We start from the raw sequence: 66,277 nt of genomic DNA on the forward strand, positions 1-66,277 counted from the left end.
CCTGGCACTCCTGAACAAAATGGGATTGCAAAAAGAATACATTGTACTTTGATGGATATGACGTGATGTATACTTAGTCACTCGTCCTTACCTGAGTTCTTGTGGGTAGAGACTTTGAAAACTGCTGCATACATTTTAAACCAAGTATCGTGCAAGTCAGTCCCTAAAACTCCTAATAAATTATGGTCAAGAAAGAAACCTAGTTTGCTTCATTTTCATGTTTTGAGGTTGCAAGGCAAAAGTAAGACCTTACAATCCACAGCTAAAGAAACTTGACCTTAAAACTATTACTGGGTATTTTGTGGGCTATATTTTAGCTCAAAAAGCTTCAGGTTCTGTTGTCCTTCTCATTCAACTAGAATCATTAAGTTGGATCGAGCTGTTTACTTTGAGGATGATATTAATTGTGAACATTCAATGCAACGAGAGATTGCATTCAAGGAGAAGCGTGTTATTGTCCTGATGTCTATTTCTCACCATCTATAAGTTTGCCTTAATATGTAAAGCACATTGTTGCCATTACTCAATAATCCATTATTGACAATGGACCTATTGTTGTTAAAGGGACAACTAATGATGTTCATTTGAGGAGATCATATAAGACACGTAGACCTGCAATTTCTGATGACTATATGATTTATTTGCAAGAGCATGAGTTTAGTGTTGGAATATCTGTTGATCCAATTTGTTTCCAAAAGGCCATTAATAGTCCTCAATCTTCACATTAGGTAGAGGCTATGCATGAAGAGATGAGGTCCATATTTCATAATGATGTATGAGATTTAGTTGAGTGACCGAATGGTTGCAAACCAATAGGTTTCAAATGGGTCTTCAAAACCAAACAAGATTCTAGTGGCCAAGTAGATAAGTACAAGACTAGACTGGTTGCTAAAGGCTTTAGCCAAAGAGAGGGCATTGACTATAATGATACGTTCTCACCAGTGTCTACCAAAGACTCATTATGGATCATCATGGCACTTGTAGCCCATTTTGAATTGAAGCTACCACAAATGGATGTCAAAACAACTTTCGTAATGGGCATTTGTCTAAAGAAGTGTATATGAACAAACCAGATGGCCTTCAGGTGAATAATAAGGAACATATGGTGTGCAAACTAAAGAAGTCAATTTATGGGCTTAAATAGGCGTTAAGGCAATGGTACTTGAAGTTTGATGAGATTGTTACCTCTTGTGGTTTTAAGGAAAATATGGTTGATCAATACATATGCCTGAAGATCATTGGGAACAAATATATCTTTCTTGTGCTTTACGTGGATGATATATTACTCGCAACAAATGACATTGAGCTTTTACTTGAGACTAAGTGTATGTTGTCTTCTCATTTTGATATGAAAAATCTTGGTGAGGCATCCTATGTATTAGGTATATATACAGATTTTCCGTGATAGAGCTAACGGTGTCTTAGATTATCTCAAAAAACCTATATTGATCGTGTTTTGCATAGGTTTAATTACTACAACACAATTGGTCTTTAGTGACGGTTGAAAAATTGTGATAGTCCCCAAACCGTCACTAAAAGGCCTTTTCTGTGACGGTTTCTGGAAACCATCACTAAAGACAGATGATGTTTTTTTAACATTCGAACGTATTGGAAATTTACGTTCGAACGTCAAATGTACGTTTGAACATTCTGGCAACTTACGTGCGAACGTGAAATGTTTTGGCACCAACGTTCGAACGTGAAATGTTTTGCGCCAACGTTCGATCTTTAATTAATAACGTTCGAACGTTGATTGTAAATTTAAATTAAATGACTCTAATTTAAAAATTATGTAGTTTTTATAGTGCATAATTTGTGAACAAGTCTAAAAAATTGACTTGCATATATTTATATATACACAATTTATAATATATAAATATATATTTATGTTTATATATATTTGAAGTGCAGCGATTTAGTATTAAAGTTGAAAAATATAACATTAAAAAAGATTGAGAATTGAATGGTGAAAAGTCATAGAAATATTAAATAATATTTTTCTTTATAAATAATAAAAGCAAAATACAAAATATGATCGAATTTCTTAAACAACACTCAAATGATAGCGTTGTTCGCGAAATTCGAATCCGTACCTCCTCAGTCAAGGTATCAACATTGTCGTTAAGGATACCTACACGATGGGCGATCTCAGATACAGACACCTCTATAGCCGCGAGTGATCGATTGATCTTATGATCGATATGCGCAGTCAGCTGTGAGATCACCGCATCAACCCAAGCAGATTGTGCATCTCCCGCAGATGTACTCGGTGGCTGCTGACTACTACTCCCCACATGACCTGGCTCAGGCTGCGTCGGAGGAACTAGATCCTCTACACGGGGTGGCTGACATCCCCTAACATGTCCAATGCTACGTCGATGCGTGGTCATGTCGAGGGGGCTTATCTGATCTTTCACCCGCTTCTCTGGCTGAGTTGGCACTCATCGTGCAAGTAATAGCCGGCTAATCAGGACACCGTATGAGAGATTATCTGTGGAGACGATATTCACCTCATAACGGACCCTTTCAAAGATGTGAAGTGGCAAATCTATGTGATCTCCACGTTTCACTCGTATCAAAAACTGTGCCCGAAGCCGACTAAATGTGGTTTTATGTGTCACAGGATTCACGTTTGTTGCAACAATAAGGTGCAACATGCAGAAGAAAGGTAGTAGATGCTTCTGGTTGAATGCGGTCTTCCTCTCGATCTGCATGCGGTCCCTCCCGGTGAGGATGTAGAAATCCTTATCTCGGTCATCATTCGAGCCTCGAGGCCAGTATCCTCAGCCTCTGATCGGTCTGCATCTCTGGTTGATGTTGGCCCAAATGGGCGGCCAGTAGATGATGCAGAAGTGGCTACATCCTCACGGGATGTAGCGTGTGCAAATGTCTCAACTCCTCGACGAATCTCGAGGTGCTCGGCGATGACATCTAGTGAAATCTCGTATCTTTAGACATCAAGATAGATGTCCATTAAGTGGTAGCCTCAGCCATACTACAACAACTGATAGTCGTTGAAAGTCGGAAATATTTATAAACGGTATGGAACTGGGTTGGATGAAGTTGAAAGTCATATATTTGGATGCAGTTGAAAGTTATACAAATTATGACCCTCTGATAATGTGATTCAAGAAAATCATTACTATATAGTATTTATATAGTGCATTATATATATATAAGTTTTGTTGTTCATTTTATTAATTATATATTATTGATTTATATATATGGTATAGTATATATACTATATTAATTATGTTTTCATCTAAAGTATTATGCTATCATATATATATATATAATATAGTATATATACAGCACTATAATAAAGTATATAATGCAGAATTTAATAAGTAATAAAGAATTATATATTATTGATTTATATATATGGTAGAGTATATATACTATATTAATTATGTTTTCATCTAAAGTATTATGCTATCATATATATATATATAAAATATAGTATATATACAACACTATAATATAGTATATAATGCAGAATTTAATAAGTAACAAAGAATTATATATTATTGATTTATATATATGGTATAGTATATATACTATATTAATTATGTTTTCATCTAAAGTATTATGCTATCATATATATATATAATATAGTCTATATACTACATTATAATATAGTATATAATGCAAAATTTATGGAGTAACAAAGAATATCTCGAACAACTAGATCATATGAAATAAGAAAATAGTGAGAAGAAGTTGGTATTTTTTTCAACTTTAAAAAAAAAAAATATAATGAAGAGAAAAATTGTGAGTATCTAGAAAAGAATACGTATATATAACTATTATATTAACGAATACTAACTATTGTATAAAAATTTACGTCCGACCATGATTTTTTAACGTTCGAACTTTAATAATGTATTTCCACTGTATTTTTTATATCTGTTAGGAAGGGTACGTTCTAACGTTTCAATTATAACGTTCGAACATTAAACTAAAAGTGCGGGAAATTTCCCGCTCGATTAAGTTATCTATGTGATGATCTAAACATTCAAACGTTTATATTGTACGTTCGAATGTTAGTGACTGAAAATCACTAGAAAATTATAACGTTCAAACACCAAATTTCTGAACGCCCGAACATTAGGAAATTAGTGCGGAAAATTTTCCGCTCGATTATGGTAACGCTTTGATGATATGAACGTTCGGTATGCAAGTTTGACGTTCGAATGTTACTCAATGAAAATCTATGAACGTTCGAACGACAAATTCATTAACGTTCGAACATGAAAATAAAAGTGCGAAAATTTTCCCGCTAGATTTCATGCTCTATCTTACGAAGGGTACGTTCGAACATTTATATAAAACGTCCGAACGTGAATCGCAGAAATTTTTTTTTTTCTTACGTTCGAACGTCATCTTAAAATTGGGCGGGATAATATAACGTTCGAACATACAACTTAAACGTTCGAACGTCTGGTATAATAATTTTAGAACTTAATGAATACACACACGAGAGGAAGCGGCTCATTTCTGCTACTCCTGTGCGCGCAACAGAGAGAGGGTTGAGAGAGAGTCTCCTGCAGGAGAGAGAGAGAGGGTTGAGTGAGAGAGAGACGTGAGTTAGGGAGAGCGAGAGTTACAGTGAGAGTCCCGTTGAGTTTTGGTAAGAAAAAAATATTGAGTTTTTGTCTTTTTTTTTTTTTAATTTTATGATATTTGTATTGTGTTTTTGTTATATAATACAAAATAATAAATTAGTGTTGTATTTTTTTTAAGGATTGGTTGTTTTGGCAAGTTGGAAGCTTTGGATTTGTAAGAGGATATTGTGAGTACTAGGTATATTTCTAAACCTTAGCAATATGTTTATACATTTTATGATTACTCTTGAAATATTGTGATTATTGTTTGTATAGTTTGTGAATAGTTTGTGAATAGTTTGTGAGTTATTGTGAATATATTGTGATATGGATTTGAAATATTGTGATTATTGTTTGTGAATTTTGTTTGAATATGTTAACATGTTTAGAAATATATTGTCTTTAGGTTTTGTTAATACATGGTTATTGCTTACTCAAGTTTAGGAATATGTTAATACATATTGTTATCATTTTATGTTTACTCTTGAAATAATTATGATTATTATTTGTGAATTTTGCGTGAATATATGTTTACATGGTTAGAATTATATTGTGTTTAGTTTTTCGTATTTATGTGAATTTTTTATATAATAATTTTTTTGTGTTTTTTGAATTTGTTCTTTGACAAGAAAATTATAAATTTAGGATTTTAATTTAAGTAAAGATTAAAAAGATTTAATATACATTTAATATGAGATTTAATATCTAACATTTAATAAGTATATATAATATATTCATACTAATTTAGTTAGAATATGATTATTATTCTAATTATAACTATAGTATAAAACTTGCTTTTAAAAAAAAAGAAAAAAAAATATATAACTTAACTATATATAAAATATATATATACATACAATAACTATAATTAATAATTACTTATTAAATATAAATAACTCACTCAATTAAAATTATATAATAACATTTGAAATTAAGTATAACAATTAAAATGATACTTTAAGAATGATAATAATTAAAATGTTATAATAACATTTGGAATTAAGTATAACAATTAAAATAACTCTTTAAGAATTATAATAATTTATATTATATTATAACCTTTGAAATTAAGTATAACAATTAAAACAACTCTTTAAGAATTAAAATAATTAATATTATATTATAACATTTGAAATTAAGTATAACAATTAAAATTATATTTTAAGAATGATAATAATTAAAATTATATTATAATCTTTAAAATACTCTTCAATAAAAAAGTCTTGTACTTACCAAATAAGTAGAGTTGGAATAAATATACTTATTTATTATAAACTAATGAGTAAGTAAATAAGGATAAAATAAATGCTTATATAAAAATTATATACTTATTGTCTATATAAATAAATAACTCACTCAATTAAGTATAACAATTAAGATTATTATTGTAGAATGATAATAATTAAAATTATATAATCACCTTTAAAATTATATATAACAATTATAATAACAATTATATAATAACAATGAGGCAGAATGATCTTGAAGAAATGTCTATTAATTTGCTTGACTGTCATTGTCTCTCCAGCCTTGACTACTCTCCTCCGGTCTTGACAATTATTAATTGAGAGTTGTCAGGACTGGAGAGTCTATAACAGTTAAGCAATTAGACTAAAATTTAGATATTTCTTCAAGATCATTCTCCCTCGTTATCTATTCATAATAGGAAACTTGTGAAGATATTCTTCTATCTCTCTCTAATCTAACAATATAACATGCAATACTATTTGTCTGACAATCTAGACACAGAACATGAGGATATTGTTTGTAGTGTTTTTTGATAGATATGATGGGTCATTGCATAAATAACCTTAGACTCATTTGGGAATTAGTGTACATTTATTTGTCCACTAATTCCTGAATTGTCCAGTGTGGACAGTTTGGGATTATATTATCTATATTGCATATTTTTGTTACTCCCTACTTTCCACGTTTAATATGAAGTTTCGGTGTCTTCCTCTACTGTTCTTCGGGTATACTATTCGTAGGGTCACAATCCTTTTATTTAAACATGTATATTTGGAGAACTATGGGGAGGTGCTGCCGAAATTTCTACTAACGTGGAAAGTAGTAGAGTGACGAGATTTGTGCAATATGAAGAATATAATCTCGAATGGGATAGGACCAACTACCTTATCAAAAAAGCAATGAGAATTGGAGCATGAGATGCATGTGATTTTTCAATATACGTGTTATTAATAGATAGATAGTTTTAGAAATAGACAAAAATTGGATGCGTCTGGGCGATAGACTTGGAAAGGATTACGTACCCTATGCACGTGGAGTAAGAACCTTCACTGATTTTGCACGGGCCTCTGCAGATAGTCGTGGTTACATTAAGTGTCCATGTCGAGGGTGTAAAAATTTGTGTGCGATAAGATTGGATGAAGTAGAAAGTTTTGCTTCAATGTGGGAAGATGCAAAGCGCGAGCTTTATCTAGGTTGTACAAAACATTCCAAAATGTCGTTTATTGTGTGGTTGCTTCACATTAAGTCATTGTGTGGGATGTCGACGAAAGCAATAAATATGGTATTGGACTTATTAATGAGTTGCTTCTCAAAGGATCTGCATTGCCCAAGAACTTTTATGAAGCGAAATAGTTGAGAAAGGGATTAGGATTTGAGTACAAGTCCATACATGCATGTAAGAATGATTGTGTTCTGTTCTGGAAGGAGAACGGGGAGAAACAAGTATGTCCTGTATGCGGAGAGTCGAGGTGGAAGGGTAAGAAAAACGTGCCGGTTAAGTTATTGCGGTATTTTCCCTTGAAAGTTAGGTTGCAAAGACAATATATATGTAAGAAAACAGCTCATGATATGAGATGGCACGATGAGAAAAGAGTTAAGAATGACGCATATATGAGGCATCCAGCTGATTCACTTGCGTGACAGTCTTTCGATAATCAATATCCAGAATATGGGATAGAAGCTCGGAACGTGCGCCTGAGACTCACAACAGATGGATTCAACCCTTTTGAGAATATGAGTACAAGTTATAGCACTTGGCCTGTAGTATTGATTCCGTACAATCTTCCACCATGGAGGTGTATAAAGGCGCCAAACTTTTTGTTAACTTTACTCATCCCTGGCCCGAGATCACCTGGGAATGACATTAACGTATTCATACAGCCGTTGATTGAAAAGCTGAAAGAGTTATGGGAAACAGGTGTTAGAACTTATGATGCATCCACGTCGACATCTTTTCAGATGCATGCTGCAGTAATGTGGACCATAAATGATTTCCCGGCATATGGGAAGGGAATCTTTCCAGCTGGAGTACGAAAGGGAAGTTAGCGTGTCCGACGTGTAATAAAGAAATTGCTAGTGAGTGGCTAAAATATTTTTAGAAGTTGTGTTTCATGGGTCATCGACGTTATCTACCAGCAAATCATGCATAGAGAAGAGAATGTGCTAAATTTGATGGGAGAGTAGAGGATAGAATTGCACCAAAAGAGTTGTCTGGGGAAGAGATAGTGGAACAACTGCAACATGTTAAAGTGAACAATTTTGGCAAAGGTCGGGGAAAGAACAAGAGAAAACTAGGCGCAATAGAATTGAATTGGACAAAGCGTAGTATTTTTTTTGACTTACCATATTGATCGTCCTGCATGTTGCAACATAGTTTGGATGTAATGCATATAGAGAAGAATATTTGTGATAATATACTGGATACATTGATGAGTATTAACAAAAAGATGAAAGACACGATCAAGACGAGAAAAGATCTTGAGAGAATGAGAATTAAACATAATCTATATTTGCGGGTGGAAGGCAATAGGGTGGTCATGCCACATGCATGTTTTACGATGACCAGGGAGGAGAGGATGGATTTCTGCAAATGGTTGCAAGGTGTGAAGTTGTCAGATGGTTATGCTTCAAATATTGGTAGATGTGTGAGTCTTGATGACTGGAAAATCAGTGGATTGAAAAGTCATGACTGTCACGTATTTTTGCAGAAGTTATTACTTGTGAGAATTCGTGGGAAGATGACATCTAATGTACGTGTTGCCATATCTGAACTCTGTATGTTTTTTAATGATTTGTGCGCTCGGGTAGTAAATCGAGATATGTTGTTGAAATTGGAAGAAGACATTGCTACTATAATATGTAAATTCGAGCAGATCTTTCCACCATCATTTTTTGATGTCATGGTCCATTTAGCAATACATTTACCGCGAGAGGTACTTTTGGGTGGACCAGTGCAGTTCCGTTGGATGCATCCAGTTGAAAGATATTTGGGTCGACTGAAGCGCACTGTTGGGAATCAAGCCAGACCTGAGGGTTCAATAGCAGAGGCCAATATACACGATGAATGGTTAACATTTTGCTCTCTATATCTTCGTGGTGTTGAGACAAGCTTTAATCGTCAAGAGCGAAATGCTGATCTTACTGCTCCGCCTCCTCGTGAGCTATCAGTGTTTTCCCAGAATGTACGACCCTTAGGTGCACAAATGAGTTACGATTTAATTGATGGAGATTTGGGTAAAGTTCGATGGTATGTGCTAAATAATTGCCGGGAGATTGATGATTATCCCAAGTATGTCATTCCATGCTTCGAATAATTATAGTTTTCTTAAAATTAACTATAATTGTTGTGCTCAAAATATATTTCTTTTGCAACATGTTATAACAGAAAGCACGTGGACAAACTTAGGATGGAAGACGTAGAAAATATAGAGGCAAGACAAGAGGAAGAATTTCCTGGATGGTTTGAAGAACGTGTATAAACTAAAATTAAATATATGTTATATTTTGAAATTTTTAACTCTGGATAATGAAATAATAAATTTATACTATTTCAATTTTTAGATTTTGGAACAACGTGCTCGTGATCCTGGATCAATTTCTTCTGAATTGTATGCATTGGCTCGTGGTCCCTCAAATAGAGCACTTCGATACACTACATGCACGGTTCAAGGTTATATTTTCCATACTCTGGACCGTGAACGTAATAGAAAGGCTCAAAACTGTGGTGTGTTGGTTGAGGGGAGTCATGGAACAGATGATATTGACTATTATGGTGTCATACGTGATATTATCGGATTGAAATATCTAGGTGGGTCTGTAACATATGTCTTTAAATGTGATTGGTGGGATCTAGGCAGTGGTCGGGTTTCGATACATAGGGATAATCATTTTACGAGTGTCAATACTGCATCTAAATGGTACGAAGATGATCCATTCGTATTGGCTTGTCAAGCTACGCAAGTCTATTACTTGATTGATCCAATGAAAAGTGCTGATGAAGATAGTGGAGAGATAACTTGGCGAGTCGTATAAAAATTTATCCCTCAAAATATATATGAAGCAGGAACTAGTGCAGATTATGAGAATAGTGGAGATAAAGATCATGACACTCTGATTGTAGAAGCATACCATGAAGATGGAGAAGGTATTAACTTGTTTGTTGACCTCAGTGCACTTGAGTTGCTCCCCTTGTGTAGAGATGACGTCCCACCCGTCCATCTCGACCCGTCTGTATTAAATGATCATTCAATTCAAGTAAGTGAGGAGGAAGAAGAAGAGGAAGAGTCAGAAGATGAAGACGAATCAGAATCCGGACAGGAGGTAGATAAAGACAATGAAGAAGAGGTGCATGATGATGATGAAGATGTTATTGATGGAGATTCTGAAACAAGCATGAAAAATTCATCCGAAGATGAAGAATAAAAGTACTAAATATTTAATTCATATAGGTGACTATAAAATATCTTGCATTTTCATAATTTCTTCTAATTAATTTTCTTTGATATAATTAATTATTTTCAAGAATATCGCCAAAAGGACAACAAATAAATGTGCCTCTGCCAAGTCCAAGTCCTAAACCCATTAAGGACTTCCCACTCGAGGAATCCGTTCCTGAAGATCAAGTTAACACAAAAGAGAACAACAGCCAGCCGACACCTACCAGTAAGGAAATATTGTCATTGATAATTAATCATATAGTTAATATTTTTGTCTCAATAACTATATAATTTATAATTATACTATCTATTATCTTGTAGTTGACGCATCTGCACGTCGTGTGGCTATACACGTGGCATCTCTCTTGAAGAAAATATAAGGCATGAAAAACTGAAGATCACAATTCCTGATAATTCCACTGGAGGAGTGGATGATAGTGCAGCAGCGCTTTCCTTCTATATTGGTACAGTAGTTCGAGCTTATGCTCCATTTTACGTGCGCTTATGGCGAGATGTTCCGAATGAGATTAAGGAGCACATTCGAAGTCGTGTGCTGATGAGTTTACTTTGAGAGTACATTTTTTTTACCTAGATTAGTATATCATATTTTTGACCTAATTCCCTTGTTAGAATGAATTCGACCTCGACTTTGGCCGTAGCGAGAATTTGAGAACCGTGAATGAGTTTATGGCTACACTGTTGGGTATATGTGGAGACTAGTTTTGGAGCTGAAAAGGTGTTTGCTGAAAGTTGGCTTGACAGTTGGCTCGAGCCAAGGTTCGCTCGACATTGCTCGACAGACCGCTCGAGCAAAGGCAAGTCAGAGAAGTTCGCTCGAGTCGCGCTCGACACTCCGCTCGAGCGAGACGCAAACCCTAGTGTTCACTTGACCATCGCTCAACACTCTGCTCGAACTAATGTTTATTTGGCGGTTAGCTCGAGTCGCACTCGACACTACGCTCGAGCGAAGTGAGCAGTTTTTGCTAGTTTAGGATTTCCAGTGCCATTCACTATAAATACATCATATTAGACTTATGTTGTACGGCCTCAAGTATATTTTGAGAGAGAAAAATTGTCTAGTGAGTGTATATTGTGTGAGAGAGCAAAAAACCCTAGAGAGTGTGAGTTGAGATTGAGTGATTGTAATTTCCTCCGGTTAATAAGATTTCTGCAGCTCATGTGGACTTAGGCAATTTGCCGAACCACATATATACTGTGTCGTGTGTGATTACTTGTTTTCTCGTGTTTGAATTTACTTTATTGTCATTATTTTTCACAACAACTGGTATCAAGAGCTAAGGTTGGATCTGAAGGAGAATGATGGCTGGAGATAAAGTGAATGCACCTGGGATTGAGAAGTTTGACAGTACTAATTTTGGATACTGGAAGATGCAGATTGAGGATTATCTCTATGGGAAAAGGCTCCATCTTCCACTGTTGGGAAAGAAGCCAGAGAGCATGACTGATGCTGAGTGGACCCTATTAGATATACAGGTTCTAGGTCTTGTTCGGCTGAACTTGTCCAGAACAGTGGCACACAATGTCAGTAAGGAGAGAACCACGGTGGATCTCATGGCGACTTTGTCGGGTATGTATGAAAAGCCGTCGGCGAACAATAAGGTGCACTTGATGAAGAAATTATTCAATCTGAAGATGTCTGAAGGTATGTCTGTAGCCCAACACTTGAATAAATTCAATACGATCACAAATCAACTGTTTTCTGTAGATATTGAGTTTGATAATGAGATCAGAGCATTGATTTTGTTGGCATCGTTGCCAAATAGTTGGGAGGCCATGAGGATGGCTGTGAGTAGTTCAGCCGGCAAGTCAAAATTGAACTATGATGACATACGTGACATGGTACTTGCTGAGGAAGTATGTAGGAGAGACTTTGATGAGTCCTCGGGTTCAGGATCTGCCCTGATTGTTGACAATAGAGGCAGATGACATGGCAGGTCAAGCTCCAAGAGTAGGGGAAATAGCAAGATGAGATCTGAGCAACAGATCATGTGCTGTAGTTGTGGCAAGCCGGGCCACATCAAGAGAAACTGCAGGAATCAAGAAAGTTCTAATGATGATGCTGTGAATGTAGTGGCAGAAGAAATTCACGTTGCCTTACTTCTTGCAGTACACAGTTCGATTGATGATTAGGTGTTGGATTCAGGGTCTTCGTTCCATAGCACTTCACATCGAGAAATTATGCAGAATTATGTTGCTGGTGATTTTGGGAAGATGTATGCGGCTGATAGAGAGGCATTAGATGTAATGGGAGTGGGTGATGTGCATATCGCTTCCAAACATGAGCGTGTGGATTTTACAGCCAGTCAGACATGTTCCAAATTTGAAGAAAAACCTGATCTCTGTGGGACAGTTTAATGATAGCGGTTTTACAGTAGCGTTCTCTGGAGGAGCTTGGAAGATCACTAAGGGTGCGCTGATCCTAGCACATGGTAAGAGATCTAATTCTTTGTATTTGACATCAGGATCTAGTGATGTGTAGGGAAATACAAGAGTGTAAAAAGGCAGGCTTGATTGCGCGAAACATGTGAGAAAGCCAAAGGGGGTCAGCTTTGTCGTTCCTCATGAAAGCCTGGGAAAGTTAGCTAAGGTTGCCAAGATCGATTCGAGACCAGATACTCCTAGTGCAGTGGGAGTTGTGAGTCACCCTAAGGGCGATGTATGTGGAAGACTGAAGTCGGGCTTGACTTCAGTGCGTCTTTTAGCTTGAAGACAGGAGCTGTGAGCTGGAGAGATGATAGGGCTTGGCTGGAAATAGTGACTGGCATCTGGAGACCCAGTCTCCAAGTGGGAGATTGTTGGGTATATGTGGAGACTGGTTTTGGAGCTGAAAAAGTATTTGCTGAAAGTTGGCTCGAGCCAAGGTTCGCTCGACATTGCTCGACAGACCGCTCTAGCAAAGGCAAGTCAGAGAAGTTCGATCGATTTGCGCTCGACACTCCGCTCGAGCGAGACGCAAACCCTAGTGTTCGCTTGACCATCGCTTGACACTCTGCTCGAGCTAATGTTCATTTGGTTGTTCGCCCGAGTCGCGCTCGACACTACGCTCGAGCGAAGTGCGCAGTTTTTGCCAGATTAGGGTTTCCAGTGCCATTCACTATAAATACATCATATTAGACTTGTGTTGTACGGCCTCAAGTATATTTTGAGAGAGAACAATTGTCTAGTGAGTGCATATTGTGTGAGAGAGCAAAAAGCCCTAGAGAGTATGAGTTAAGATTGAGTGATTGTAATCTCCTCTAGTTAATAAGATTTCTGCAGCTCCTGTGGACGTAGGCAATTTGCCGAACCACGTATATACTGTGTCGTCTGTGATTACTTGTTTTTCCGTGTTTGAATTTACTTTATTGTCATCATTTTTCACAACATACACTATTCCGACGTCACAAAGGACGGTGTCATGACCATTTCAAGAAGTTTGAGACATTGGAAAAGGTTGCGTATTCTCCTTTTCAGCAGATGAAGTTAGATGATTGAAGAAAGTGTTGTGATCTTTTCGCATCTCCAGATTATCAGGTATTTTACATTTATATCTTTTAATTATTTATATTCATATTCGTTCTATATATTATATGTATACATATTACAATTAACATTCTTAATATATTTTGTAGCACTTGAGTTCTATAAATGCACAGAATAGATCCGCTCTGACTGTCCATCATCATGTCAGTTCAAGGTCATTCCACCGTCTTGCTGAAAAAATGGTAATTAAAAAATTTTAGATTTCATTTACTTTCCTTATATTCTTTTATTTAAGTATTAATATTATATTTTTAAAATTGCTAATGTCGCTTTGTTAGAAATGTGATGATCCTGAAAATTTTTCCTTCATTCATGTCTATGCTGCTGCTCACACTAATGAGCATAGTGAGTGGATAGATCCTGTCGCTGCATATAATTATGTAAGTAGTGTTAATTTTGTTAAATAAAATATTTATATAACATTTGAATAATTTTTTTTATTTCTATTTCTTTTAATACGTTACTAATTATTTACGATCATTACATTTCAAATTACAAAAAAAAAAAATGATGGAGATGCAATCGACTTCTGGGGAATCCTCCCCTAGTGACATAGACATATTCAAGCAAGTGCTCGGGCCGCAGTCTGGTATGGCAAGAGGTTTGGGATGATCTATCAAGCATAGATGTTCATCCTCCTCAACCTCATCGACTTCACAAATTAATAATCTTACGGCAGATTTAGAAGCTGCACGGCGTGAGAATGAGTATATGAGGTCGAGACAGCAAGAGTTAGAATTTCTCTTAGAACGACAGTCTCATTTAGAGACGCATTTGCAGGACCAACAGAGAGACCAGGGGGAAAGAATACGCAGTGAAGTGCAAGAGCAAGTGCAACGAGAGATGATGGTGCAAATGGAGCGTGTTATGTCGTTGCAATAGAATCACGGTGGGTAAGGAAAAAAGAAAAAATAAATTTATCTTTTGTAGTGGTGGCTAGTTTTAATATCTAATTTTAAAATTTTATAAAACGTTGTTAGTTTTTAATTAATGGTATGTAATATGATGAAACAAGTAATATGTTTTTAAATTTTATGAAATTAGTATTTCTGATCTGTACGTTCGAATGTAAAGTAAAAATGTTCGAACGTTTGTTCACATTCGAACCAACGTTCGAACATGAATACATATTGTGTATCGTAACATTCGAACGTAGGCCTCTACGTTCGAACGTGCTGACCCTCAAACGAACAAAATGTTCGAATGAGTAAACGATTAACGTTCCAACAAACCTCCGGACGTACCACTTGCATTCGACCGCTCCTTCGTTTACATTCGAAATAGCGTCCGAATGTTAAACGCTTACGTTTGAACATTATTCCGTTTACGTCCGAACGGAATTTTGAACGTTTATTCTAATTAACGTTTGAACGCATAAACGTTCGAACATAAATATGATACGTTCGAACTATATTCAACGAACGTCAACTTCTCTCATTCAAACGCCAATCGGTCGGGTTACCATTCGAACGTTTAATTTTACATCCGAACGTGACTTTCTGTGACAGTTCTCAACCGTCACAAAAAATGTAACGTTCGAACGTTCTACCAAACGGAACACCTCCAACCGTCACTAAAATTATTTTTGGTGACGGTTAAACAGTAAACCGTCACAATTGTTTTCTATGACGCACTTTAGGTGACAGTCGTGGTGACGGTTTCAAACTGTCACCAAATATCTTTAGTGACGGTTTGCCTTTTTTTGTGACAGTTTTCTCTATCACAAAAGACACATTCTGTTGTAGTGAATATGCAGTCCTACTCTTCTGGAAAAGCACCTATTGTGAAAGGTGATATACTTAATAAGTCTCAATGTCCTCAGAAAGATGACGAGAAGATTCAGATGCAAGCAATTCCATATGCATCAGTTGTTGGTAGTTTGATGTATGCTCATGTATGTACGAAACCAGATATTGCTTATGTTGTGGGTGTTCTTGGTAGATACCTAAGCAATCTAGTTTTGAGTCATTGGAAAGTTGCAAAAAAAAGTATTAAGGTACTTGCAAGGCACTAAACATTATATGCTAACATATCGGCGACCCGACATTCTTGATGTTGTTGGATATTCCGATACTGATTATGCTGGATGCCCAAATGAAAAGAGATCTACTTCTGGATATATTTTTATGATGACAGAAGGAGCTATTTCGTGGAAAAGTGTTAAACAGACATTTACTACCTTTTCAACTATGGAGGCAGAATATGTGGCTTGTTATCAAGCTACATGTCAGGCTATATGGTTACAGAATTTTATCTCAGGATTGGTTATTGTGAATACCATTGAGAAGCCAATGACAATATTTTGTGATAACTCTACAGCCGTTTCTTTCTTTCGGAACACTAGAAGCTCTTTGCGTTCCAAGCATATTGATGTAAAATATTTTTCTGTTTGGGAGAAATTAGCAGAATCTCATATTTTTGTGGTGTACATCCCATGAAGCTTATATTGGTTGATCCACTAACTAAGGGTTTGGCTCCAAAAGTGTTTCGAGAGCATGTGACTCATATGAGATTGTTAGAGTCGTCTATTCTATTAAGTTAGTGGGAGATGCATCTTTGTATTTATTGTGAGCACTTGGTTGCAACATTTCATTGTGCATATATTTTGTGTTAATTACGTGATATTTTGTGTTTTAAAGTGAGACACTATAAAATAGTCTCATTGGGCTTCATTTGAGAATATAGCAATTACCTTTGTGTCGATATGTGTGTTGTACTTGCATATTATTTGTTTGGATATCGTGATTGTAGGTACTAGTTTTGTGTCATGCATCCTATCGGTGCACTCATAACTTATTGCTTGCAAATGCACTTGATCCAGATTGTGTTTTTTGAAGGCAAGTTCTTATTAAATTTATGTGCGGATGACTTTGCTGTTCAAGTGGGAGATTGTTGTATTTTTTTTTTTTTTTATGTGTGAACCAGAATAGTCAAAATGTGAGCCCATAATAGGCTGGGCTATTTAGTGAGCACTTGAGGAAGCCCTTACTCTCACCCTCATATATATATATATATATATATATATATATAGTTGGCCCATTAGACTCCATGAGAGCCATTCTTATGTCACAGGAAGAGAGTAAAAATCTCCTCATCACACACAAATACTAGATTATTCGAGATATACAAAAGTGATGGCTAGCACATCTTCTAACCATGGAGGAGATATGTTTTATTCCATTCAGTTTTAAGCATGCTATGATAATTGACAGACTTATTTTTATTTTAAATGTTTAATCAAAATGAGTATTTATAACGAATTATTTGTAACAAAAATGACTATTTACAATAAGAATTGACTCATTTATTAAGAAATAATCATTTTAATAGAATACATTTGGTCACAAATAAGTATTTTTTTTTGTAATATATATATATATATATATATATATATTATAAGGAAGCTGCTAGCTAGCTAGCTCTATTTTCTTGACATGAGATATAACCAAGATGTTGCGTGCGTACATTTTGCGCACTGCTGCATGCATGTCATAGTTTTCAAGGCTTCTGCGAATCAGATTGCATTCTTTGCGTTTAAATTTAAACTACTTATCCTTTTCTTCTTTCCTTCGCTTTCTGCCAGTCAGCGATATTTTGAAATAAAATGACAGCACTGTTTCGACTATATGTATATACGTGGAAAGTAAGAGATATGCGCATGCAGTAGTACTCTATCAATCAGCCAGCTTGGGTTTGGAGTTTTCTTTCTATTACTTTTTCCTCTGTTTGTGGTTTTCTGAAGTCCAGTGGTCCCAGTGGGTTTGGTAATTGGGACAGCCTAGTCGCTATCCATCCTCGTATAAGTGGCAAATGTCCAAGCACTGGTTCGGCTATATATACACATACGTGGAAAGTAAAAGACATGCGCATGCAGTAGTACTCTCTCAATCAGCTAGCTGGGTTTGGGGTTTTCTATTTTACTTTTTCCTTCTGTTTGTGGCTTTCTGAAGTCCAGTGGCCCAGTGGGCTTGGTAATTGGGACAGTCTAGTCGCTATCTATCCTCGTATAAGTGGCAAATGTCCAAGCACCGGTTCGGCTATATATATGCCTACGTGGAAAGTAAGAGCCATGCGCATGCAATAGATAGATATTAATGCTGGCATCTAATTATGTATAGAGATTAATACTAGAATATGTAAGTTACATATAGAGATTATATTAATCGAGAAGAATATTAGCCGTCATATGTTGCCCTGGGAGAAAAGCAAGTTGATTAGGGTAAATAACTTGGGACAAAATAATTTTGAGCTTATTAGTGATTATCTTCCTCATTATTATTAAACTATTGATAACTTTGAGCTTTGGTATCGGCCGGTGTCGATCCGATGGGGTGAATACTTATTATATCTTTTATATATATATATATATATATATATGAGCAGTGCTACTTTGCTGCTGAGCAGTATCGCTCAAATTGACCGCTAGTTCAAATAATTTTTTTATTTTTTTAATTTCTTATTCATTTTTTTATTATTTTAAAACATTTTTAAAAAATAAAAAACAAATATCAATATTAACTTCCTTAACCATTAAGTAAAAATTAAAATTAAAAAAATTAAAATAAAATATATCTCAAAATGAGGCAGTGTCAAATTTAGGTGTCAAACTAGTATTTTTCTTATATAAATATATAAATATATATATATATATGAATAGTAATAAAATGTGTTATTGAATTTTGAAAAAAGAAAGAAAAAGTTGAAAATATTAAAAAGTTAAAAATTGTTTGAATTTAATTAATTTTCTAATCTTATTTTTATTTTGAAATTTGAAAAAGTAGTATTTTTTTGTTTTTGTTTTGTTTTTTTTTTGTTTAGAAGTTTAGAAAAATTATAATAATTAGGCTAGCTATAACAATTAGATGAAAAAACTGAAGATTTAAAATTGAAAATAATTTGTATTTAAGTTGTTCAGAAAAAAAATAAAAATATATGAGAACAGTTATGTTATCAAAGGGACCTTATTATATTCATAATAGTCGATTTTCATGTTGAAATGTTTGATTGGAATCCAGTTATTAAAACAACTTTTAACCCTTTTTCTTGTGTTGTCGGAACAATATTCATATATGTAGCTTATAATAACGAATACATGAATTACATGACAGACCCAAACCAAGGTACAAAAGAATATGGCCATGGTAGGGTTAGGTGGAACAAATTATCAGTCACATGATTAATTAATAATAGTGCAGTGCAAGCTCCTCCTTTTTTTTCTTTTTTTTTTTTATGCTCTTTTCTTTTAGGATATTGCTTAGTTCTTTTTTATATACTTCTTTTAACACTTACAAAAAATTTTAAAAAATAAAAAAATTCATGATATTATTAAAAAATATTTTTTTAATCACGAATTAAAAAAAATAAAAATTCTAGCATTATCCTTTCTTTTAACTCTCTAATAACTAAGATGCGTACAGTAGTACATCGATCAATGTTTTTGTACTAAGAGATATCTTTTGTACTTCTGTTTTTGTACTGCAAAACTCTGCTAAGCGCTATATAAAAGAACCTAGCTAGCAAGCAAACCCTCAAACCTCCTTCGCTCTCTTATTTATATATAGCTCTTCATCTTCAAGTGATTTAGATCTCCGGCCAACGTCTTCCGAGTTCCGAGTTCTTTTAGTACTTCGATCCGTGCGTGCCTAAAATCCGATGTTTTCCTCATCATGTCATATTGTAGAATGGAAAGCAGGTGGGAGGAGTAAAACATTTGGTTTACGTCGCGGGAGCGTTAAAGTCAACAAGTACAAAAAGTAAGATTGCCGGAAAGTTAAACAAATTCAAGGCGGTCATGACCGAAGGTACACATGATGACATGCACTGCATTAGTGCAATGCTTTCTGCACACGTTTTACCTCCGATCCGTTGAACTTTATGATAATTGCTGGCCACCTAGCATGTGAATATTAATTGATCTTGTCGTGTAAGCACTACGTACGCGTGATCTAAGACTAGGAATGGATCAACTATATGCACATTGTAGCTAGCTTGCTTTTGTTCTTTTGTTCTTTTTTTTTTTTTTCCTTATAATTTAAAGAGTAATAGATAACGCACATTGATTTCGTTGCGTGTTTTTGAAATCTTTAATTATTAAAAAAAAAAATCACGTGAATCAATTAATTACAGGGTCCAAGCTGTCCAATATGGCCCACTTCTCAGCTACCTTGCTCTAGAATTATTCACATGAAAAGAAATTTCATCTACTCTTCCATCTTTTAGGCCCACTTCTCAGCTATCTCGATGATGGTCACTTGGTCTGGGCGGTAGCTGACAAATGGCCCAACTCTCTGAGATTCTCTCTTTGTTAAAAGAGTCAAATCTCCATAGCTGTCAATCCCTGATTCAATCCTCTGGTCAAAAAGTACTCAATGGTATTAATAGAGCCAAGCAGCTCATTTAATAATTTGTTAGCTAGGAATCTATATATATATATATATATATACATACCAAATCATGTCACACCGAGTGATGCCAACCATTATTGCTAGCATGGCAACTAACACCGCATTTATATCTTTGTCCTTATCCGGTCAGTAGGAACCAACCCATTATATATCTACCGAAAATAAATAAAAAAAAATTATTCATATCAGTCTATAACCGTAACACATGAGATCGGTAAATAAAATTAAAAAATAAAAAAAATCTGTGTAATATATTACGATTACAAACTGATGCGTAATTTTATTTAATAAATAATAAATAATACTAAATACAAATTTTAAATAAATAAATTCTATACATACCTTTTATAAAATAATAGATTTTATTAATAAATAATAATTTTTTTATATTTTTGTAAAATAAAATACACCCTTCTACAAAAATTTATATAAAATTTATTTATTTAAAATTTGTATAAATTATTTCTCATAAATAATATTCTGACTTGTTGTTGGTATGATCGTGGAAAGTAAGAGACATGCGCATGCAGTAGTACTCTATCAATCGGGTTTGGAGTTTTCTATTTTACTTTTTCCTGTGTTTGTGACTTTCTGAAGTCCAGTGGCCCCAGTGGGTTCGGTAATTGGGACAGCCTAGTCGCTATCTATTCTCGTATAAGTGGAAAATATCCAGACCAATATTTGTCAAATTCTTTAAATGCTTTCATACAGTATATTTACGATTAATTATTTATAATAAGAATGATTATTAATGATAAAATCAAACTTTTTTTAATAAAAAATAATTATTTTTATAAGAAATAATTGAACAGGTATAATTACTTTTTAAAATATTATTAATATGGGTCATTTTCAAATTCTGAATTTTCAAACACAAGAAACTGAGTACATACTAATGACAACGCCTACAGATCGGTCGGGTGTTTTCCTTTAATTTACACCTACAAATTACAAGCTGCCACGTAAGTAATTCAGTATTGCACATAGAGGTGAAAACTTATTTTTTTACAGCAAAATACAATCTGTGTAAGTCACTATAAAGGCTTTTTTTTCCTTGCTCCGAAACAAAGTATAGATGGGAGAATTGCGTGTATTTATACGTATCTATGTAGAGGCGTGCTCCGACAAATCTCTCATATCTGTGTGGCTTGCTCCCCTATGGCCATTGCCTTGGAAATGCTTAAAGAGGGGAAAAATCAGCTCCTTAATACCTTTCTATGAAACTGTGCTACAAGATCAAATATAGTTTATCCAGATCAAGTCTATTAGTAGAATAAACATAGTACAATATATCCCAAGATAAATATTGTTAGATGCAGAATAAACAAATAAACAACTTATAGATCAAGTGGGTTCGAGTGGGTTCCAGGTCGATGGGTTCGAGGGAGAACAATGGGTTTAAGGAAGATGAAAATGGTCTCTGTTGAAGCTCAAAATGGCCTGGGTTCGAGGGAGACGAAAGTGTGCTCAGTTGAAAAAGAGGAAAATGGATGTGAGAAGAGGGATGAGAAATAGAGAAGGGAGAAGAGAGAAGAGATACGGTAGAATGGATGTACATCGTAATTTCAATAAGTCTCCTACGTGTTAAAACTTCATTGACAGATGTAAAAATTAAATAGACACCCGACCGGTTTGAAGTTAATCTCCATACGAGAAAGAGCTTGCCGAGTCTTCAAAAGGAGAATTTCATCACGCAATATTCATATGATTGGTCCATATATAGCTAGCTGCACTAGGGCTCAAACAGCTAATCATTATTGTATGACTAGTCAACCACCAGCTTCTTAACTCTATAAATATATACCTCACCTCCTGATCTTTCTTGCATCATACAAGTTAAAAAGTAGAGAAAAGGATCTCGAATTCCATTGAATGCTAAAAGATCGATTATAATCATGTCTCCGGTGAAGACAAATTCAGTACTGCTGCAAATAATGTTGGGGCTTTTTCTATTTGCCGTTGTGGTCCTCCATTGCCAGGGTTTATCTCCTGATCACACTTTCGTGGTAATTAATTATTATTAACTACTTATGTTTCTTTTTCTGTTCGAATATTATATCTAATTTGGCTATCATGATCACTAATCATCTTAATTAGAAGTAAAAGTCCACGCTATTATTTATCATTTATATGTTGTCCGCGGTATATACATAGTAACTGTCGGGAGACATAGGCCGGTTAAGGCCGGAAAGTTGAAGATATAACGTTATCTTGGCGGCCGGTCATTTGCATATGGGTAGTGATGTATCCTTACCTCTTCTCCACTATTGCTCTACTACCCAGCCCACGTGGCTCTCTTTTTTATTTTTCTTCCGTCCTTTGGTCTTTAGAATTAAAACACTGTTAGAAAGCTCGGAACCTGTTCTTCCGCCCAAAAGCCACGCTTGCTCACAAGCTCAAAACTCTCTCCCCTCCGCCCAAAAGCCATTGTGAATATATTTGATATTGCTCTTGATTGTGTCTGCAATTTAGATTGTTTTGGTTATATGCGTCCACTGAAGTTGTTTTACTTCTAGTACCAATAACTGTAATAGGTTATGATGTAGAAATTCTTAAATCATTTCACCTTGGTTGATTTTGCTATTCACCTTGGTTGATTTTGCTATTCACCTTGACTTGAAACTATCTGCAGCTATGTTTTGTATCTTACGCTTGTTGAGTTTTGTCAATTCAATGGAGAACCTTGGTAAAAAGGAAAGGCTGAAAACTCTATAATTTTCTTTTTGTTGTCTATCTTTCTTTTGTTTTAAGGGTAACGCTACCCATTGGTTCTTTGGAACAGAGCTCTGTTTCAAGTCCTTTTTATACACAATGAAATTTCCAGTTCAATATTATTTTATGTTATATACCCTCAAAACCCAAAAAAAGGGAAGAAAAAATTGGTTGTAGAATAATTTTTTCTCAAAGGAGAGAGAGAGAGAGGGACCTTGATTTTGTTCTAGATCAAGAGACATGCCAGGGAGAGGAAGCTTTCCTCGTCAACTCCATTGCTTTCAAAAGAGAACGAAAAAAGACAAAAGCTTCCAGAGAGCAAAAGAAGCTGTTGCTTTTGAAATTAAAGCAGCCAAAGGAATCTCACAGTCGCCCTTACGGTTTGGGTGCGATGCGAGGAGGCTTCTGAGAGTGCGTGTTTGTGTGTGTGTGAGAGAGTGTGTGTGTGGGAGAGAGGCGAAGGAGACGGTTCGGTGGATATCTCATATGAGAAGCGCTATCGAACGTTAGCCATATCGAGAGGCGCAACCTGAAAGAGAGGCCACCCTGAGAGGCCATGCTATCGACGCAAACGAGAGGGGCTTCTGAAATTGAGAAATGTGTTTGAATTTCAAATGATGTGCTAAGAGCAAAAGAAAAATAAAAGCAAAACAAAGCCACGTGGAGGCTTGGTAGTAGAGTAGTAATAGAGAAAAAGTAAGGTTATCATTTTCCTTTGTGAGAAACACTATTTTATCCTCTTATTTGTATCGTTTTATTTGACTGTTTGGTAAATTTTTTTTTTTTTACATAGTAATTAAGGAAGTGATTTTAAATATATTGATGTATTTTTTTATTTTTTAAAAATATTAGAATATATTAAAAAATGTAAAAAAAAAAAAGAAAAAAATTTACACTGAACAATAAGCCTAGCGGTAAGAGTGAGGCGGCATAGTAGTCCCACTCTTGCATATACCTCAAGCTTGCCGACATGCAGGCGGCAGACATGTAGCAAAATCATGTCGGCTCTGTTTTGTTAAGATATAAATATAAATTATAAAATTTATATTTTTCAATCAATTTAAATTTTTAAAACAAATAGTGATTTTACATAGTATCGACGTAGGAGTCTTAAATTCTTAATTAAATTATATTTCACAAATTGACCTACTCATTAAGGAAGAATATGATCTACACGTAAAGGGCAGTTTTAAAGCATAATATAAACAATAAAATCTATCTCTTCTTATATGTAATCGTTTGGCAATTTATTAATGCTACGAAGTTTTATGGCCTTCTGCATCCATACGTTTAACTACCTTGTGTATATATGATTATCTAGATCAGTTAATCCAGCTAGTTAATCAAATCTATATTATTGAGTTCGATCTATTTGCAGGTCAAGGAAGCTCCATACACAAGACTTTGCAGCACAAAAAACATCTTAACCATAAACGGAAAATTTCCTGGACCAACACTACAAGTTAGGAAAGGAGAAACTATCGTTGTTGATGTTTATAACAAAGGCGATTATAACATCACCATTCACTGGTAATTATATTTGTTATGTCCCGCGTGCCCATTGAGTACGTACTTATATATACGTACTGCATGTGCCTTAACTTGTGTTTGCATGTAGTACTGTTCATCCGGATTTCGGTCTGAAACCGTAACCAAAACTCGGATAATTTGATTTCAGACCGGGCTCCAAAAAAACTCGGTCGTGATGAACAGGCTACCTATTTAATTGCGTGAAATTAGATGATCATGAAAGAGAGACAGTATTAACTAATTAATTATAATTATTAATTATTGCAGGCATGGAGTGAAGCAACCAAGATATCCATGGTCCGATGGTCCTGAATATATCACACAATGTCCAATCCAACCAGGAAAAAAGTTCAGGCAGAAGATCATATTTTCCAGCGAAGAAGGAACTCTTTGGTGGCATGCGCACAGTGATTACACTCGGGCCACTGTTTACGGGGCCATAATCATCCATCCAAAGAAGGGAACTCATTACCCTTTTCCCAAGCCTCATGGAGAATTTCCCATCATATTAGGTAACAAGCTTAATTTGCCACTCATCAAGAAATTACATTTAATTTGTATATATCGGGCGCCTGATCAGTACGTATTAGCCTTTTCTTTGAATTTATACTTCTAATTAATTGCTAAACCCGTCAATCCGTAATTATTAATTGTGAAAATCGACGAACATTAATATAATAAGAATCGTAATATAAGTATAAACATTATCTCCATTGATGAGGTTGAAATGCAGGAGAGTGGTGGAAGCAAGGTATAATGGAGCTTTACGAAACATTTCTTCAAAGCGGAGGAGATCCCAATGTTTCCGATGCATATACTATCAACGGTCAACCTGGAGATCTATACCCATGCTCAAAATCTGGTATTTTTGTGTACAAATTAATTAGCAATTCAGCCATTCTCTTCTTAATTAATGGTTCAAATCATTTGAATCTTCCATGCAGTTCTTAATAACTTTTTTACAGTACTATTGCTATACCTACAAAAAAAAAATTACACAAAAACAATCTCATAAATTGATACAATTTTATCTGATCCGGTAGATCTATTTTATAATAAAAATAATTTTATAATCTGGTGAACTACATCAAGCTGCATCAGTTTGTAATATTATTTTTATGTAATCTTTTTGTAACTAAAATATTTTCCTTTTATTTATATCTCACAATTTAAATTACGGACAAGCAATCACATAATTTATTATTATTATTATTTGCAAACCATGCTAATTTTGACAATATATATCTCAATGACGTGCATGCATCTCCTGTCATATAGAAACCGTCAAATTAACGGTGGAACATGGAAAGACCCATCTCCTCCGCATAATTAATGCTGCACTTCAGGATATTCTCTTCTTTGCCGTTGGAAAACATAACCTCACAGTCGTGGGAACTGACGCAAGCTACACCAAGCCACTGACAACAGATTACATTGCAATATCTCCTGGACAAACTATCGATGTCTTGTTGAAAGCAAACCAACCGCACCGTGACTATTACATGGCTGCCAGTGTCTATTCTAGCGCAGCCGGCGTCGCGTACGATAACACCACCACCACTGCTATTCTACACTACAACGAAAGCTACATTAACGCATCTTCAAGACCTTATTTGCCAAATCTTCCTTCCTACAATGACACCAATGCATCTGCTTCCTTTACGGGTAAACTCAGAAGTTTAGCAAATGAAGATCATCCAGTCAAAGTGCCACTAAACATAAGCACAAAACTAATCTATGCTGCTTCTGTAAATACATTCCCATGCAACAACAGAACTTCATATTGCGAGGGTCCTAATGGAACGCGGCTCTCTGCAAGCTTGAATAACATCAGCTTTCAATCGCCAGCCACTGACATACTAGAAGCCTACTATAATCATATTGGTGGCGTTTATGGTGACCAGTTTCCGAGTGTGCCACCTTTGCTATTTAATTTTACTGCAGATGATCTGCCATCGTTTCTAGAGACGCCGAAGATAGGGACAGAAGTGAAGGTCCTCGAGTATAACTCAACGGTGGAACTTGTTTTCCAAGGAACAAACCTGGTTGAAGGGACAGATCACCCCATGCACATACATGGGTTTAGTTTTTACGTGGTTGGTTGGGGATTTGGGAATTTCGACAAAGACAAGGACCCTTTGGAATATAATCTTGTTGACCCCCCGCTTCAGAATACCATCGCTGTCCCTAAGAATGGCTGGGCAACCATAAGATTCAAAGCAAACAACCCAGGTAGTATTTAAACTGCACATTATAATTATGATGAGCACCATAAAAATTATGCTATATATCATCATCATCATAATCATGATGGTCATCACTAGCTATCGATCTCTATCTCACATTAATGGAACGTTCATTTTTCTGTAGGTGTATGGTTCATGCACTGCCATTTAGAACGTCACCTATCTTGGGGCATGGATACGGCATTCATTGTCAAAAATGGAGACTACCCAGAGGCACAATTGATATCCCCACCACCAGACATGCCACCATGTTGACGAATTTGCTGTGGTATCTATCAATTACTTCGAAGAAACGGGAGGCCAGGGTGAAGATGTACGGAGGAGGTTTACTTTTGAAGCATGGATGTACGATTAAAATGAGTGCAGCACTTAATTGTGATATGGGAATATTGCGTACCATACGATTTCTGAATTCTAGTAATCTAGGAGTTATAAATTATATATAATTTGTTTCGAAAATATTTAAATCAATAAGAAAATGCATGACTTATTTATTTCTTGTTAGGTTCATTCATTTCAATCGTGTGTACGTAGGTGATCTCTAGCTAGTATATATTGCTTATTATGTCTTCTCATGTTTTGGATTCACATATGAATTTGTTTCTTTTATAAAAAGACATTTGGTCCGAAAATAGAATATATATTTTTAGAATCTTTCCTTTTTATTAGTTATGTTAATTTCATAAGTATTTTAAAAAAATATGCAATGGATCCATTCAACATTTAATTAGTATTACATTTAGATATAAATTTTTAGGGATTTTGATCTCAAACAAATGCACCAAATTAAGTATATATATATACACAATAATTTTTTAAGTGCACTTATTCGTTTATAATCCACAGTGCTACTAATTAATTGATTCAATTTAAGGGTAATTACCGATTGTATGGATGGTTAATGAAAGAAGCAAAATAAGACAATCAAAGGGTACATAAACTGTATGGAGGTACCTCCATGGGATGTTGTCAAGATCAACTCGGATGCTGCATTAATTGACAATTAGCAACAATGCAAAGTAGGACTGGGAATGAAAAAGTCTTGACATAACTTTTTAATATTATTTTTGTTTGAAAATTTGAAAAAATTGTATAGAATTTTGTGTTTTGTTTGCAAGTTTAGAAAAATTATAATAATTAAGTAATGATTATATGAAAAAGTTGAAAATTTGAAATTAAAAAATATTTTACATTTAAATAATATTTAAAAAAGAAATATTGGAGAATACCCGATAATGGTTGTGTTCTGAAATATACCCTTAGCTTCAATGAGGATGAACATACCTTTATTTCGAGATCCTTTGCTAATCTTCATGCTAGCTACTATTCTTGGAATCGAGCTAGGATTTCAAAAAAAAAAAACCCTCCAACCTTTATTGAAATCAGACCTCACTTTTGGTGGAGGCCAAAGATCCGTGTTACAAAATTACAGAAAGAAACCATATCACGGAAGAAACAACATAAACAAACACATTGCATAATGACAAGAATCATAAAACGCTCCAGCTGAAACTACTTCCTCCTCATATACGCCAACCCTCCTTTATTTAGTCGAACAAGACCACGAGTCTCCATTGGAAGATCCGAAACAGAGTATGGAAGAAAATTCCGTCCTTATGCACCCAATTTCGCCACCAAACTATCAGCAGCTGCATTACATTCTCGACCTTCATTGTCTGCAGGTAAAATGAATGTCATCCAGCAAACGCATAATATCCTCCCAAAAATCCTCCATTACCACAATCCACATCTCTTATTTTTTATCCATTCAATAACTAAGTTAGAATCCATTTCAATCTCAATGCCCTGAAAACCCACATTCCTAGCATACCTCAAACCATCAAACAACCCCATAACCTCCGCATAATTATTAGTTCGGCAACCAATGGGCACTGAGAAACCCAAAAGCAGGTCTCCATTATGATCCCATATGATAACCAGATTTAAAGACTAAATTAAAGCCTCACCCCTTCTACTCAGATTACTCTTTCCTTTCAATTTTGAACCCACCCAAGACAACCAATATTTTATAAAAAGCCAAACTGAATCAACCAATTCTTGGATCCCCTCCATTCGAGCTTTGCACCTCCTCCACCATAATCGCCAAGTGATAATAATTGGAAGAACACCAAGAATTTGCCTAGATTGAGAAGATCTTTTAGCACGACGAAACCAACACTCCACCCTTTCCTTCCATGTTCTACCTAACAAATGTGGCATACCAAACTGTAAGGTACATTACCGCCATATCTGTGCAGCAAAATCACCCATAGCAAGGACATGGTTCTGATCTTCATATGCGCCCAATGAACAATAGTCACATTTTGAGACTAAATTTATTCCAACTCGCCAGAGTCTATCATCCACAGTAATACATCCATGCATGACCTTTCACATTAAAATTGACATTTTTTTTGGGAGGGAAGGATGCCAAATCCATTCCGTCCATTGAGCATTTGGTGCATGAGTTCAAAGACATTCTCATGCGCAACTGGTAGTAAACTTTCCATTAGGTTTCGGAGTCCAAATCAAAACATCTGTCCCCCCTTTTGAAACTCGCCAATTTTTCAAGTAACTCGTCTTTTTTTTCCACACCTACCAGCCTTTGAAAAAGCTCAATATTTCACCCCTCCCCTGTTTTGCAATCTGCCAGTGTGAGGTTTGGAAGGTCCGAGATTTCCTACTGTTCACACAGGGGTTCCTCACCCACCCAATTATCCCTCTAAAATGATGAGTTGCCATCCTCAACTCGCCACAAGGAGTTTTTTTGCATCGCCGGGATGTTTTTTATGAGCATCTTCCAGAAACTTGTACCCTTCTGAGGGTTGACTAGAGAGATATATGCCTGACCCACATATTTTGCTAAGAAAAAACGCGCCCATAAAGAGTTACCTTGTTAAAGGTTCCATGCAAGCTTCATATGTAGGGAAGTCTGAACGTCTTGAAGCCTTCGAAGACCCACTCCTCCTTCCAACACTGGCTTACACATATCGTCCCACGAATGTCATTTTCTTTTTGGTTTTCCTTCACTAACCAAAAAGAAAATGACGTTCTAGAAAAAGGTACTCATTAACCTCTTTAACTTATCAATAACTGTCTTTGGTGTAGGCAATATAGCTAGAAAATGCTAAACGGAGGCATGATTCGGGCCTCCCCACTGACGACTTCCTACGTGGACTCAAAACGCATTGCTTTGTAGTAAATAAAACGATGCGTTTTGCATGCACTAATAGGCCTGCCTTGGACCCAAAAACGCACCGTTTTACACTTTTTTATCAAATTCGGTTCTCCCTCCCAAGAGCTCTCTGCTCCTTCGTTTCTCCCCAGATTCACTCGATCTGCAGGTTCGTTTCTCTTCCTTTCTCTTGGTTTCTATTGGTTTCTCGATCTTTCTTCCCCTTTCTTCTTCTCCGTTTCTCCTTTTAGGAATCTCTCCCCTGCCCGATCTCTCTCCCAAACCTAAACCTAATCCTAACACAGTTGTGCGACGCCAACGAAGATTCGCACTCAGCCATCCACCAAGCGGCGCTATCCTAGGTAACTTTCCCAACCCTATAACCCAATAGACATTCCTTAATTTTTAAGAATCTAGAAAATGACATATATATTGAATGGTATCGTATGTCCTGGATATGTTTTCAAAAATCAAAGCCATCGATATATTTTCTTATATCTAATATATATATCCAATATATATGTCATTGCCATTCTAGTTTAAGAATCAAGATGCAGAAAATTTTCTTATAAGAAGGTTGCAGATATGTTTTCAAAAATCAAAGGCATTCTGGTTGTGACGCCCCGACTCTCACGTACAAAAATAAGGGAATCGTGACGTCAGGATGATGATAACACGGGTCACGCATCCTAACGAAATGTGCTCAAGTGTGTGCAACATGCAAGAGTGCACAATAAAAATCGCAGCGGATAATATAAATAAGTCATCTAAGTACCAGAAATTTAAATACAAATATTCAAAACAAATTACCTTTAAAGAGTTATACAGTCATCCCAAATATATTACAAAGGCAACACATAAATTGATAAAAATGAAACTCGATAAACAGGAGCAATCCCAGATCACTCCACCAACGGAGCCAAGTTAAGGCGCGTCATCCTCATCTGCATCAAAATCTGCGATACCATAAAATGGTACCACAGGTAAGTATAAACCAAACAACTCTCGGGATAAAAACATATTAATGCAACTAACATACATTCATATGACAAAATACACTTAGCCATAAAATACCATTTTTTTTCCCAGAAAAATGATTATTTCCAACACATGCCAAAATCCCATTTTGGCCCAAAAAACATAGTCTGTCATTTTTCCAGAAAATGATTCACACAAAACAAACCAATTATCGGACACTGTAGGCGGGAATCGCAGGCAGGACTCTACCTCCGTCCCTACTTACCACCATCCCTACCGCGTGCACCGTAGGCGAGAATCACAGGCGGGACACAACCACCATCCCTGCTTACCACAATCCCTACCGCGTGCACCGTAGGTGGGATTCGCAGGCGGGACTCTACCACCATCTCTGCTTACCACCATCCCTACAGTTCCTTTTCCTTTTTCTCAAACCAGTCAATCCAGTTGTTTCAAACACACCCAAAAATTATTTCTCACATGAAAACTCAGTTTTCAAATAAACACATGAACATGTGTGCAATCATGCGAAAACTCAGTTTTCAGTTACAAACATGAACATGCGTGCAAATGCAGTGACAAAACACGACACCAATATCCAACAACCAACAATGTCAACACAATCCAATCACAAACCAAACATACAATCAACTCCGTTCGCAATCCATCCGACCCTCGAACTCCTCGGACTCAGTCCGGCATAACCAACCAGTTCACAGTAATATGTGTTAGTGTAAAAATACATTTAAATCATGAAAGTTTTTTGGAAAAATACTTACAGCGCTATAATATGATTTTCGAAGGATCACGGAGGTGCAAGAAGTGGTGACTCAGCAATGTAACAGTCTAAAATACATTGTGGCCGTGGGTCTCAAAAACCCACTTTTGAATGGGGACAAACTAAGACCCGAAATTGATAGGGTAGGGCCTAGAGAGGTCGGTGAAGCCAATGGTGGTGGTGGTTTGCCGTGGGTGATGGCGCAAATGATGGTTTTAAGGCCAAAAAGTTGAAATTGGAGATGGGCTTGGGTGTGCTTCACCGGTGATGGATCGGAGCTGGGGTTGGGTCCATTGGGTTGCCAAGAGGTCGGGGATGAAGTGGTGAAGAGATGGTGGCCGGAGGTGGCACAACGGCGGTGTGCGAAGGAAGAGAAGGTCACGACTTCAAGCCATGCGTGGAGGAGAACGCCGGCGAGATAGGGGCTGGGATTGACGGGGTGGTGTCGCCGGCCCATGGGGAGGTGGACGGAGGGGCGGTGTCGGTCACCGACGGCTCACGGCAGCGGGCTGGGTTGAAGATGAAATCGGACGGGGAGAGAGAGAGCGAGAGTGAGTCGCGCGGGAGGGGGGAAAATTTGGGGAGAAAAGAAAAAGAAAAGAAAAGAAAAGAAAAAGGAGAAAAAGAAAAAATGAAGGGAAAGAAATGAGGTCCAATCCTCACATCTTGGGTCACAGCAAATGATCAAACGAAAATGATTTTAAAATAGCAAATCAATTAAATTATATTAAACGTAATGATACAATGAAAATAAAATAATTAAATCCCACAATCAATTAAATTAAAAGAAGAATAATTTAAATGTACAACAGTAAATAAATATTAAGAAAACATAATAATTTAATTTTCACAATTTAAAGATCATAAAATAACCCATTTAAAATATCTGATAATTATAAAATAAGAGAATAAATTTTTGAATTATTAAAAATAATCATTCAGTGAAAATACACTAAAATACGGGGTGTTACACTGGTTTTTTATGTACCTGAAGAAAGGAAGAAAGCTACCTTTTGGGTACCTTCCATTTGAAGTCAAGAATTGATCCCAGATCTACCTTCCATTTGAAGTCAAGAATTATTGCCTCTATGGGAAGAAACTTCATCTTCCACTGTTGGGGAAAAAGCCAGACAGTATGTCAACTGCTGATTGGACCCTGTTGGATCGACAGGTTCTGGGGTTATTCAGTTAACCCTGTCAAGATCAGTTGCCCACAACATCATCAAGGAGAAGACGACTGCAGATCTCATAGTGGCTTTGTCAGATATGTATGAAAAGCCGTCAGCGAATAACAAGGTACATCTGATGAAAAAGTTATTTAATTTGAAGATGGCAAATGGTACGTCTGTTACACAACATCTGAATGATTTTAATACTATCACAAATCAATTGTCGTCTGTTGAAATTGAATTTGATAATGAGATATGTGCATTGATACTATTGACATCACTGTCAAATAGTTGGAAAGCCATGAGAATGGTTGTCAGTAATTCTGCCGGCAAGTCAAAGTTGAAATATGATGATATTCGTGATTTGATTTTGGCTGAGAAGGTGCGCAGGAGAGATTCAGGCGAGACCTCAGGTTCGAGTTCAACACTGAATGTTGACTCTCAGGGGAGAGCACAAGACAGGAACTCAAACAGAGGCAAATCAAAATCAAAGAACAGGGGCAAGAGAAAGTCAAAGCCTGGTCAGCAGGCAACTTGCTGGAATTGTGGCAAAGCTGGCCACATTAAGAAGAATTGCAGAAATCTCAAGAAGGTCAAGAATGATAGTGCTAATGTGGTAACTGAAGTAGTACAGGATGCACTATTGCTTGCAGTTCATAGTCCAGTTGATGACTGGATACTTGATTCAAGGGTTTCCTTCCATACATCTTCCCATCGGGAGATAATGCAAAACTATGTTGCAAGTGATTTGGGAATGTGTATATGGCTGATGGAGAGGCTTTGAATGTAGTAGGGATGAGAGACATTGACATTGTACTCCCTAACAAGAACAAATGGACCTTGTAGAAGGTCAGACACATTCCTGAGTTGAAGAATAATCTCATTTCTGTTGGGCAGCTTGATGATTATGGCCACTCAGTGGTGTTCTCAGACAGCACCTGGAAGGTCACCAAAGGGGCATTGGTACTGGCTCAGGGTAAGAAAACTGGTACACTTTATATGACTACTAGTTTGAATAACACTATTGCTGCTACTGTTGCAGAGAGCACAACAGATTTGTGGCATTGCAGGCTTGGCTATATGAGTCAGAAGGGCATGAAAGAATTTCTGTCTAGAGGCAAGCTACCAGAACTGAAGTCAGTTGATCTCAGTATGTGTGAGAGTTGCATTATGGGGAAACAAAAGAATGTCAATTTCTTAAAGAGTGGCAGAACATTGAAGTCAGGGAGACTGGATCTTGTGCACACTGATGTGTGGAGACCTTCCCCAATTGCATCTCTTAGAGGTTCTCGTTACTACGTCACATTCATTGACGACCACAGCAGGAAGATATGGGTCTATTTTTTGAAACATAAATCTAATATATTTAATGTATTCAAAATTTGGAAGGCCATGGTTGAGACAAAGACAGACTTGAAGCTTAAATGCTTAAGGTCTGATAATGGTGGTGAGTACATTGATGGCGGGTTCAATGAGTAATGTGCAAATCAGGGTATCAGAATAGAGAAGATCATTCCTGAGACACCACAACAAAATGGAGTTGTTGAATGCATGAACAGAACCATAAATGAGCATTCTAGAAGCATGAGGCTACATGCTGGGCTACCACCTACTTTCTGGGCAGATGCAGTTAGCACTACAGTATACTTGATAACAGAAGGCCATCAGTTCCACTGGATTGTGAATTGCCTGAGGAGGCTTGGAGCAGGAAAGAGGTCAAATTTTCTCATCTTAAAACTTTTGGCTGTCTTTCTTATGTTCTTATTGATTCTGATGCTCGTAGTAAACTAAGTCAAGGAAATGTTATTTCATTGGCTATGGAGACAAGGCATTTGGCTATCGTTTCTGGGATGATCAGGGTCAGAAGATTATAAGAAGCAGGAATGTGATTTTCAATAAGAAGATTGTGTACAAAGACAAGTCCAGTACAGTTGCTGAAGCAGCTCTTCAGGAGTCTGAGTTTGTGAGTTTGGATGACCGACCAGAGGTCACAGTGCAGTGTAGAGAAATGAGTGACGGGGAGAGTGGGTCCAGTACACCCATTCCTATTATTCCACAGTTAGATCCAGAGCCGTCTACTCCTACAGTTGTAGTTTGCAGATCAGTTGGGATTATTCGTCCTCCACGGCGTTTCTCACCTGCTTTGAATTATATTCTATTGACAAATGGTGAAGAACCGCAGAGTTACCAAGAAACCATACAAGATGAAAATTTTAGCAAGTGGGAGTTGGCCATGAAGGATGAGATGGATTCCTTGCTAGGGAATCAGATATGGGAGTTGACAGAACTTCCATCAGGGAAGAAGGCATTGCACAATAAGTGGGTGTACCGGGTGAAAACTGAGCATGATGGCAGTAAGAGGTACAAGGCCAGACTTGTTGTAAAAGGCTTTTAGAAGAAACAGGGCATTGATTACTCTTAGATCTTTTCACCTGTGGTAAAGATCACAACCATCAGGTTAGTTTTGGCTATGGTTGCTACTGAAGATCTATTTCTTAAGCAGTTAGATGTGAATACAGCTTTCTTTCATGGAGATCTTGAAGAAGACATCTACATGCATCAACCTGAGGGGTTTGTGGTACAGGGAATGGAAGGTTCAGTTTGCATACTGAAAAAGAGCTTGTATGGCCTGAAACAAGCTCCTAGACAGTGGTACAAGAAACTTGACAGTTTCATGTGCAGTGCAGGGTACATCAGATGTCAAGCAGACCACTGCTGCTATGTCAGGCAGTTTGACAATTCTTACATTATTTTGTTGCTATATGTGGATGACATGCTTATTGTAGGGGCTAGTATTGATGAGATCAATAATCTGAAGAAACAGATGTCAGAGCACTTTGCAATGAAGGATTTGGAAGCTGCAAAGCAAATCTTTGGCATGAGAATTGTTAAAGACAGAGTCAGAAGCACATTGAGACTCTCACAGGCTGAGTATGTGAAAATGGTACTCAGCAGGTTCAATATGGACAAGGCCAAGTCAGTTGGCACACCCTTGGGTAGTCACTTCAGACTCAGCAAAGATCAAGCACCAAAGTCTGAAGAGAAATAAGACTATATGAGTAAGGTTCCTTATGCCTCAGCTATTGGTTCACTTATGTATGCTATGGTCTGCACTAGACTAGATATTGCCCATGTAGTGAGAGTTGTGAGTAGATACATGAGTAATCCTGGAAAACAACATTGGGAAGCAGTGAAGTGGATTTTGAGATACCTAAAAGGCTCCTCAGAAAAGTGCTTATGTTTCTCAGGAGAGGGCTTAGAGGTGCAGGGTTATGTTGATGCTAATTTAGCTGGAGATACTGATAGTAGAAAAAGTACCACAAGGTTTGTTTACACTCTGGGTGGTACTGCAGTTTCATGGGGTTCTAATCTACAGAAGACATTGTCTACTACAGAAGCTACAAAAGAGATGGTTTGGATACAGGGCTTCTTGGAGGAATTGGGTAAAAAGAGTCAGAATGGCACTCTCTACAGTGACAGTCAGAGTGTCATATTCCTTGCCAAGAACCTAACGTTTCATTCCAAGACTTAGCACATTCAGATCAGGTATCACTTTATACGATCATTGTTAGATGATGGACAATTGTTACTTGAGAAAATTTGTGGAAGTAAGAACCCTGCTGATATGTTAACAAAGGGTGTTACACTCGAGAATCTGAAGTTGTGCGCAACTTTAGTTGGTCTTCTAGCATGAAGATAGGGGTAGTGAGTTACAGAGGTGGAGGATATCATGTTTGAGGTAGAGGGCGATACTGTGGGTGTACCAGTCTCCAAGTAGGAGAATTGTTGAGTATTTTGGAGTCTAGTCCATACCGCTCTAGCGAAGTCTATAGTCGCTCGAGCGAAGACAAGTCAGAGAGTTCGCTCAAGATAGCTCGACAGACCGCTCGACTAAATGCAAGTTAGAGAGTTCGCTCAACACCGCTCGAGCAGAGGAAAGTCAGAGAGTTCGCTCGAAGAGCCGCTCGACACTTGGCTCGAGCGATTGTGGGAAACATGTTCTCTCAATGCGGGCTCAAGACGCCGCTCGAGCAAACTTGATTATTTCTGAAGTTTTAGGGTTTCTGCTGTATGAAGTATTCAAGTCAGAGAGTTCGCTCGAAGAGCCGCTCGACACTTGGCTCAAGCAATTGTGGGAAATATGTTCTCTCAATGCGGGCTCGACACGCCGCTCGAGCAAACTTGACTATTTCTGAAGTTTTAGGATTTCCGCCGTATGAAGTATTTAAGATGATTTTGTTTTTGACTTGTACTATATCTGAGTGAACAGTAGTCGCTCCATACATTGTAGAGTGATTCCTCAAGTAATAAAAATTTTCTGCAGCTCCCATGGACGTAGGCAATTTGCTAAACCACGTAAATACTGTGTCGTGTGTGATTGCTTATTTTCCCGTATTTTACTTTTACTTTATTGTCATCATTTTTCACAATAGTTGCCTCTTAGAAATGATAGAACAATTAGAGACTCATAGAGAGTCCTAAAGAGACATTCAATTTCACATTTCTATTTTAGTTTGCAAAGAACAAACTTTATTTGGGTGTTTTTATGAACAATGGTACTAGATTTAAATGATGCTTTTAATTTTATGCACTTTGTTGTAGCACTAGAATTTATTATTAATTATTTTTTAATATTGATGATTATTTGGTCTTCTATTTATAAATAATGAAGAATTGTGCAATCATACGTGATGTAATATATTTGTCACTAATTCTAAATTCATGTCACCATTTATGATGATAAATAGTTGTCTCTAATTCTAAATTATGGTATGTAGTGACGAGAGTTAGTCATCGCCAATAGTAAACAATAGTGACAAATTTAACTCGCCACCTATGCCAGACTCCAGCTTCTTATTATATTATTTGTGATAAATAAGTTTTGATGGCAAAAATTAGCTTGGCGACGACAATACTTCCTTACAAATAGTTTTCTATTAGTGACAGTTATTTTGATCTCTATAGTGTTCATATATGCACAAATTAATTGTCTAATATTAATGAGGAACAAATCTTTCGTTATAATTGTGTTAATTTTTGCGACGATTTTTGTTTTATGGAGACTTTTTTCGACCAAGTATGAGACCCTTCTTGTGACAAAATTGTCGTCGCTAAATATAGTATAATTTGCAACGGTGTGCTTTTATCATCATTAATAACTTTCAACGACGAGATATTTCCGACAAATGTGCGACGATTTTTTTTTCTCACAAAAATAATTTACAACGAAAATCCAATGTTTAGCGACAAACGTTTTCCTCGATAAAAGCTTTATTTCTTGTAATGAATTTAAGGTGCCATCTAAGTTGAACTTCATCTTACCAGTTGGTGGAAACAACCATCGAACCATTATTGGCTTCTTAGCTTTGACCTTCATTGAGTGGATATGTAATGACTCCAAAACAGAGAGCAAATGTATATTTTAACTAGCTAGCGATCAAGCTATTCAAAGCCCAAGATTTGGGGTTGCGACTTTGACCTTCAGGCAACAAGAAATCATCCCTTCTGACTTAAAAATGAAATCCACGTACCTAACTGTATTAAATTAAGATTTTCAAGTCACTAGTATATACATACCCCGTACGTGTTGCATGCAATTGCGATTCATGATCCATAGATGCACTAACGGTCAAAAAGATTCACTAATTTTTTTTGCCTTTTCAACCTATTTCTTGTGGCGCCCTGAGCCCTGCGCGGACCACACGGATTACACAATCCAAGAGTAATGTGAAAGTAAGTGTATGCAAGCATGCAACTTAAAAGTATACAGTTATAGACGTAGAGAAAAAGTAAAAGGGGATAGTCTGAATTGCTAATAGTAACAGAATTTCAAATTTGCAAACTCCAATAAAAATAAAAATAAATATTCCATAAACTAATACAATCATCCAACAAGATAAAATTATAAATACAGTCATCATTGTATGCCTTGTCAACTAGCTTCTTAACTCTATAAATACCTCACCTCCTCTTTCTTGCATATATCACACAAGTTAAAGAAAAATAGTGAAAAGGATCTCGAATTCCATTGAATGCTAAAAGATCAATCATGTCTCCAGTGAAGACAAATTCACTACTGCTGCAAATAATGTTAGGGCTTTTCATATTTGCTGGTATGGTCCTCCATTGCTAGGGTTTATCTTGTCACACTTTCGTGGTAATTAACTATTATTAACTACTTATGTTTCTTTTGACAATGGACCTACTGTCATTGAAGAGACAACAAATGATGTTCATTTGAGGAGATCACATTGGACATATAGACCAGCAATCTCTGATGACTATATGATCTATTTGCAAGAGCATGAGTTTAGTATTGGAATATATGTTGATCCAACTTCTTTCCAGGAGGTTATTGATAGTCCTTAGTCTTCACATTGGGTAGAGGCTATGCATGAAGGGATGAGGTCCATATTTTAGAATGATGTATGGGATTTGGTTGAGTGATCGAATGGTTGCAAACCAATAGGTTGCAAATGGGTCATCAAAACCAAACATGATTCTGGTGGTCAAGTAGAGAAGTACAAAGCTAAACTGGTTGCTAAAGCCTTTAGCCAAAAAAAGGGCATTGACTATAACGATACGTTCTCACCAGTGTCTACCAAAGACTCATTATGGATCATCATGGCACTTGTAGCTCATTTGAACTTGGAGCTACCTCAAATGGATGTCAAAACAACTTTTCTTAATGCGCATATTTCTCTGAAGAAGTGTAGATGAAGCAATTAGATGGCTTTCAAGTGAATAATAAGGAACATATGGTGTGCAAACTAAAGAAGTCAATTTATGGGTTTAAACAGGCGTTAAGGCAATGGTACTTGAAGTTTGATGAAATTGTTACCTCTTGTGGTTTTAAACAAAATATGGTTGATCAATACATATACCTGAAGATCATTGGGAGCAAATATATCTTTCTTGTGCTTTGCGTGGATGATATATCACTCACAACTAATGACATTGAACTTTTACTTGAGACTATGTGTATGTTATCTTCCTATTTTGATATGAAAGATCTTGGTGAGGTGTCCTATGTATTAGGTATACAAATTTCCCGTGATAGAGCTAATTGTGTCTTGGATTTTCTCAAAAAACCTATATTGATCATGTTTTGCATAGGTTTAACATGCAATCCTACTCTTCTAGAAAAACACCTATTGTGAAAGGTGATATACTTAATAAGTCTCAATATTCTCAGAATAATGATGAGAAGATTCAGATGGATGTAATTCCATATGCATCAGTTGTTGGTAGTTTGATGTATGCTCAGGAATGTACAAAACTAGATATTGCTTATGTTGTGGGTGTTCTTGGTAGATACCTAAGCAATCCAGTTTTTAGGTACTAGAAAGTTGCAAAGAAAGTATTGAGGTACTTGCAAGGTACCAAACATTATATGCTAACATATCGGCAATCCGACATTCATGATGTTGTTGGATATTCCGATGTTGATTATGCAGGATGCCCAAATGACAAGAGATCTACTTCTAGATATATTTTATGATGGCAGAATGAGCTATTTCATGGAAAAGTGTTAAACAGGCACTTACTACCTCTTCAACTATGGAGGCAGAGTATGTGGCTTGTTATCAGGCTACATGTCAGGCTATATGGTTACAGAATTTTATCTCAGGATTAGTTATTGTGAATGTGACGCCCTGACTCCCACGTACGGAAACACAAGAATCGTGACATCGAGATTATGACAACACAGGTCACGCATCCCAACGAAGTGCTCAAGTGTGTGCAACATGCAAAAAGTATACAACAAAAGTCGCAGCGGTTAAATTAAAAGTTAGCCAACTAAGTACCAGAATTTTAAATACAAGCTTACCAAAATAAAAGTAGTACAGAAAAGAGTTATACAGTTATCCAAAAATATAATACAAAGGTAAAATACATAACAAGTAGAAAAATAAATCTCGATACACAAGAGTAACCCCAAATCACTCATCCAGCAGAGCCAAAGCCTAAGACTCGTCGTCCTCATCTGCATCAAAATCTGCGATACCATAAAACTGTACCACAGGTAAGTAATAATCCAAACAATCCACGAGATAAAAATGCATTAATGCAACTAACAATTATGCATGCATATGATGAAATATGCACTAGACCTAAAAACATCATTTTACCTAAAAATGATTATTTTTCAACGCACGCCAAAAATCGCATTTGACCCAAAACACGCCATGAATAAAATCCGTCATTTTTCCAAAAAATGACCCAACATAATCATTTATCGGACGCTGTAGGCAGGAATCACAGGCGGGACTCTACCACCATCTCTGCTTACTACCATCCCTACCGCATGCACCGTAGGCGGGAATCACAGGCGGAGCTATATCACCATCCCTACTTACCACTATTCCTACAGTTCCTTTTCACATAAGAGGTACCTATCAGAGCATTGTAGGTGATAATCACAAGCGGGACTCTACCACCATCTCTGTTTACCATTAACATCATCCCTATTGCATGCACCGTAGGCGGGAATCACAGGCGGGATTATACTACCATCCCTACTTACCACCATCCCTATAGTCTATTTTCCTTTCTCTCAAACCGATCAATCCAATCATTTCAAATATACTCAAAATCATCTCCCACATGAAAATCTAATTTTTCAAATATACACATGATCATGTATGCAATTATGCAAAAATTCAGTTTTTATTTACAAACATGAACATGCATGTAAATGCATTGTATATGACACAACACAAATATTCAATAGCCAACAAAACCCAACATAATCCAATCACACAACAACTTCATCCTCCAATCCAACCGACCCCCTTACTCCTCGGACTCAGTCCGACATAACCAATGAGTTCAAAGTAAAAATGAGTTAGTGCAAAAAATACATTTAAATCTCAAAAGTTTTTTGAAAAAATACTTACAGTGCTATAATATATGTTTTGAAGGATTACGGAGATGCTAGAAGTGGCAGCACAACAATGAAACAGTGTATTTTAGACTATGATCATGGGTCTCAAAAATCTAACTTTTGAACGGGGATAAATGAAGACTTGAGATTACTAGGGAAGGGCTTAGGGGTGTTGGTGAAGCTAATGGTGGTGGTGGTTGGCTGTGGATTGCGGCATGGGCAACGGTTGGAGGCCAAAATACCAAAATCGAAAAATGAGTTAGAGGGGCTTCAAGGGTGGCGGATCAGGGCTAAGGATGGGTGGGTTAAGTAGTTGGGAGGCCGCCAGTACTGTGGTGGAAAGGTGGTGGCCAATGGCAGCGCTGGAAAGAAAGAGGGCTGCGGCTTGAAGCCGTGCATGTGGGAGATTGGCGGTGAGGGACGACTTGAAAATAGATGGGTGAGGTTGCCAGCCGGAAGGGAAGAAAATGGGAAGGGTAATGACGGAAAAGGATGACGCATGGCGGCGCTGTAGGAGGACAACAGAAACAGATGGGGGAGAGGGGAAGGGTGCTGCGCGCAAGAGGGAAAAGCAGGGGAAAAATAAAGAAGAAAAAGATGGAAGAAGAAAAAGAGGAGAAAGAAAAAGGAAAAAATAAAAAGTGAGGAAAAGAAATGAGGTCCAGTCCTTCAACTCGGGGTTACAAAATTGATCCAATGAAAATAATTTCAAAATAGTAAGTTGAATAAAATAATTTAAATACAGTGACTAAATAAAAATAAAATAATTAAATCCAACAATAAACTAATTTAAAATAAAGAGCAATTTAAATGCATAACAATAATTAATATTAAGAAAGCATATCAAAATAAGTTTCACAAATTAAAAATCATAAAATAAACCAATGAGAAATCCGATAAACTTAAAACAAGAGAACCAATATTTAAATTAGTTAAAATACTCCTTCAATTAAAATACAATAAAATACGGGGTATCACTGTGAATACCATTGAGAAGCCAGTGACAATATTTTGTGATAACTATGTGGCCATATCTTTCTCTCAGAACACTAGAAGCTCTTCGTGTTCCAAGCATATTGATATAAAATATTCTTTTGTTTCGGAGAAAGTAGCGAAATCTCATATTTTTTATTGGTGTACATCCCCATGAAGCTTATATTGGCTGATCCACTAACTAAGGGTTTGGCTCCAAAAGTCTTTCGAGAGCTTGCGAGTTATATGAGATTGTTAGTCGTCTATTCTATTAAGTTAGTGGGAGATGTATCTTTGTATTTATTGTGAGCACTTGGTTGCAACATTTCATTATGTATATATTTTGTGTTAATTATGTGATATTTGTGTTTTAAAGTGAGACACTATGAAATAGTCTCATTGGGCTTCATTTGAGAATACAGCAATTACCTTTGTGTTGACATGTGTGTTGTACTTGCATATTATTTGTTTGGATATCATGATTGTACGTACTAGTTTTGTGTCATGCATCCCATCGGTGCACTCATAACTTGTTGCACGCAAATGCACTTAATCTAGATTGTGTTCTTCGAATGCAAGTTCTTATTAAATTTATGTGTAGAATACTTTGCTATCTAAGTGGGAGATTGTTGTATTTTTTTATGTGTGAACTAACATAGTCATAATGTGAGCCCATAATGGGCTGGGCTATTTAGTGAGCACTTGAGAAAGCCCTTAAGCTCACCGTTATATACATATATATATATAGAGAGAGAGAGAGAGAGAGAGAGAGAGTTGGCCAATTAAACTTAAAAGTCTCCTCATCACACAAACACTAGATTATTCGAGACACACAAAAGTGATGGCTAGCTCATCTTCTAATTACCATGGAGGAGGTATGTTTTCTTCCATTCAATTTTAAGCATGCTATGGTAATATATAGACATGATTTTAATTTAAATGTTTATTTTATCAAAATGAGTATTTATAACGAATTATTTATACCGAGAATGACTATTTACGATAAAAATTAATTCATTTTATTAAGAAATAATCATTTGAATAGAATACAAATGGCCACAAATAATCATTTTTCTTGTAATAAGTGGGTGATATATATATATATATATATATATATATATATTATATTAGGCGAACATTGAAATGTACTGATAGTTTACCATGCATAAATTATAATATATACAAAAGAGTGATAGTACTTTAAAAATGTGTAACTACTACAAATTAATACAAGGTCCAAATTAAGATCAGGCTGCAAGCTGCTAGCTAGCTAGCTCTATTTTCTTGACATAAGATATAACCAAATAATTTAGCCATTGGCATACAAATAAATAATCTTAAAAGTGATCTTACGGAGAACAAATTAATTATATTCGAATTGGATAGGATAATGCTAGCTAGTCTTTCACAACAGTACAACTCTGACCGTACGTACAGCATGCAAAGCATATATTTATAAGCAAAATCCACTTAAATAGCTCACATCTTGTATTAATTGGAAAGTCGTATAGATCCTAATTTTCTTGACATGAGATATAACCAAGAGGTTGCGTGCAGCTGTATGCATGTCATAGTTTTCAAGGCTTCTGCGAATCAGATTGCATTCTTTGTGTTTAATTTTAAACTACTTATCCTTTTCTTCTTTCCTTCGCTTTCTGCCAATCAGTTTTGAAAATAAAAAGTCAGCACTGGTTCGGCTATATATAAACATACGTGGAAAGTAAAAGACATCCGCATGCAGTAGTACTCTCCCAATCAGCTAGCTGGGTTTGGAGTTTTCTATTTTACTTTTTCCTTCGTTTGTGGCTTTCTGAAGTCCAGTGGCCCCAGTGGGTTTGGTAATTGGGACAGTCTAGTCGCTATCTATCCTCGTATTAAGTGGCAAACGTCCAAACCAATATTTGTCAAATTCATTAAATGCTTTCACACTATAAGAAAAATAAATATTTATAATAAATTATTTATGATAAAAATATCTATTTATAACAAAATCAAACTCATTTTAATAAAAAAAATAATTATTTTCACTACAAATAGTTATTTTCTAAAATATTATTGGTATGGGTCATTTTCAAATTCTGAATTTTCATACGCAAGAAACTGAGTGTTCAAAAGGAGAATTTCATCACGCAATATTCATGTGGTTGATTGTTCCATAGCTGCATCAATTACGGGTCATGAAGCTAATTCATCATTGTATGACTTGTCAACCAGCTTCTAATGAATTCTATAAATGTATAGTACCTCACCTCCTCTTTCTTGCATCACACAAGTTAAAGAAAAGTAGTTAAAAAGGATCTCGAGTTCCATTGAATGCTAAAAGATCAAGAATCATGTCTCCAGTGAAGACAAATTCAGTAGTACTGCTGCAAATAATGTTGGGGCTTTTCCTATTTGCCGGTATGGTCATCCATTGCCAGGGTTTATCTCGTCACACTTTCGTGGTACTTAATTATTATTAACTACTTATGTTTCTTTTCTGTTCCAATATTATATCTAATTTGGCTATCATGATCACTGATCATCTTAATTAGAAGCAGAAGTCCACGCTATTATTTATCATTTATATGTAGTCCGTAGATATACAGTAACTGTCCGGAGACATAGGCCTTCTCTGTGTTTTGTTAAGATATAAATATAAATAATAAAATATCAGTTTAATGTGGTGGTTTTATATCTATCAGAACAGAGATTTTGAGTTCGAACTCTAATTCTACACTCTATCTCATATACGAGAAAAAAGTTACATAAATATAAATAATAAAATTTAGCTACTTCTTCTCGTTAGTTTAAGTTTTAGAATAAACAATGATTTATATCTTAACATGTTTGAAATCCTAGCTAGGACGACAAGCCTATGTAATCGTTTGGCATTTTATTAAGCAATGACGTTTTATCCTCCAGCATCCATACGTTTAACTAGCTACCTTGTATATATATATATGGTTATCTAGATCAGTTAATCCAGCTTGTTAATTAAATATATATTATTGAGTTCGATCTCTTTGCAGGTGAAGGAAGCTCCATACACAAGACTTTGCAGCACAAAAAACATCTTAACTATAAACGGAAAATTTCCTGGACCAACACTACAAGTTAGGAAAGGAGAAACTATCGTTGTTGATGTTTATAACAAAGGCGATTATAACATCACCATTCACTGGTAATTATATTTGTTATGTCCCGCGTGCCCATTAAGTACGTACGCATATATACGTACTGCATGTGCCTTAACTTGTGTTTGCATGTAGTATTGTTTATCTAGATTTCGGTCCGAAACCGTAACCAAAACTCGGATAATTGGATTTCGGACCGGGCTTCAAAAAAAATCGGCCCTGATGAACAGGCTGCGCCTATTTAATTGCATGAAATTAGATGATCATGAAAGAGAGACAGTATTAACTAATTAATTATAATTATTAATTATTGCAGGCATGGAGTGAAGCAACCAAGATATCCATGGTCCGATGGTCCTGAATATATCACACAATGTCCAATCCAACCAGGAAAAAAGTTCAGGCAGAAGATCATATTTTCCAGCGAAGAAGGAACTCTTTGGTGGCATGCGCACAGTGATTACACTCGGGCCACTGTTTACGGGGCCATAATCATTCATCCAAAGAAGGGAACTCATTACCCTTTTCCAAAGCCTCATGCAGAATTTCCCATCATATTAGGTAACAATTAGCTGCATGCTTTGCCACTCATCAAGAAATTACATTTTGTATATATCAGGCGTCTGATCAGTAATATTAACCTTTTCTTTGAATTTATTCTTCTAATCAATTGCTAATTAAACCCGGCCGTCAATCCTTAATTATTAATTGTGAAAATCGATGAACATTAATTATAAGAATCATAATATAAATATAAATATGATCTCCATTGATGAGGTTGAAATATGCAGGAGAGTGGTGGAAGCAAGGTATAATGGAACTTTACGAAACATTTCTTCAAAGCGGAGGAGATCCCAATGTTTCTGATGCATATACTATCAACGGTCAACCTGGAGATCTATACCCATGCTCAAAATCTGGTATTTTTGTGTACAAATTAATTACCAATTCAGCCATTCTCTTCTTAATTAATGGTTCAAATCATTTGAATCTTCCATGTAGTTCTTAATTAACCTTTTTAAAATTCTATTGCTACATCCACAAAAAAATTACACAAAAAAATCATATAAATTGAGATAGTTTCATCTATTTTACAATAAAAATAATTTTATAATCTGATAAATCACGACAATTTATAATATTGCTTTTGTGTAATTTTTTTATAACTAAAATATTTTCGTTTCTTTTATATCCCACAATTTAAACGTACATGCAATCAATTAATGTTCTTTTATTTTTTATTTTTGCAAACCATGCTACTTTTGACAATATATATCTCAATGACATACATGCATCTCCTGTCATATAGAAACCGTCAAATTAATGGTGGAACATGGAAAGACCTATCTCCTCCGCATAATCAATGCTGCACTTCAGGATATTCTCTTCTTTGCCGTTGGAAAACATAACCTCACAGTCGTGGGAACTGACGCAAGCTACACCAAGCCACTGACAACAGATTACATTGCAATATCTCCTGGACAAACTATGGATGTCTTGTTAAAAGCAAACCAACCGCGCGGTGACTACTACATGGCTGCCAGTGTATATTCTAGTGCAGCCGGCGTCCCGTACGATAACACCACCACCACTGCTATTCTACACTACAACGGAAGCTACATTAACGCATCTTCAAGACCCTATTTGCCAAATCTTCCTTCCTACAATGACACCAATGCATCCGCTTCTTTTACGGGCAAACTCAGAAGTTTAGCAAATGAAGATCATCCAGTCAAAGTGCCACTAAACATAAGCACAAAACTAATCTATGCTGCTTCTGTGAATACATTCCCATGCAACAACGTAACTTCATATTGCGAGGGTCCTAATGGAACGCGGCTCTCTGCAAGCTTGAATAACATCAGCTTTCAATTGCCACCCACTGACATATTAGAAGCCTACTATAATCATATTGGTGGCGTTTATGGTGACCAGTTTCCGAGTGTGCCACCTTTGCTATATAATTTTACTGCAGATGATCTGCCGTCGTTTCTAGAGACGCCGAAAATAGGGACAGAAGTGAAGGTCCTCGAGTATAACCCAACGGTGGAACTTGTTTTCCAAGGAACAAACCTGGTTGCAGGGACAGATCACCCCATGCACATACATGGGTATAGTTTTTACGTGGTTGGTTGGGGATTTGGGAATTTCGACAAAGACAAGGATCCTTTGGAATATAATCTTGTTGACCCCCCGCTTCAGAATACCATCGCTGTCCCTAAGAATGGCTGGGCAACCATAAGATTCAAAGCAAACAACCCAGGTAATTTTTAAACTGCAGAGTCTGCACATTATAATTATGATGAGTACCGTAAATATTATGCTATATATCATCATCATCGTAATCATGATGGTGATCACCAGCTATCGATCTCTATCTCAAGTTAATGGAACGTTCATTTTTCTGTAGGTGTATGGTTCATGCACTGCCATTTAGAACGTCACCTATCTTGGGGCATGGATACGGCATTCATTGTAAAAAATGGAGACTACCCAGAGGCACAATTGATATCCCCACCACCAGACATGCCACCATGTTGACGAATTTGCTGTGATATCTATCAATTACTTCGAAGAAACGGGAGGCCAGGGTGAAGATGTACGGAGGAGGTTTACTTTTGAAGCATGAATGTACGATTAAAATGAGTGCAGCACTTAATTGTGATATAGGAATATTGCGTACCATACGATTTATGAATTCTACTGATCTAGCTTGGTCGATCGATCTCGACAAGTTATAAATTATATATCATTTGTTTCAAAAATTAAATCAATAAGAAAGTGCACTTATTTATTTCTCGTTAGGTTCATTCATTTCAATCGTGTGTACGTAGGTGATCTCTAGCTAGTATATATTGCTTATTATGTCTTCTCATGTTTTGGATTCACATATGAAATTGTTTCTTTTACAAAATGATATTTGGTCCGAAAATAGAATATATATATTTGTAGAATCTTTCCTTGTATTAGTTTTGTTAATTTCAAAGTATTTAAAAAAAATATGTAATGGATCGATTCAACATTTAATTAGTATTATACTTAGATATAAATTATAAGGGATTTTGATCTCAAACAAATGCACCAAATTAAGTATTAGTAAACACGCCGTCATGTTCATATATAAATTCATGTATTTTTATCGGTTTAAGTTCTTTAGAAAAAGAATAATTTAGCATAATATATATTACAACAATGGTCCTAAACTATATATATATATATATATATATATATATATATATATATATATATATTTATATATATACACAACACACACACACACACACTACAATTTTTAAGTGCAATTGTTCGATTATAATCCATAGTGCTACTAATTAGTTGATTCAATTTAAGGGTAATTACCTAGATTGTATGGATGGTTAATCAAAGAAGCAAAATAAGACAATCAAAGAGTACCTCCAAGGGATGTTGTCAACATCAATTGGGATGCTGCAATTGACAAGCAACAATGCAGAGTAGGAGTTGGTGCTATTGTTAGAGGCTGGAAAGGAAAAGTCTTAATATAATCTTTTAATATTATTTTTGCTTCAAAGTTTAGAAAAATTGTATAAGGTTTTGTGTTTTGGTTAGAATTTTAGAAAAGTTGTAATGATTAGGTAGTGGCTATATCAAAAAGTTTAAAATTTGAAATTGAAAAATATTTTGCGTTTAAATGATGTTTACAAAAGAAAATATCTGATGATACCTGAGAACGGTTGTGTTCCCAAATGTGCCCTTAGCTTCAATGAGGATGAACATACCCTTATTTCTAGATTTTTTTTGCTAGCGAAGTCCTTTGCTGCTCTTCAGGCTACCATTCTTGGAATCGAGCTCGGATTTCAAAAGGTAATCCTTGAAGGTGATGCATGCATTACTTGTTGTCAAGGCAATCAATGACATAGAAAATAGTTGGACTACAAAGAGATGTTCATTTCTGATGTTAAAAAGCATGCCGCCTCTAGGTTTGCTAGTTGGTCTGTTAACGATGTTAAAAGTGATGCCAACAGGTAGCTCGTGCACTAGGTAAGAGTGCTTTTGCTATTTCAGTTATCATCATTGACATGGAGGAAACTTCTATTTGTATTTAATCTCTCTTGTAGAGATTGATATCAATTTTTTTCTCAAAAAGAAAAGAGTACATAAAGAAACTAGATTTTCTTTTCTTCTGAATGTAAAGGAATTTGGAAATTCAATTATATGAACTTTTTTTCTCGTAATTTGTAAGTCATGTTTATCATTAATTAATCTGGCTTTCCATATGACTACTTTCGAATTCGATTCTTATTAGAAGTTATAACATAATGTTGTATGCTTATGATCTATAAGTTGCATTGCATCTGACACTTTCCAAGTAGACTATATGTCTCGACGAGTATCGGAAATGATGATGCTGAGTGAACCAGTTTTATATATATATATATATATATATATATATATATTTTGTTAAGCGTACCTTCTGGTTTAGGTCACATTTGATTTCACAAATGGTCTTAATCCATTTCATCTCATCTCATCTCATCTCAACATTCAACACCATTTAAACATAAACACTTTTCAATTTTTAAATTTTCAACTTTTTTATTCAGTCATTACTTAATTATTACAATTTTCTCAAACTTCCAAACAAAACACAAAAAAAAAAAAATCAACATTTTCAAATTTCGAAACAAAAATTATATTAAAAAGTTATATTCTAACAATATTTTAACTTTATATATTTTTTTTTCAACTTTTTTCCTCTCATTTTTCAAAACTCCATAAAGCATCTTAGTTCAAGCTATTTCACTATTATTCATAAATTATATCACTATTATTTACATATTTCTCATCTCATTTGATGTGTAACCAAACGAGGACTAATCGACCTTTCTATTGGAATTTGGAGTTGGCTGAAAGTAAAAGAGATGAGCTGCAGCCAACACCAATAACATAATATATATCTTATATATATATATATAGAGAGAGAGAGAGAGAGAGAGAGAGAGAGAGAGAGGCAATCATTTTCTATATTATATTATATATACACACACATTGTTAAATCACCTCTTGTCTCATATAGATCTTAATCGTGATTTGCAAAAATTTAATGTGTCTAAATAATTTTGTATAATCCTTTTGAAAATAAGAAACATTTAGTAAAAGAATTAACTTTTCTATGGTGGATTTTACATTTTTACTAATGGTCTGCACGGAAGTTTTAACCTTAAGATCACTTATTGCATGTGTCTATTTCTTAACATGACTTCCCAGCCCTCATGTATGGCCCGAATTCCCTATTAATAAGTAGATCTAACATGGTACATGGTACAAGCTGGTTGTGTTGCCCTTGAATTTGAGTCAAATATGATCAGAAGTTTATTCTCCGCACACCTATTTGAGACGAAATCTGAGGCATCTGAGATGATTTTTTTTCTGTGTTTCACTTGTGATGGAATTCGGCTGAAAAATACTTTTTACTACCGTTTTTGATATAGTTGCCATGAGTTGGACTCGCGGTAAAAATGCATATATGTTATGATCTATAGGAAGGACCCACCGACCGATTGCAAGAGCTGCTACAGTTCTCAAATTTCCAGTTGACCGAGAAAGACCACACTTGTAGGAGACTTTTTCCCGATTTCAAGAATTGAGATCGATTCTCGATCCCCTCCTCATCTGAAGCTCTTGTAGTGAAGAAAAATGCTACTCTCACTTACAGTATTTGGGTTCCGATTTGGTCTCGACAAATTTTTTTATTCATTTAATAATTAAGGAAGGTTTTTTTTAATAATGTTGCGAATTTTTTTAAAAAATATATTTAAAGATATAAAAAAAATAAAAAGTTGCCGTTGTGAATTTTCTACTTCTCAGTGCGCATGCGCATAGAACAAACTTAATTCCATGCATGCACCGTTGCATGCAGGCCGTCAACTTTGAATTACGTACGTGTAAGTACATATATGCATGCACCGGTCCGCTAGCTAATAATAATAGCATATATAAATCGTGACAAACAATAATATATATTACACAGTAACTAGTTTCCAGCAGTACATGACGATTAATAGACACACCATATTTATTGATCAGTATGTAGCTTTATCACATAAAAATTAAAGTTCAATTACCTGAACCAACACACAAGCACACGTACTGCATGCATTTAATTAAGCGCAAGTAAATTTATTGATATGCAGATTGAATGTAAAGAGAACGATATTCTCCAAAACATGCACTCTGCTGTCACACAAACCTGCAGTTCAAATCGAGTAATTAATGAAATACATCATCGATCCAACACGATCGAGAGTACTTTTATTCTTCACGTACAAACCTGGCGGTTCCTTGACCTTAAATTATTTGAGCGGTATTCCTTGGAATAGCCATGGCACGCAGAGGATTCTTCATTTCACAGGAGAGCTTGAGAATCTCCGTTAGGTCAACCGGGTTAGCGATATCTTGAACCCATTTGAAGTTATTGACCAACTTAGCCACCCAAAGGCTCACAGTCACGAGGGCCAGGTTCCTTCCATGACATACCCTACGACCAGCCCCGAAAGGTGCAAGCCTGAGGTCCCCTCCTCTGACGTCAAAGTCTACCCCACCTTGATTGATCAAGAACCTCTCTGGTTTGAACACCAAAGGGTCCTCCCACACGTTTGGGTCATGGGCAATGGCCCACATGTTCACCATTGCTGTGGTGTTGGCGGGAATCACCATCTTGTTGCTGAGGTGGACGTCCGATGTCGACAGCCGGGCCCACGAGAGGAGTGGCCCAGGTGGGTGGACTCGTAGGCTTTCTTTTACTACAGATTGCAAATAGGGTAATTTAGCCACTTCGGCGTCGGTGACATTTTTGTTTCCTACAAGAAAGTCAAGCTCATGGCGAAGCTTATCTTGCACGTCCTGGTTCAAAACCAACTCGGCCATTACCCATTCAGTTAAAAGTGCAGTGGTATCAGTACCACGGAAGATCATTTCCTGCACACAGAAGACAATAAAGAGAATGAAGGAAGATCATAATTGCCTGATAAAATCCAAACAAAATTAAGCAAATAAGATGAAATTCACAAGAAGATACAAAACTCCATTACAAACCCATAAGACTGCAATCATGTCATCTTCTTCAAGTTTCTCATCTCCTTCCAAAGAGAGTAGAACATGAACAAAATCTGAGTTATCAGAGAGCTTGCTCGAGTCAACATGCCGGTGCTCATCTATTAGTTTCTTCACAAGCTTTCTGACACGGGGAACAAGAGCTGAGCATCTTTCGCTGATATGAAAAGGGTCGTAAATGTAGTTGAGCCATGGGAGATAATCAGACCAATTAAAAGCACCTAAGAGCTCAAACCCTTCTCTAACAATCTCTTGCAACTCTCTAGCCTCAGCGCTATTGCACGTCAGATTGTATCTTTTTCCAAATACGGTGCTCATAATGTTGTCAAGCGCCGCAGCTTGAAGGTAGTTTCGTAAGAAAACAACACCTTGAAGCGATTGCTCTTTGGCGATGGCACGCAACATGTTGTCGCAATCCATCTGGCGTCCAACTTCTTGGGCAGCAATCCTCTTTGATGAAAAGAGGTGGGCTGAAGAAATCCTCCTCAGGAGCCGCCAGTATTCTCCGTTTTGTGCAAACCCTATGGCCCGGTTGAACATCAAGGCCTTTGCAGATTGCTTAATAGGACGGTTGGCAAAATGGGAAGAAGTCAAGATTTCACGAGCAATTTTATGGTCGCATGTGATCACTGCAGGGGTTGAGCCCAGGCTGAACGCCATAAGCTGGGTAGCCTCATGGTTTGAAGCAATGCGAGCAAGAGTTCGATGAGCCAAGCCATGGCTCAAGCTGAACAAACTCCCAAATAGAGGAAGACCTCGAGGTCCAGGAATCGGGACCTCTCCCATTTGGTTCTTGCCGTTTGTCCAAGCTAGGCCTCCTGTGGAGAAAGCCCATGTTTGAAAGGCAACTGAAATGAGGGCCATTAAGATGGAAAAGAAAACCAAACTATTAAAGAAGTTAAGGCTTTCTATAAAAGCTGGGACTGTAAACAGATACCAACCCCAGTCTGTAGAAGAAGTTAACTCCATATATAGCACAGAGAGAGAGAGAGAGAGAGAGAGAGAGGGTTGAGGGGATGATGAATGGATGAGGGTGCTGCATGGCGGAGGGGAACTGGGAAGTAAGAGGTTTAAATAGGAGTTCATGCATGCGTAGAAAGGAATTAAGAAATTTTTATTACTCTTTTCCTCCTCTCGTGCATACCCATCCATCTTATCCAAGAGTAAATGGGAGAGAGATTGCCTCTCATAGCTTACAAAGATTTTCTCCCTAATCATTGGTAATTGCGATGGGTCATCGGCCAATTAGGATTGACAAAACCTGAAGACCAGACGGTCTGGTCTCCGGCCATAACCAGCCCTCCAATCTCATTCCGTCACGTCAATATGTTATGTGACTAACTATGCACTTGACTATACCAGATCTCATTGCTTATTCAAACTCCCCACTCATCTGTGCATCAGGCTTTGTAGACCTTATTTTTAAATTTAAAAAGATTTACATGTCAAAAAAAATTTCACTCACTTTTCAAAATTTTTAAATAAAACTTCATCTTTTTTTTATATTTATCAAAGACAACTTCATTTACTTTTCAAAATTTTTAAATCTAATTTTTATTTTTTGCATATAACAAAAAGAACATTATTTACTTTTCAAATTTTTCAAACAAAAGCATCTATCTTTTGTATATGTTAAAAAGAGTATCAATCACTTTTTAAATTTTTCAAACAAAACAACACATGTGAAAGAAGATAATCAATCATCTTTCAAATATTGAAAATTCAAATTTTTAGTCATATTAGGTGAGTGTGAAAAATGACAATCAATCATCTTTCAAAAATTTAAATTTCAAACTTTTAATTTTCAAATATGTCATGCACATGTAGAAAATGTAATTTGATGTTTTATGGAAAAAGATTAAGGGTGGTTTGAATTCAAAACTCACTTTAACTCATCTCATCATTCCCACACAAAATATAATTAACAATACAACATTTTCAAATTCTAAAATAATAATAAATAATATTCTAATAATATTTTACTCTACTATTAGAAAAATTAATCAGCTTCTTTTCATTCTATTATGCTTTAGAATCTTTATCTTACGTGTAGCCAGCTCGTTGGTGGACTATTTTTCAGCCAATAGCAACATGGTTATTGTAAAGCGTTTCTCATTAGGATTTTATATATTAGAAAGATAAATCAAGTTAAGAGCTTCGAAATTATATATATATATATATATATATATATATATATACATACTAGGGAATGGCTCCGGATGCGTTAGTCTCATTCAAATGATAAGGTTGCGTTTAGATGTTAAATTGAGTTGAATTGAGTTGAGTTGAAATGATAAAATATTGTTAAAATATTATTTTTCAATATTATTATTATCTTGAGATTTGAAAAAGTTGAATTGTTTATTATATTTTGTATTGAAATTTGAAAAAATTGTATTGATGAATTGAGATGAGTTAAAATGGGTTTATGAACCAAACGAAGATGTTGAAGTTTCCACCAGGATATATACATGCAGTCCATATATTACAAATTAACCTCGTGCGACTTATTAGAAATTAGCGGAGGTCGAGTTGGAATTGTTTGTTTTTTTATTTTTTAAATAAGATTTAATAATTAATAAATTAGATAAATAAATAAAATCCAATATTAAATTTGTACAACTAACAAGTAACATTTGTTGAATTATAAGATTTTAAAAATTTATAAATAGTTAATATCTAACTAGTTGATAATAATAATATATTATATGACTACATATATTATTAATACATATACATAATATAATAGTATATATCTATTTTATATATGGTTCTTACATATTAGTATATATATATGAAGTTATTAAATCTCATCAACTAATTATTGTAAAATTATAAAATATAACTATGAAGTATATTCAATATATAGATATAAATAATTAATTTACATATTATATATTTAATTATAAAAGTGTTATGCTTATATTATTAGCTAATACATATATATGTGTGTGTACATAGGTATATGTATATATTTATCAATATATGAATGAGATTTAATCGAGTTGAGCTAATAAGGCGATTCGAGCATAAATAAGCGGGTCTTAATAAATCTTAGTCAAATCAAGTCAAGTTTTGTCGGTTATGTGTCATTTACTAATCGAGCGAATATCTACTTTCACAAGCGAGTTTTTTTCTTTCACGATTCAAATTCGATTTGAGTTTAACTGGGTGATTTCTGAGTGCCTATCAAACAAACTGATTCATTTACAGTCTTATTTGAGATTATGGCCCTTATATAGGGAGGTGTAACATGTGGCGTTGCGCTAGGAATAACATTCTCCTAGGAAGTAGCTGATCATTTTCATTATATTTATTCTAATTTTAATAGGCATTTCAAATCTTCGAGATTAAACCTAACTGGCCTAAAACAAACCTACATCATACATGATCAATGTATATAGGTCCAGTCCACGAATTTCAAGTAAGACAGGTCATGGACGACTTTCAAGTAAGATAGATCATGGACGACGAATCATTAATACAGCCTTGAGCTAATAAGGTGATTCAAGCAAAAATAAGCGGGTCTTAACGAATTTTAGTCAAATCAAGTCAAATTTTGTCGATTATGTGTCATTTACTAATCGAGAGATTATCTATTTTTACAAGCGAATTTTTTTTTTTTAACGATTCAAGTTTAACTGGGTGAGTACCCAATGCCTATCAAACAGACTGATTAATTCATTTACAATCTTATTTGAGATTGAGGCCCTTATACAGGGAAGTGTAACATGTGGCGTTGTGCTAGGAATAACATTCTCCTAGGAAGTAGATGATCATTTTCATTATATTTATTCTAATTTTAACAGGCATTTCAAATCTTCGAGATTAAACCTAACCGGCCTAAAACAAACCTAGATCATACATGATCAATGTACATAGGTCCAGTCCACGAATTTCAAGTACGACAGGTCATGGACGACTTTCAAGTAAGATAGATCATGGACGACGGATCATTAATACAGTCTTGTCTGTTTTTGCAGAAGATATGAAATGAGATAAAAAATTAAAAATTAAATAAAATATTATTAAAATATATTTTTTTAATATTATTATTATTTTAAAATTTTAAAATTTTAAATTTTTATTTTACTTTTTGTGAGAGTTTAGAAAAGTTGAAATGATCAGATGAGATGAGATTAAGAAAACAAACCAGGCAGGCTATGTTTGAGTGTCTAATTATGGGACCTACTACATTTTCAACTTTTTATAAAAAATTAAACATATATCAACCTACTTCATACATTTAAATATATTTTAATAGAATCCACAAAATAATACTACTATTTTCAGATCAATTCAGATCAACTGATATTATTATGTAATCAAACGATTCCTTACAGTGTAAGCTTGCAAAAACTTTTGTTTAGGAACGCTCTAAAGAACATTGGTTAAAGGAACATAAATTAATTTTTTAATTAGTGCTTTATATAATGTGTTGGATTTCAGTAATCATATCAACCCTTCCACAAGAAAAAACATTTTTATATATTATTACAATAATACTAGATATAATTTTTAAGATGTTCAATCTCCACGTACTCTTTTTAAATAAAAATAAGATTTATTATTAAAAAAATTATTTTTTTATGTGAATCTTAGATTTACTGACTTTTTTTAAAAGAAGCTAGTGCGCGAGGTTTGCACACTTTAAGATTGTAAATATTATTTCTCACAAAGTAATGTTATATACCACACCTTCAACCCACTTTCATCATGTTATCTAAGATGTGATATATTTATTATAATTAGATAATAAAGATTCATCTAATAAAAAATTATTCAGTATTAATAAATGTGTCACATCTTATATAATGAGATGGTAGCGTAATATATAAAAATTTCATTTTTCATATTATTAATCATCCCATGCTATCATTCCCCTTATGTTTAGGAAGTCCCATGAGAGAGTTGAGGGGATAGATTCGAAAAATTAAGGTGTAGTTGACAATAATATGAGTCACAAAATTTAGAGTAATGCTAGTCATGATAAATTTCAAATAAAGAAATCTCACCTAAGGTATTTGTTAAAAAAAAAAAAAAAAAAAGGTCATATTAAAATATAATAACTTTTTGAGGTAGAGGTTACTTTATTACGAAGTGATTGGGCGTGATTTATCTATTTAAAATGTGTACAATTCATTTGTCCAAAATGTATACAATCGAGATGTTTGAACTTCCCATGCGTTGATGATTAGGAAATAAGGCACCAATTGAAGCACGCATGGAATATCGGACTTCAAGGAAGAAAGAAAGGACGAATCCACTAGGAAAGTGAGCACTAGGAAAGTGAGCAGCCACACATGGATGGAATATGCACGTGATTACGACCTCGGAGAAGGGTCCAAACAAGGTGAGTTTCCTTGCTGCCCGCCCTCACACACGCAAGCATCGATATGGCAAAACTCTGACCTTTATCGGTTCCTCGTATTTGGTCAAGGATCCGACATTCGTGGGCACAAGCCGTGTGCTCTTCTTGCTCTCGGAATTTGTTCTGGGCAGAAGACTAGATATATTCTATAACAACTGACAAACTACATCATTCTCATTGAATTATCTAAATATAAATTTAATAGAATGTTTGACTAATAAAATCTTAAACTATATGTGCATTAAATTATGTAAATATAAAAGTGGATATTTTTTTTTATATAAATTAATTTTTTGTATCAAATTTGATAGTCAATATAACATGATAAAAAAGAATAAATTTATTTTCTTGTCTATATTATGTATTCTTTTCCAGTAGTACTGTGTTTCAGCTTGTGTACGTTATGTTTTCTTTTTGAATTAATGGTAGAATATTAATATTTTCCTCTAGCCTCTTAATTTAGAAGAAAAAATTAATAACAAAAATAATTTAGAAAAAAAAAATATATTATTAAATGAATAATATTTTTTTATTATTTTGACTTCATAAGATTTTGGTATAAGATATATTTGATTTGGAAAGAGTGATGCTGAATTGTTTATATAATGTAGTTATAATGTTGGCTTGGGTTTTTTTGGTGCTTGAAGTTTTTCGAGAGCTATAATATTTACTAATTAACATATAATTGGTAGAATGGAAAAATATGATAAAATAAATAAATTAAAAATTAAAAAAATTAAATTAATATTATTTTATTATTATATAAAGAATAAATGGATAATTCAACGTTGGAATTAGATGTGAATGGAATAGGCAAATATAAATTTATATCATATTAGCTAAAACTTGAATTTGACTAATTGGGCTATTCCAACGAGAGTGATATTAAAATTTTAACAAAATCCAAAAATCAACTCAGAAAACAATTATTGGACGAATCTCCTCCAGTTGAAGATATAGTGAGTTGAGATGAATTGAATTTTTTTATGAATAGCAGTGAGTTTAGATGGTGGAATGAGTTTTGTGAGACATATCTAAGATGAATTTAGATGTGTTTAGATATAAGATAAGTTTATATGTATATATGGGAAGTTGAAAAATATTGTAGGTCCTGCGTGTAAAAAGATGTTGAGTTGAAAAATATTTTGAATCTCATATGTAAAGAATTTTTGAGTTGAGTGATGTTTAGGCCCTGTTTGGATGTTGTAATGTACTGAGATCAACTCAATTCAATCTAATTTGAAGTTAAGTCTAACGTCTAAACACCTAATAGTCAAAATGTAGCATACTTGTAAAGGAAGGTGCATGCAGTACGGTTTAATTTATTGAGATTTTCATTACATGAGCTGTAATCGAGTAGGGAAAAAAAATATTGAATCAATTATTTTGGATTAATGGTAAGAATGATAAGATGTTTGAACTCTATTAATTAAGCTTAATTTAAGCTCACTCATAAAAATTTGCATAAAAAAATTATAAGTTTTTATAGGGAAAAAAGAAAAGTGAAAAGTATAATTTACTAATTATATCTTACTTCTTTTAAAAGCAATAACTAGCTTTTCTGAATATATAAGATTATATTAATAAAATCAGAAATACGAATGCAAGACGACGTCGGAACCACACAAGTCATATTATAATTTGTGTTTTACTAAGGATATATCATGTGATCAAGATGACGATCTGCTTCTCAGCAACAAGATTTATGAAGATGATCAGACACATATATTAACGTTGCATGTTGGGTGGGACAAGACGAGAATTGTGATGGTATGTGATAATGTGAGCCTCATGCGTTGGTTGTAACGCTCCGCACCCGAAAGGGTCAGAGAATTACTACCTGTCACTTACAAACCTATCTCTCCAAGGACTTCATGATTAGCACACAAACTCATATTTTCTAAATAACCATAATAAAAATTCCATAAGTCAACATTACAAAAACATAAACCAAGGGGGTCTACAATCTCCCAATAACCTCAATAAAATTAAACAATACATCTTTAGGTCTCAATAGGTCCAAACAACATAAAGTACTTCAAATACTCAAGTTAAATCCATCTACTAACAATGGTACTCTTAGGTACCCAACCTTCCATCCATATCTAGCCAGCTTCAATTCTATTCCTGACCCCCAGCTGGGTAATTAATGTCATCTGAAAATATATGAAAATAAGGAGGTGAGTTATCCACAACTCAGTAAGCATAAAACATATACTAGTATGTAAACATGAGCCAATATTTGAAAGTTTAGTATGCAAAAATAAATCGTTTCATTTTCTTATACACATCTCAAAACGTATTATCAGGAAAAATCAGAGCGACTTTTAAAATCTTTTCATAGTCATAAACCAAATTCATATTCAAAAACTGCTTTGGCATAATGTAACTGCACATCTTCATCTTATTATATCATATCATGTCATATACCATGTATAATCCCCGTGGCAGGGTTGTGCTATCCCTGGTGGCCAAACCAGACAGTATTATGTTGTGAAACTTTCCCTTTTTCAATCTTAGAGTCCCGAGTGTGCACACAGAAAAGAACACATAAAAGACCAATTTGTTTCTAAAGTGGGTGCACTCATATCATATCATATCATGTTGGTACCAACCATATCACGTGAACCTGCATCATTATATCAGAACCATATTCAGAATCAGATTTAGAACTTATAAGTATGCCAAAGTTTTATCATATACATATCATATCAAAACACATATGAAACATATTCATATCATTTCCATTTAATCAAAAACAGGTCCAAATCATTTCATACCACATGTATAAAAATCTCAATGGTATCATATTCGTTCTTTTGCATATTTCAGAAGCATGTCAAGTATTGCTCATATCTACACATTTCATGTCAAAAATATTTATTTTCTCTTTCATCCGTTTCTTATGATTGAATGCAAAACATACACTGAGGTTGTTTTTCACTTTTTCGTTTTAAAATAACATGCACATTTTTACAAACCAACCTCAGTTCATTTCTTTTTATGCAAATCTAGTATAGGAACGCCGCTTACCTGGACATCTTAACTTTTCAAAAAAATTTCTTTAACAACGCCGAATAAAATTAATCGTCACCTATAAAATAATCACATAAATTTCCATAAATTTTCAATTTATCTCTCATTTCTATATTCAGGCCTAAACATTTAAAATAACCTATTTTAATTTCCTCAAAATCTAAAATTTTCATTCTTCTTAGAATACCAACATCATTGTTTAAATAATGATAAAACAAAAAATTTCTTTTTAATATTACTTATCAGAATCTACTTAGTAACCATTCTAATAAAAATATTAGTCATTTAAAAATATCCATTTAACACAGTAAATCCACACGTCAACGCCCAAATAAAAACATACTTTGTAGCCTATGTAAAATACTCATGATTTCAAACCCAAATTACATAACATAAACTTTATTAAGCTAACACTCGAAATAATAATTCTGGAGGTGTACTATAAGAGAAAAAGGCAAGAATACTTTCTCCTATTAAGTTAACGTAATTTACGTGTACACCCCATATAAAATCAGTTTTAACAACGTTCAAAGTATTGTTTGAAACGTAAATATTTTCAACAAAATCAAAGAAAAGAATATGCTGTTGTTGCTTATTCATTTCTTCTTTCCATTTCCGTTTAACACGTTGCTTTTCTTTTTCAGAATACTTTGCATAATAGGCTTTTCGCCTAGCACTATTTTTTGAAAGTTTGTATTCTTCAAAAGGATAAACAAGATCAAACGCAAATGGCTTATTCAACACAGTTAGACTGTGATGAATCTGAGGAGCAACAGGAGCTACCATTTCTGAAGCTGTGGGTGATTCAGAGGATTCTTCTTCTTTATCAGCTTCATTATGAATAGGCTGGTCTTTAGAGGAACCAACACCCTGTGCTGAGTAAAAAGCAGAAGTAACTTGAGAGGACGTAGAGAGTCCTTTCAGTTTTAAAGCAGGATTAACATGTTGGGTAGTTTTAACAGAATCTTCCAGAAATTGTTTGAGATTTTGGTCTCTTCTTACTGGAATTTCTGACCCTTCAAAAGAAGAACTAGATCCAGCATAAGAATTTCTTCTTAGCCCTGGAGATCTATTCTGATCAAAACTAATTTTAATGGTTCCATCCAAATACTGTTGAATGTTACTTGAATAACTATCAAAAGGGTTTCGAGGGATAGCGATTGGAGGAACTTCATCTTCCAAGATCCATTCTTTGGGAAGGGTTATATCTTTCCAAAAAATCATTCTTGGTGTTGAAACTTCCGCATCTGGGGTAGAACTCTGGATCAGTAGAGTTTTTCCCTGGATGGGTTTTGCAATTGCTCTAGGATTTAAATTCGTTTTTAAAAGACGATAATAAATCCTGTAAATCAAAGTGAGAGCTTTACTCCCTTCAAGCATATCATAACCAGAGGTCAAAATATTTAAAGTTAAACATTTTGAAATATGATTATCATCAATAGCAAGAGTTAAATCAGGATAACAGTTAAAATGGACTGGTCCGTTCGTTAAAGACGATTGGATCATTTCGAGAATACTTGTTTCAAAATGATTGAATCTGGCATCCCTTAGACAGAAAAGAACGGATGCATCGATGCCTCTCCTTGTTAAAGGTTTGGCAGCAATTTGGACAGATCCAATATGTATATATCTAAATCCTTCCTGGAAAAACTTAGCCATCTGTTCTTTTGGGAACAGGTAACATTTTTCTTGGGATTTAGATATAGCATAAGTTTGTTCAACAGTACGCACGCAATTTCGTGTGTGCAAAGTTCTTTCAAACCAGTTGGTCCGATAGAGCTTATTAACATCTAGATTTGGAATCTTCCATGATCCCAAAGCAGAAGACTCAACTGCTTCAAAAGCACAGTCTTCCTCATTCACAATGTCAGGCGGCATAGCCGACCTGGAACTAATTGTTGAATTGGATCTATTTATCCAACTCATTTTGTCCTAGGACAACACCGACCGTCGCATCTCAGGGGTCTGCGAACTTACCACTCTCGGCCCTCGGGTTTGCACCTATATCTGCCCTAAACGCCAACCTCGGCTTAACACGGGACTTACCAGGTACCTCACCTACTTGTCGAAAGATGATCCTGAACCAACCAAAGTAGAAACTCCGGGTGGGGGTTGTCAGAAAACAAAATAAGTTCAACAAAGAAGAAGCAATTCACAACAATTAGATACCAGATTGGCTTTGATACCAAGACAGCCGAGGTTGGCGTTTAGGGCAGATATAGGTGCAAACCCGAGGGCCGAGAGTGATAAGTTCGCAGACCCCTGAGATGCGACGGTCGGTGTTGTCCTAGGACAAAATGAGTTGGATAAATAGATCCAATTCAACAATTAGTTCCACGTCGGCTATGCCGCCTGACATTGTGAATGAAGAAGACTGTGCTTTTGAAGCAGTTGAGTCTTCTGCTTTGGGATCATGGAAGATTCCAAATCTAGATGTTAATAAGCTCTATCGGACCAACTGGTTTGAAAGAACTTTGCACATACGAAATTGCGTGCGTACTGTTGAACAAACTTATGCTATATCTAAATCCCAAGAAAAATGTTACCTGTTCCCAAAAGAACAGATGGCTAAGTTTTTCCAGGAAGGATTTAGATATATACATATTGGATCTGTCCAAATTGCTGCCAAACCTTTAACAAGGAGAGGCATCGATGCATCCGTTCTTTTCTGTCTAAGCGATGCCAGATTCAATCATTTTGAAACAAGTATTCTCGGAATGATCCAATCGTCTTTAACGAACGGACTAGTCCATTTTAACTGTTATCCTGATTTAACTCTTGCTATTGATGATAATCACATTTCAAAATGTTTAACTTTAAATATTTTGACCTCTGGTTATGATATGCTTGAAGGGAGTAAACCTCTCACTTTGATTTACAGGATTTATTATCGTCTTTTAAAAACGAATTTAAATCCTAGAGCAATTGCAAAACCCATCCAGGAAAAAACTCTACTGATCCAGAGTTCCACCCCAGATGCGGAAGTTTCAACACCAAAAATGATTTTTTAGAAAGATATAACCCTTCCCAAAGAATGGATCTTGGAAGATGAAGTTCCTCCAATCGCTATCCCTCGAAACCCTGTTGATAGTTATCCAAGTAACATTCAACAGTATTTGGATGGAACCATTAAAATTAGTTTTGATCAGAATAAATCTCCAGGGCTAAGAAGAAATTCTTATGCTGGATCTAGTTCTTCTTTTGAAGGGTCAGAAATTCCAGTAAGAAGAGACCAAAATCTCAAACAATTTCTGGAAGATTCTGTTAAAACTACCCAACCTGTTAATCCTGCTTTAAAACTGAAAGGACTCTCTACGTCCTCTCAAGTTACTTCTGCTTTTTACTCAGCACAGGGTGTTGGTTCCTCTAAAGACCAGCCTATTCATAATGAAGCTGATAAAGAAGAAGAATCTTCTGAATCACCCATAGCTTCAGAAATGGTAGCTCCTGTTGCTCCTCAGATTCATCACAGTCTAACTGTGTTGAATAAGCCATTTGCGTTTGATCTTGTTTATCTTTTTGAAGAATACAAACTTTCAAAAAATAGTGCTAGGCGAAAAGCCTACCATGCAAAGTATTCTGAAAAAGAAAAGCAACGTGTTAAACGGAAATGGAAAGAAGAAATGAATAAGCAGCAACAGCATATTCTTTTCTTTGATTTTGTTGAAAATATTTACGTTTCAAACAATACTTTGAACGTTGTTAAAACTGATTTTGTCCAGGAAGAAGGTAAGATGATAGTTCAGTCAAGCCATCCACCTTTGGAGACTGTCCTCATCACCCACAAGGGAGTTGAGATATCTGCTTCACCTTTCAAAATCTCGGAAACTGTTTCCAGAGATCCTGAGAAGGACAAGATTCTCAAAGAAACAAAAAAGGTTATTTCCCAAAATAACTTTGTGAATCTTGCTCTTCATACGATCGGACAACAGTTAGATCGGATTGAAGAAAAGGTTGAAAAATCTGATCCTATTCCTTTGGTTTCAAATACAGATCAACCAAAGAAAATAATTGAAAAACCTTTGATTATCTTACCAGAAAGTCGAGCCAAAATTGATTTCAAAAATCCTCAGGCACAGACTTTAGATAAGATTGATCAAATGCTTAAAAATCTGAAAAAAGAACAGCCTTCTACTAGTGCTTTGTCTAACAAAGAAATAGAAGAAGAAGTTTTTATTGAAACTACAGATGAGTCTTCTAACGATCACTCCTTTGAAGAAAAGGATCTTGATTTATTTGAAAACAATTTTCAAGATATTGTTTTAAAACCTGAAATCGCCACATTTTCTTCAAAAGGACCCAAACCAATGAGTCTGACGAAGAATTGGTATTCCAGGCCTACTCCTCCTGATTTACAGTTTGAAGAAAAAGTTTTTCAAAGTCAATCTTCTTACTCTGCTGACAAGGTTTACGAATGGAATATTGATGGTTTCTCAGAACAAGAGATCATGAATACCATGAGTAAAATGTCACTTGTTGCAAATGCTTATGTGAATAATAATATCAGACAGCCTGATATTGTTAAGATTTTAACACAAGGTTTTTCCGGTGTTTTAAGAAACTGGTGGGATAAACACCTGACCAGAGATGCCAAGGAAACCATTCAGAATGCTGTCAAGCGTAATGATGAAGGGTTCCCTATTTTTGATGAAACCATTGGATCTGCTCAATCTGATGGAGTTAATACTTTGATTTATACAATTTTAAAGCATTTTATTGGCACACCATCTGATATAACCAGTCGTATTAGCGACCAGTTAAATAATCTTAGATGTCATCAGATGTCTGATTATAGATGGTACCAAGATGTTTTTATTTCCAAAATAATGCTTCATGATGATAACCAGAAGCCTTACTGGAAGGAGAAATTTATTGATGGTTTACCTCGCTTATTTGCTTATAAAGTGAAGGATGAACTTACTGTTGCTGGGTCTCTTAATTATGATACATACACCTATGGTGATATATGTGCTATAATAA

The 66,277-nt window shown here is 35.4% G+C and overlaps 3 protein-coding genes across 4 annotated transcripts; 2 read left to right on the forward strand and 1 right to left on the reverse strand.

Annotated features, from left to right (window-relative positions):
* Positions 1-23,917: 23,917 nt before the first annotated feature.
* LOC121243085 (laccase-14-like) lies at positions 23,918-27,143 on the forward strand. The gene is made up of 6 exons (XM_041141145.1): positions 23,918-23,934; positions 24,310-24,477; positions 24,745-24,989; positions 25,211-25,339; positions 25,756-26,709; positions 26,848-27,143. The coding sequence occupies exons 1-6, from the start codon at positions 23,918-23,920 to the stop codon at positions 26,976-26,978; spliced, it is 1,644 nt and encodes a 547-aa protein (XP_040997079.1). The 3' UTR covers positions 26,979-27,143.
* A 17,806-nt stretch (positions 27,144-44,949) lies between these two features.
* On the forward strand, positions 44,950-48,592 carry LOC121243411 (laccase-14-like). The gene is made up of 6 exons (XM_041141530.1): positions 44,950-45,126; positions 45,694-45,845; positions 46,115-46,359; positions 46,590-46,718; positions 47,108-48,061; positions 48,209-48,592. The coding sequence occupies exons 1-6, from the start codon at positions 45,016-45,018 to the stop codon at positions 48,337-48,339; spliced, it is 1,722 nt and encodes a 573-aa protein (XP_040997464.1). The 5' UTR covers positions 44,950-45,015; the 3' UTR covers positions 48,340-48,592.
* A 3,222-nt stretch (positions 48,593-51,814) lies between these two features.
* Positions 51,815-53,929, reverse strand: LOC121241967 (cytochrome P450 78A7-like). 2 transcript variants are annotated; one of them, XM_041139827.1, is made up of 3 exons: positions 52,873-53,919; positions 52,109-52,755; positions 51,815-52,027 (listed from the first exon to the last, which is right to left on the reverse strand). In XM_041139827.1, exons 1-2 carry the CDS (start codon positions 53,857-53,859, stop codon positions 52,126-52,128), a joined length of 1,617 nt encoding a protein of 538 aa, XP_040995761.1. In that variant the 5' UTR covers positions 53,860-53,919; the 3' UTR covers positions 51,815-52,027; positions 52,109-52,125. The 2 variants fall into 2 exon arrangements, with proteins under 2 accessions (XP_040995761.1, XP_040995759.1); XM_041139825.1 differs by having other exon boundaries at positions 51,815-52,755; positions 52,873-53,929.
* Between the last annotated feature and the right edge of the window lie 12,348 nt (positions 53,930-66,277).

This window comes from Juglans microcarpa x Juglans regia, chromosome 8D (genome assembly GCF_004785595.1).
Source record: "Juglans microcarpa x Juglans regia isolate MS1-56 chromosome 8D, Jm3101_v1.0, whole genome shotgun sequence".
Classification (NCBI taxonomy): domain Eukaryota; kingdom Viridiplantae; phylum Streptophyta; class Magnoliopsida; order Fagales; family Juglandaceae; genus Juglans; species Juglans microcarpa x Juglans regia.

Excerpts from the sequence above, each read along its gene's own strand:
- LOC121243411 (XM_041141530.1), top strand. The coding sequence starts at position 45,016 with ATGTCTCCAGTGAAGACAAATTCAGTAGTACTGCTGCAAATAATGTTG. Across the intron at positions 45,846-46,114 it reads TATAACATCACCATTCACTG|GCATGGAGTGAAGCAACCAA; the intron begins GTAATTATATTT and ends TAATTATTGCAG. Across the intron at positions 46,360-46,589 it reads AGAATTTCCCATCATATTAG|GAGAGTGGTGGAAGCAAGGT; the intron begins GTAACAATTAGC and ends TGAAATATGCAG.
- LOC121241967 (XM_041139825.1), bottom strand. The coding sequence starts at position 53,859 with ATGGAGTTAACTTCTTCTACAGACTGGGGTTGGTATCTGTTTACAGTC. Across the intron at positions 52,756-52,872 it reads ACATGATTGCAGTCTTATGG|GAAATGATCTTCCGTGGTAC; the intron begins GTTTGTAATGGA and ends TTCTGTGTGCAG.
- LOC121243085 (XM_041141145.1), top strand. Across the intron at positions 24,990-25,210 it reads AGAATTTCCCATCATATTAG|GAGAGTGGTGGAAGCAAGGT; the intron begins GTAACAAGCTTA and ends GTTGAAATGCAG. Across the intron at positions 25,340-25,755 it reads ATACCCATGCTCAAAATCTG|AAACCGTCAAATTAACGGTG; the intron begins GTATTTTTGTGT and ends CCTGTCATATAG.